This window comes from Phocoena sinus, chromosome 7, assembly GCF_008692025.1.
Source record: "Phocoena sinus isolate mPhoSin1 chromosome 7, mPhoSin1.pri, whole genome shotgun sequence".
In the NCBI taxonomy this organism is placed as follows: Eukaryota; Metazoa; Chordata; class Mammalia; order Artiodactyla; family Phocoenidae; genus Phocoena; species Phocoena sinus.
Window position 1 is genome coordinate 109,385,396 of NC_045769.1, and position 60,948 is coordinate 109,446,343.

Sequence of the window (60,948 nt, forward strand, 5' to 3'; positions counted from 1 at the left end):
GGATTTATTCAGGAATACAAGGTTGATTAAATATTAATAAATTAACTAACACACTCTATGTATAGGTTTAAGGAGAAAAATCTCTTTATTTCCACAGATGCTGAAAAGCCTTTGGCAAAAATCATTACTGATTCCTGTTAAAAACACTCAAGAAGGGCCTCCCTGGTGGCGCAGTGGTTGAGAGTCCGCCTGCCGAGGCAGGGGACGTGGGTTCGTGCCCAGGTCCGGGAGGATCCCACGTGCCGCGGAGGGGCTGGACCCGTGAGCTATGGCCGCTCAGCGCTTGCGCGTCCGGAGCCTGTGCTCCGCAACAGGAGAGGCCACAACAGTGAGAGGCCCGCGTACCGCAAAAAAATAAATAAAACAGTGGTCTTTTAAAAAAAAAAAAAAAAAAAAAAACACTCAAGAAAATAGAAATTGATGGATATTTTTTAACATGTGAATACACACATGTGCACATGTACACACACACGCACACACACACACACACACACACACACACACCTTTGTACTTAAAGCCAGCATTTCATTTAATGGGGAAATAGAACTTTCCAGTAAGATCAGGAACAAGGTAAGTTTGCCCACTGTCTCCACTACTATTCAACATTATACTAGAGGTATTAGCCAATTACACAAGAGAGTCAATTACAGGCATGAGATTTGGAAAAGAAAAGTAAAACTATCTCTATTTTGCAAATGATATTAATGTACACAGAAAACTCTAGGGAATCAATGATGAAACTAACATTTCGGGCTTCCCTGGTGGTGCAGTGGTTGAGAGTCCACCTGCCAATGCAGGGGACATGGGTTCTTGCCCCGGTCCGGAAGGATCCCACATGCCGCGGAGCGACTGGGCCCATGAGCCATGGTCGCTGGGCCTGCGCGTCCGGAGCCTGTGCTCCGCAACGGGAGGGGCCACAACAGTGAGAGGCCCGCATACCGCAAAAAAAAAACCCAAAAAAACCCCTAACATTTCAATAAAGTAGCAGGATGTAAAATTATATAGAAATCAACAGCCTTCAACTATACAAACAATGACCGGTAAGAGTCTATAATAGAGAAAATCCCATCTATGTGACAACAGAGAAGATAAATTACTTAGGAATAAATATAATAAGAAATCTAAAAACATCTACATGAGGAAAACTTTAGCAAAACAAAAGTAGCCTTGAACAAATGGAAAGACATTTCTTGTTCTTGTGTAAAATAACTCAATATTATAAAAATGTCAGGTCTCCCTAAGTTAATTTATAAATTGAATGCAATCCAATAAAAATAACAATGATTTTTTATTTACTTTTTAAAAAACTGAAGTATAGTTGACTTACAACATTGTGTTAATTTCTGCTGTACAGCAAAGTGATTCAGTTATATATATATATATATATATACATACACAGACATTCTTTTTTATATTCTTTTCCATTATGGTTTATCCCAGGACATTGAACATAGTTCCCTAAGCTATATAGTAGGACCTTTTTTTTCCATCTATCCTACATGTAATAATTTGCATCTACTAACCTCAAACTCCCAATCAATCCCTCCCCCATCCCCCTTCCCCTAGGTAACCACAAGTCTATTCTCTATGTCTGTGAGTCTGTTTCTGCTTCACAGATAGGTTCATTTGTGTCATACTTTAGATTCCACATATAAGTGATATCATATGGTATTTGTCTTTCTCTTTCTGACTTACTTCACTTAGTATGATAATCTCTAGTTGTATCCATGTTGCTGCAAATGGCATTATTTCATTCTTTTTCATGGCTGAGTAGTATTCCATTGTATACATGTACCACATCTTCTTTATCCATTCATTTGTCGATGGACATTTAGGTTGTTTCCATGTCTTGGTTAACAATAAGATTTTTTAATGGAACAAGTTGGTGCTAGATTTCATATGGAAAAATAAACATGCAATCCAAGAATAGCAAGGAAAACTCTAAAAGGAAAAGATATAAGGTGACTAGCCCTACAAGATGTCAAAACACACTATAAAACATCTATAATTAGAGCAGTGTGGTGCTAGCACTTGAACAAACAAGCCCATTATCACAGTTTGTCAAGTCTATCATAGAAAAATCAGAAATTAAGTCAAGTACATATGGAGCTTTAGTATATGATAAAGGTAGCAACTCAAATCACTAGGGCAAAAAATGGACTTTTTCATAAGTGATGCTGGAACAATTGGTTAGCCATTTGGGGAAAGGATAAGATTGAGCTATACCTCACACCATATTCAAGAATAAATTCCAAATGATCTAAAATTAAACTGAATCCATATAAGCATTAGGAGAAAACTAGGTGAATTTCTCTTTAATCTGCATATAGAGGAAGGCTTGCTAACTATGACTCAAATCGAGATTCACTAAGTGCATTAAAAGAAAAAAGATTGCTAATTTTTAAAAATATTTATTTATTTATTTGGTTGTGCTGGGTCTTAGTTGCAGCAGGCAGGCTCCTTAGTTGTGGCTTGCTGGCTCTTTAGTTGTGGTATGGGAACTCTTAGTTGTGGCATGCATATGGGATCTAGTTCCCTGACCAGGGATCGAACCTGGGCCCCCTGCATTGGGAGTGCGGAGCCTTACCCACTGCACCACCAGGGAAGTCTCCCAATAAATTTGATTAAAATAAAAAATAATGATTTTTCATGGCAAGTATCACCATAAACAAAGTCATAAGACAATCAACAGACTGGAAGAAAATATTTGCAACATACATTATAGATAAAAGACCAATATGCCAGTATATAAGTAACTTAAAAATTGAGGGGGAAAGAGGGAAAAAGCAAACATAAAAACAAGAAACCCTGGCTAAAGATAAAAGGTAATTCAAAAAATTATATGTGAAAATGAAAAATTTTCAACCTCACTCATAAGAGAAAAGCAAATTAAAACTACACAAAAATACCATTTCTCATCTATTGCATTATCAAGTTTTTAAAATGACAACCCACTCTGATGGTGAGGAAGTGGATAAACAAGCATCTCATAAATTGGTGGAGGAAATGTGAATTAGTACAACCTCTGTAAAGGGAATTTGGCAGTATCTAACAAAACTACCCATGCACTTACCTTTTGAATTAGCAATCCCATTTCTAGGAATTTACCCTGAAGATATACCAGACAATAAGAAAATACATTGCGTAATGCTTATTGTCAAAGCATTGTTTGCAGTTGCAGAATATTTTCAACAATACAAATGACACACTTTGTTTTAGTCTGCTCTGGCTACCATAACAAAATACCATAAACTGGGTGGCTTAAACAACAGAAATTTATTTCTCACAGTTCTGAAGGTTGGGAGGTCCGTGATCATGGTGCCAGCAGATTTGATGTCTAGTGAAGGTCCACTACCTGGCTTGCAGATAGCTGCCTTCTCTCTGGCTCACCTGTCTTTTCCCCTGTACAAACTCATGGAGAGAGAGCTCTTGTGTCTCTTCCTCTTCTTATAAGAGCACTAATCCCATGAAAGGGGTTCTACCCTCATCCAAATCTAATCATCTCCCAAGGCACACCCCACCAACTCTTAATACAATCATAATGGGGGTTAGGACTTCAACACAGGAATTTTGAGAGGACACAAACATTCAGTCCATAATAACAGCAGCTAAATAAACAATGGTACATTCCCACAATGGAAGTTGTTTTTTAAAAAAAAAAAGGACAGAGGATTTGGTTGATTCTTTTGTTTCTGGTTGTTTCTTTTTTATATTCCACATATGAGTGAAATAATTTGGTATTTTTCTTTCTGGTGGTGGTTACCTGAGGAGAAGGGGTGTGGGGGAAGGTGAAATGGGTAAAGGGGATCAACTGTGTGGTGACAGATGGAAACTAAATTTTTGGTGGTGAGCAGCGAAGTAGAAATATGTTGCGTACCTGAAACATAGTGTTATAAACTAATGTTACCTCAATAAAAAATAAAATTTTAAAATTTTTTTGAAAGAGGAAAATCTCTATGAATTGATATGATTTCCAGAATTTACTGTTAAGTTTAACAAAAAGTAAAGTGCAAAAAGTTATCTAGAGGGACTTCCCTGGTGGTCCAGTGGTTAAGAATCTGTCTTGCAATGCAGGGGACACCGGTTCGATCCCTGGTCAGGGAACTAAGATTCCACATGCCATGGGGCAACTAAGCCTGCACACTACAACCAGATAGCCCGCATGCTGCAACTACAGAGCCCATGCACTCTGGAGTCCACACACCACAACTACAGAGCCCACGTGCTCTGGAGCCCATGCACCACTACTACAGAGAAGCCCACGCACCACAACGAAAGATCCCGCATGCCACAACTAAGCCAATAAATAAATAAACTTTTTTTAAAAAAAGGTTATCTACAGTATACTACCTATTGTGTAAGAAAGAATAAATAAAAATAAAGAAGGAAAAAATAAGAAAATATACATGTGTCTACTCACTTGACCATAAAGAAACAGACAAGATAAGCTAAGACTGGATACCTATGGGGCATGTCAGGAAATGGATGGAAAAGACAGAGGAAATATGGGTGGGAGAAAGACACTTATCTGAATATAATTTTTGGTACAATCCAGACTTTTGGAACCATGTTAGTGTTTCACATACTCAAAAAAGGAAAATAAGTAAAATCATCAAGTAAGGGGAAAATTTAATAAAACTAAAATTTAACCCAATCCCTCCCCCCAAATGAACCAAACTGCATATCAAATGAATAACATAACCACACTGAAGGGAGATTGGGAAAAGAACCCAGGTAACATTTGAACACAGTATTAAGACTACATGTCCTCAGGCTAAAACCCCAAAACATCCCTAAACAAGCACTGAACTCTAATTAGTAGGCTTATTTTTCACAGAGGCAAAAATTAACACCTCTAAAACTACTTTATGTACATTCTAGGACTGAGTAAATAAAAAATATATTGTGTAAATGGGAGCCAGTTTTCTCACTGTCAGAGAAGGGAGTTGTAAATATGAAAGTAAGGATAAAATAAACCCTGTGCCTTGAACTGGAATTACAGCTATCAATGTGAACTCATGGGGAGATAGATGACAGATAGATTAGATAGGTAGATAGATAGATAGGAGAGAAGGGAGAGAGGGAGGAATGGAGGAAGGAAGGGAGATATTAGATGAATATTAAAATGGATATAGATGTATGAAGGTGTATATATATACTCACATAATGTTACTTCTAGCACAGATCAAGTTCTCAATAATGTCCTTTTCCAGGCTCTCAATTTCATTCTAACTGGTGTATTTTTCTGTTCCTGTGCCTACAGCACTCTTCTTATAAATTATCACATTAATATTTTTGTTTATTTTTTAATTGAAGTATATTTGATTTACAATGTTGTTAGTTTCTGGTGTACAAAGTGACTCAGTTTTATATATATATATACACACACAAACATATACGTATATATTTTTTTCAACTTCTTTTCCATTATAGGTTATTACAAGATATTGAATAATTGAATATAGTTCCCTGTGCTATACAGTAGGGAACCTTGTTGTTTATCTATTTTTCTTTTTCTTAGATTTTTTTGATGTGGACCATTTTTAAAGCCTTTATTGAATTTGTTACAATATTGCTTCTGTTTTATGTTTTGGTTTTATGGCCACGAGACATGTGGGATCTTAGCTCCCCAACCAGGGATCAAACCCACAACCCCTGCATTGGAAGGCGTAGTCTTAACCACTGGACAACCAGGGAAGTCCCTGTTTATCTATTTTATACATAGTAGTGTGTATCTTTAATTCCAAGCTCCTAATTTATTCCTCCCCCGCCTTTCCCCTTTGGTAACCATAAATTTGTTTTCAATGTCTGTGAATGTTTCTGTTTTGTAAATAAGTTCATTTTTTAAAGATCCCACATATAAGTAATGTATATATTTATCCTTCTCTTACTTACTTCACTTAGTATGATAATCCCTAGTTGCATCCATGTTGCTGCAAATGGCATTATTTCATTCCTTTTTATGGCTTTTATGGCTGATTCCCGTATTCCAGTGTGTATATATACCACATGTTCTTTATCCATTAATCTGTCGATGGACATTTAGGTTGTTTCCATGTCTTGGCTACTGTAAAGAGTGCTGCTATGAACATAGGGGTGCACGTATCTTTTCAAATTAGTTTGTTCAGGTATATGCCTAGGAGTGGAATTGCTGGGTCATATGGCAACTCTATTTTTAGTTTTTTGAGGAACCTCCATACTGTTTTCCATAGTGGCTGTATCAATCTACATTCCCACCAACAGTGTAGGAGGGTTCCCTTTTCTCCACACCCTCTCCAGCATTTATTATTTGTAGACCTTTTGATGACAGCCATTCTGAGGGGTGTATGGTGATACCTCATTGTAGTTTTGATTTGCATTTCTCTAATAATCAGCAATATCGAGCATCCTTTCATACGTTTGTTGGCAATCTGTATATCTTCTTTAGAGAAATGTCTATTTAGGTCTTCTGCCCATTTTTTGATTCGGTCTTTTTTTCCATATTGAGCTGTATGAGCTGTTTTGTGTTATGTTTTTATAGTTATTTTACAATTAGTTTGTAAACTCCCTTGAAAAACCTGGTAAAGAATTTGATTTAAAATAGACTTAATTTACAAATTAATATAGGCAGAATTGACATCTTTCAGAAGACTAACCCTAAGCATTTCTAATTTCCTATGCTATTATAAACAGTACTTTTGCTTCAATTTCCAACTGATTGTTGCTAGTTCATAAAAATGTAATTGAGTTTTATATGTTGATATATACTGCAACCACGCTAAACTCACTCATTTGTACTACAGAAAATTTTTTTGTAGATTCCATGAGATTTTTACACAGATAATCAAGTCACCTGCAAATAAAGATAGGTTTATCCCTTCCTTTCTAGCCTGTATGACTTTTTTTTTTCTTACCTTATTATACTGGCTAGTCTCCAGTACAGTGTCAAATAAAAGTAGTGAGAATGGACATACTTGCTTTGTCCCTGACCTTAGTGGGAAAGCATTGTCTTTCAACGTTAAGTATGCTGTTAACTGTAGGTTTTTTGTAGATGCCCTGTATCAGTTTGAGAAAGTTTTCATCTATTCTTGGTTTCCTGGGTTTTATCATGAAAGGAGGTTGGATTTTGTCAAATGTTTTGTTTTTATCTATTGAGATGATCAGATGGTTTTTCAACATGAGGAATGATATTGATTGATTTTCAAATGTTAAAACAACCTGCAATCTTCGGGTAAAATCCACTTAGCCATCATGTATTATTCTTATTACAGATTCGATTTGTTAAAATTTTAAGAAAATTTTACATCTATATTTATGAGGGATATTCGTCTGTAGTTTTCTTTTCCTGAACTGTCTATGTCTGCTTTCATTATCAGAGTAATGCTCTCTTCATAGAAGTATTTTTAGGGGGAAGGAATATGTACAGTTGTTCATAATATTCACTTGCTATCCTTTTAGTATCTGTAGGATTTGTAGTAATGTCATCTCTTTCATTCCCAATATTGGTATTTTGTGTCTTTTTTTTTTGATCAGTCTGGCTAAAAGTTTATCAATTGTACTTTTCAAAGAACCAGTTTTCAGTTTCTGTCGGTTTTCTATATTGTTTTGCTTCTATCCATTGACTTTCTGTTTTGATTTTTATCTCCTTTTGCTTGTTTTGTATTTTATTTGCTCTTCTTTTTGTAGTTTCTTAAATTGGAAGCTGAGGTCAATGATTTCAGATCTTCCATTTTTTTCATATTTATTTGTTATTACTTTTTTTTTTTCTTTTTTTGGCTGAATCAGGTCTTACTTGCAGCACACAGGATCTTCATTGCAGCAGGTGGCATCTTGTGTTGTGGCACCCAGGCTCTTCACTGTGGCACGTGTGCCTCTTTCTAGTTGTGGCACACAGGCTTCTCTCTAGTTGTGGCACATGGACTTCTCTCTAGTTGTGGTGTGTGGGATTTCTCACTCTAGTTGTGGCATGCAGGCTCCAGGATGCGTGGGCTCTGTAGTTGTGGTGCACGGGCTCCATAGTGTGTGGGCTCTGTAGTTTGTGGCACACCAGCTCTCTAGTTGTGTCATGTGGGCTTAGTTTCCCCATGGCATGTGGGATCTTAGTTTCCTGACCAGGGATCAAACCCATGTGCGCTACATTGGAAAGTGGACTCTGACCACCAGGGAAGTCCCAGACCTTTCTTATTTACTAATATAGTTTAATGCTATATATTTCTCTCTAAGTACCACTGCTTGCATTCCCCGAATTTGGTATGTTGGTTTTTCCTTTTTTAACATCTTTATTGGAGTATAGCTGCTTTACAGTGTTGTGTTAGTTTCTGCTGTATAACAAAGTGAATCAGCTATATGTATACATATATTCCCATATCTCCTCTCTCTTGCATCTCCCTTCCACCCTCCCCATCCCACACCTCTAGGTGGTCACAAAGCATCAAGCTGATCTCCCTGTGCTATGTAGCTGCTTCCCATTAGCTATCTATATTACATTTGGTAGAGTATACATGTCAATGACACTCCTTCACTTTGTCCCAGCTTACCCTCCCCCCCCCCCGTGTCCTCAAGTCCATTCTCTACATCTGCACTTTATTCCTGTCCTGACCCTAGGTTCATCAGAACCTTTTTATTTTTAGATTCCATATATATGTGTTAGCATATGGTGTTTGTTTTTCTCTTTCTGACTTACTTCACTCTGTATGACAGACTCTAGGTCCATCCACCTCACTACGAATAACAATTTCGTTTCTTTTTATGGCTGAGTAATATTCCATCATACATATGTGTCACATCTTCTTTATCCATTCATCTGTCGATGGACACTTAGGTTGCTTCCATGTCCTGTATATTGTAAATAGTGCTGCAACGAACACTGTGGTACATGACTCTTTTTGAATTATGGTATTCTCAGGGTATATGCCCTGTAGTGGGATTTCTGGGTCATATGGTAGCTCTATTTTTAGTTTTTTAAGGAACCTCCATACTGTTCTCCACAGTGTCTGTATCAATTTACATTCCCACCAATAGTGCAAGAGAGTTCCCTTTCTCCAAACTCTCTCCAGCATCTATTGTTTGTAGATTTTTTCATGATGGCCATTCTGACTACTGTGAGGTGATACCTCATTGTAGTTGTGATTTGCATTTCTCTAATGATTAGTGATGTTGAGCATCCTTTCATGTGTTTGTTGCCAATCTGTATATCTTCTTTGAAGAAATGTTTGTTTAGGTCTTCTGCCCATTTTTGGATTGGGTTATTGTTTTTTTTATATTGAGCTGCATAAGCTGCTTATATATTTTGGAGATTAATCCTTTGTCAGTTGCTTCATTTGAGAATATTTTCTCCCATTCTGAGGGATGTCATTTCGTCTTGTTTATGGCTTCCTTTGCTGTGCAAAATCTTTTAAGTTTCATTAGGTCCTATTTGTTTATTTTTGTTTTTATTTCCATTTCTCTAGGAGGTGGGTCAATAAGGATCTTGCTGTGATTCGTGTCACAGAGTGTTCTGCCTATGTTTTCCTATAAGAGTTTGATAGTCTCTGGGCTTACATTGAAGTCTCGAATCCATTTTGAGTTTATTTTTGTATATGGTGTTAGGAAGTGTTCTAATTTCATTCTTTTACATGTAGCTGTCCAGTTTTCCCAGCAACATTTATTGAAGAGACTGTCTTCTCTCCATTGTATACTCTTGCTGCCTTTATCAAAGATAAGGTGACCATATGTGCCTGGGTTTATCTCTGGGCTTTCTGTTCCATTTATCTATATTTCAGTTTTTGTGCCAGTACCATACTGTCTAGATTACTGTAGCTTTGTAGTCAGGGAGCCTGATTCCTCCAGCTCCGTTTTTCTTTCCAGGATTGCTTTTGCTATTCGGGGTCTTTTGTGTTTCCATACAAATTGTGCAACTTTTTCTTCTAGTTCTGTGAAAAATGGCATTGGTAGTTTGATAGGGATTGTATTGAATCTGTAGATTGCTTTGGGTAGTACAGTCATTTTCACAATGTTGATTCTTCCAATCCAAGAACATGGTATATCCCTCCATCTGTTTGTATCATCTTTAATTTCTTTCATCATTGTCTTATAGTTTTCTGAATACAGGTCTTTTGCCTCCGTAGGTAGGTTTATTCCTAGGTACTTTATTCTCTTTGTTGCAATGGTAAATGGGAGTGTTTCCTTAATTTCTCTTTCAAATTTTTCATTGTTAGTGTATAGGAATGAAAGATTTCTATGCATTAATTTTGTATCCTGCTACTTTACCAAATTCATTGATTAGCTCTAGTAGTTTTCAGGTAGCATCTTTAGGATTCTCTATGTATAGTATCATGTCATCCGCAAACAGTGACAGTTTTACTTCTTCTTTTCTGATTTGGATTCTTTTCTTTTTCTTCTCTGATGGCTGTGGCTGAAACTTCCAAAACTATGTTGAATAATAGTGGTGAGAGTGGGCAACCTTGTCTTCTTCCCTATCTTAGCGGAAACGGTTTCAGTTTTTCACCATTGAGAACGATATTGGCTGTGAGTTTGTCATATATGGCCTTTATTATGTTGAGGGAGGTTTCCTCTATGCTTACTTTCTGGAGAGTTTTTATCATAAATGGGTGTTGAATTTTGTCTATTTTTCTGCATCTATTGAGATTATCATAAAGTTTTAATCCTTCAGTTTGTTAATACAGTGTATCACACTGATTGATTTTATTGAAGAATCCTTGCATCCCTGGGATAAATCCCACTTCATCATGGTGTATGACCCTTTTAGTGTGCTGTTGGATTCTGTTTGCTAGTATTTTGTTGAGGATATTTGCATCTATGTTCACAGTTATATTGCCTTGTAGTTTTCTTTTTTTGTGACGTCTTTCTCTGGTTTTGGTATCAGGGTGATGGTAGCCTTGTCAAATAAGTCTTGGAGTGTTCCTCCCTCTGCTGTATTTTGGAAGAGTTTGAGAAGGATAGGTGTTAACTCTTCTCTAAATGTGTGATAGAATTTGCCTGTGAAGCCGTCTGGTCCTGGGCTTTTGTCTGTTGGAAGACTTTTAATCACAGTTTCAATTTCATTACTTGTGATTGGTCTGTTCATATTTTCTATTTTTTCCTGGTTCAGTCTTGGACGGTTGTGCTTTTCTAAGAATTTGTCCATTTCTTCCAGGTCGTCCATCTTACTGGCATATAGTTACTTGTTGTAGTCTCTCATGATCCTTTGTATTTCTGCAGTGTCAGTTGTTACTTCTCCTTTTTCATTTCTAACTCTGTTGATCTGAGTCTTCTCCCTTTTTTTCTTGATGAGTCTGGCTAATGGTTTATCAATTTTGTTTATCTTCTCAAAGAACCAGCTTTTAGTTTTACTGATCTTTGCTATTGTTTCCTTCATTTGTTTTTCATTTATTTCTGATCTGGTCTTTATGATTTCTTTCCTTCTGCTAACTTTGGGGGGTTTTTTTGTTCTTCTTTCTCTAATTGCTTTAGGTGTAAGGTTCGGTTGTTTATTTGAGATTTTTCTTGTTTCTTGAGGTAGGATGGTATTGATATAAACTTACCTCTTAGAAATGCTTTTGCTGCATCCCATAGGATTTTGGGTTGTCGTGTTTTCATTGGCATTTGTTTCTAGATATTTTTTGCTTTCCTCTTTGATTTCTTCAGTGATCTCTTTGTTATTTAGTAGCATATCGTTTAGTCTCCATGTGTTTGTATTTCTTACAGTTTTTTTTTTCCTGTAATTGACAACTAGTCTCATCACATTGTGGTCAGAAAAGATAACTGATACGATTTCAAGTTTCTTAAATTTACCAAGGCTTGATTTGTGACCCAAGATATGATCTACTCTGAAGAATGTTTCATGAGCACTTGAGAAGAAAGTGTATTCTGTTGTTTTTCGATTGAATGTCCTATAAATATCAATTAAGTTCGTCTTGTTTAATTGTCATTTAAAGCTTGTGTTTCCTTATTTATTTTCATTTTGGATGATCTGTCCATTGGTGAAAGTGGGGTGTTAAAGTCCCCTACTATGATTGTGTTACTATTGATTTCCCGTTTTATGGCTGTTAGCATTTGCCTTATGTATTGAGGTGCTTTATGTTGGGTGCATAAATATTTACAATTGTTATATCTTCTTCTTGCATTGATCCTTTAGTCATTATGTAGTGTCCTCCTTTGTCCCTTGTAATAGTCTTTATTTTAAAGTCTGTTTTCTGATATGAGAATTGCTACTCCAGCTTTCTTTTGATTTCCATTTGAATGGAATATCTTTTTCCATCCCCCACTTTCAATCTGTATTTGTCCCTAGGTCTGAAGTGGGTCTCTGTAGACAGCATATATATGGGTCTTGTTTTTGTATCCATTCAGCCAGTCTATGTCTTTTTGGTGGGAGCATTTAATCCATTTACATTTAAGGTAATTATTGATATGTATGTTACTATTACCTTTTTCTTAAATGTTTTGGGGTTGTTTATGTAGGTCTTTTCCTTCTATTGTGTTTCCTGCCTAGGGAAGTTCCTTTAGCATTTTTTTGGAAAGCTGGTTTGGTGGTGCTGAATTCTCTTAACTTTTCCTTGTCTGTAAAGGTTTTAATTTCTCCTTCAAATCTGAATGAGATCCTTGCTGGGTAGAGAAATCTTAGTTGTAGGTTTTTCCCTTTCATCACTTTAAATATGTCCTGCCACTCCCTTCTGGCTTGCAGAGCTTCTGCTGAAAGAACAGCTGTTAACCTTATCGGGATTCCTTTCTATGTTATTTTTTGTTTTTCCCTTGCTGCTTTTAATATTTTTTCTTTGTAGTTAATTTTTGATAGTTTGATTAATATGTGTCTTGGTATGTTTCTCCTTGGATTTATCCTGAGTGGGACTCTCTGCACTTCCTGGACTTGACTATTTCCTTCCTGTTGTTAGGGAAATTTTCACCTATCATCTCTTCAAATATTTTCTCTGTCCTTTTCTTTATCTCTTCTTCTTCTGGGACCCCTATAATTCGAATGTTGGTGCATTTAATGTTGTCCCAGAGATCTGTGAGACTGGCCTAAATTCTTTTCATTCTTTTTTCTTTCTTCTGCTCTGTGACGGTTATTCCCACTCTTTTATCTTCCAGGTCACTTCTCCATTCTCCTGCCTCAGTTATTCTAATATTGATTCCATCTAGAGAATTTTTAATTTAATTTATTTTGCTGTTCATCGTTGTTTGTTTGCTCTTTAGTTCTTCTAGGTCCTTGTTAAATGTTTTATTATTTTCTCCATTCTATTATTTCCAAGATTTTGGATCATCTTTACTATCAGTACTCTGAATTCTTTTTCAGAAGGACTGCCTATTTTCTCTTTGTTTGGTCTGGTAGGTTTTTACCTTGCTCCTTCATCTGCAGCATACTCACTTTCTTTAACTTACTGTTTTGGGGGTCTCCTTTTTGCAGGCTGCAGGTTTCTAGTTCCCATTGTTTTGGGTGTCTGCCCCCAGTTGGTGATGTTGGTTCAGTGGCTTGTGTAGGCTTCCTAGTGGAGAGGACTGGTGCCTCTGTTCTGGTGGGTGGGGCAGGATCTGGTCTTTCTGGTGGGCAGGGTCACTTCCTGTGGTGTGTTTTGGGGTGTCTGTGAACTTAGTATGATTTTAGGCAGTCTCTGCTAATGGGTGGGGTTGTGTTCCGGTCTCACTAGTTTTTTGGCATGGGGCATCCAGCACTGGAGCTTGCTGGCCATTGGGTGGAGCTGGGTCTTAGCACTGAGACAGAGATCTCTGGGAGAGCTCTCACCAATTGATATTATGTGGGGCTGGGAGGTCTCTGGTGGTCCAATGTCCTGAACTCGGCTCTCCCACCTAAGAGAGTCACGTCTGACACCAGGCGGGAACACCAAGACCCTGTCAGCCACATGGCTCAGAAGAAAAGGGAGGAAAAAAATAATAATAAATTATTAACATAAAAAAATAATTTTTTAAAAAAATTAAGAGTAACCAAACCAATAAACAAATCCACCAATGACAACAAGCGCTAAAAACTAAACTAAGGTAAACATATATATCAGAAACAAATCAGTTACAGACAGCAAACTCCAAGTCTACAGTTGCTCCTAAAGTCCACCACCCCAATTTTGGGATGATTTTTTGTCTATTCAGGTATTCCACAGATGCAGGGTACATCAAGTTGACTGTGGGGATTTAATCCGCTACTCCTGTGGCTGCATGGAGAAGTTTCCCTTTCTCTTCTTTGTTCGCACAGCTCCCGGGGTTCAGCTTTGGATTTGGACCCACCTCTGCGTGTACGTCACCCTCAGGCATCTGTTCCCACCAAGATAGAAGGGAATGGAAGCAGCGGCTGATTAGGGGGCTCTCACTCACTCAGGCTGGGGGGAGGGAGGGGTACGGTAGTCATAATTAGAAAGAGGGGCAAGCTTGCAGTGGCAGAAGCCAGCACAACAATGCAACAGTCTGAGGCGCGCCATGTGTTCTCCCGGTGAAGTTGTCCCTGGAACATGGGACCCTGGCAGTGGCGGGCTGCACAGGCTCCCATGAGGGGAGGTGTGGATGTGACCTGTGCTTGTACACAGGCTTCTTGGTGGCTGCAGCAGCAGCCTTAGCGTTTCATGCCCGTCTCTGGGGTGCAAGCCGATAGCCGTGGCTCGCGCTCATCTCTGGAGCTCATTTAGGTGGTGCTCTGAATCCCTCTCCTCGCGCACCGTGAAACGATGGTCTCTTGTCTCTTCGGCAGGTCCAGACTTTTCCCCAGACTCCCTCCCGGCTAGCTGTGCCGCACTAGCCCCTTCAGGGTGTGTTCACACAGCCAACCCGTCCTCTCCCTGGGTTCTGAACTCTGAAGCCAGAGCCTCAAGCTCCCAGCACCCACCTGCCCCAGCAGGTGAGCAGACAAGCCTCTCAGGCTGGTGAGTGCTGGTCGGCACCGTTCCTCTGTGCAGGAATCTCACCGCTTTGCCCCCTGCACCCCTATTGCTGCACTCTACTCCATGGCTCCAAAGCTTCCCCCCTCCGCCACCCACAGTCTCTGCCCGCAAAGGGGCTTCCTAGTGTGTGGAAACCTTTCCTCCTCCACAGCTCCCTCCCAGAGGTGCAGGTCCTGTCCCTATTCTTTTGTCTGTTTTTTCTTGTTTCTTTTGCCCTAGCCAGGTACGTGGGGAATTTCTTGCCTTTTAGGAAGTCTGAGGTCTTCTGCCAGCATTCGGTAGCTGTTCTGTAGGAGTTGTTCCACTTGTGGATATATTTTTGATGTACTTGTAAGGAGGAAGGTGATCTCCACGTCTTATTCCTCCTCCATCTTGAAGGTCCCCCTCCGGTATGTTGTTTTTTGTTCTGTGTTCTTTTATGTGATTGACAGGTGTAGCCACAAGAGGCGACACACAAGAGGCTCAGGAAAACAAATTTGTTATGCTCCCAGGTCCTAAAATTGGATGCACAGCATACCGTTCCATGTAGGGCCACATGGGAAAGCCTCAGAGTGGTCAGCACACAGAAAGCAGGAGCAAGGGGAAAGCCAAAGCTAGAATCTTTATTGGAGTTTCTGTGGGACAGGCAAGGCAGGGCAGAATGAACAGTTTAGAACTCTCTAGTTTGAATAATTTCAGCTGGCTCTACATTGTAAGGGTGGTCCCTAGTTGCCTGGTACCTGGCCCTGGGATGATTAAGACAGAGTATATCGCCTCCTGGGGTGTATGGGCCAGATAGAGGAGATATGGCTCTGGACTGTTTAGTCTGTAAATCAAAGACATGCTCCTGGCTGTGCCCTTTGCTGTCTCAAGAATTGGCTAGGCTCACTATTTACAATAGCCAAGACATGGAAGCAACCTAAATGTCCATCGACAGATGAATGGATAAGGAAGATGTGGTACACACACACACACACACACACACACACACACACACACACACACACAGTGGAATACTACCCAGCCACAAAAAAAGAATGAAATAATGCCATATGGATGGACCTAGAGATTATCATACTAAGTGAAGTAAGTCAGAAAGAGAAAGACAAATACCATATGACATCAGTTACATGTGGAATCTAAACTATGACACAAATGAACTTACCTATGAAACAGAAACACTCATAGACATAGAGAACAGACTTGTGGTTACCAACAGGGAAAGGGGAGGGATGGATTGGGAGTTTGGGGTTAGCAGATGCAAACTAGTATATATAGAATGGATAAACACAGGTCCTATTATATAGCACAGGGAACTATATTCAACATCCTGTAATAAACCATAATGGAAAAGAATATGGAAAAATGTATATGTAACTGAATCACTCTGTCGTATACCAGAAACTAACAGAGCATTGTAAGTTAGCTATACTTCAATTTAAAAAAAACAAAAAACAGAATATGCCAGTCTCAGCAAGGGGTATCTCTCCCCAACCAGAACAGTTTTTAAGATGTCAAAACATAATATACAGAAAATTATAAACAAAATCAATAGTTTTCAGACTTCCCTGGTGGCACAGAGGTTAAGAATCCACCTGCCAATGTAGGGGTCACGGGTTCGATCCCTGGTCCGGGAAGATCCCACATGCCGTACAGCAACTAAGCCCATGTGCCACAACTACTGAGCTTGCACTCTAAAGCCCACAAGCCACAACTATGGAGCCCGTGTGCTACAACTACTGAAGCCCGTGTGCCTAGAGCCTGTGCTCCACAAGAGAAGCCACCGCAATGAGAAGCACACACACCACAACGAAGAGTAGCCCCTGCTCACAGCAACTAGAGAAGGCCCATGTGCAGCAACGAATACCCAACAGCCAGAAATAAATAACATATATATATATATATATATATATATATATATATATATATATATATATATGTAATGTAGTTTTCATTTTCACTCAATTCAAAAACAGTAATTTCGCTTTGATTTTTTTTTAATTTAAATTTATTTGGGGGTTTCCCACAGATCTTTTACAGATTTTTAATTTACTTCCACTGTGGTCAAAGAACAGAGCTTGTGTGACTTGAATCCTTTTAAATTTATTGGGACTGGTTGTACGGCCCAGAATTGAATCTTAGTAAATGATCTGTACGAACTTGAAAGGAATGTGTATTCTGCAGTTACTGGGTGGTGTTTTATAAATGTCAGTCAGGTGAAGTTGGTTAAGAGTGTTGTTTAAGTCTTCTGTATCTTTACTGATTTTTGATCTACTTATTCTATCAATTATTGAGAAAAAGGTATTAAAATCTCTGAAATGTGAATTTTTCTATTTCTTCTTTCAGGTGTATCAGTTTTTGCTTCAAGTATTTTTAAGCTGTAATTAGGGACATAAATGTTTAGAATTATTAGCTCCTCTTTATAAAATGACCCCGGTAATATTCTTTGCTCTGAAATCCACTTGGCCCAATATTAGTATAGCTACTCCAGCTTTCGTTTGCTTCATGTTAGCATAGTATATATTGTTCCATTCTTTAAACCTATTTGCATCGTAATATTAAATCTTGTAGGCAGCATAATTTTGTTCTTCTTTAAAAAATCTGACAATTTCTGATTTTTAAATGAGCGCGTTTAGACCATTTCCTATTTATTCTCTACTTGTCCCCTCTGCTCCTTATTTCCTTCTTCCTCTTTTTCTGACTTCTTTAGAATTGAGTGTTTTTCATGACTTCATTTTATCTTCTATATTGGTTTATTAACCATAATTCTTTATGTTATTTTAGTGGTTGCTTCAGTACCACAGGCGACTTTCAAGTAATGTTATACCACTTTATGTATAACACAAGAACCTTACAACAGTACACATCAACTTCTACTCTCTAGGCTTTTGTACTATTGTTGTTATACATTTTACTTTTACATGTTATAAACTCCACAATACATTTCCTTTGTTCTTAACAGTTATCTTTAGTTTTTTATTGTGGTAAAATATACATAAACATAAAATTTACCATTTTAACCACTTTTAAGTGCACAATTTAGTGGCATTAAGTACATTCACACTGTTGTGCAACTATGACCACTATCCATCTCCAGAAGTTAGAGATCAGTTCTCCTTTAAAAAAATGTACATAGAAAACCTTTTATATTTATCAAGGTAGTTTGTAGTGGTCTTCAATCCTTTATGTAGATACAAATTTCTAACTAGCATTATATTTTCCTCAAAGGACTTCCTTTAACATGACCTTTAGTGCTGGTCTGCTAGTAATGAATTCTTTTCAGCAATCCTCTATCTGAAGAAGAATTTCACTTTTATTTTTGAAAGATCTTTTCGCTGGGTATAGAATTCTAAGTTGCTGGGTTTTTTCTTTCAATACTTAAAGATATTTCTCGATAGTTTTTTTTAAAATAAATTTATTTATTTATTTATTTGGTTGTGTTGGATCTTCATTTCTGTGCAAGCGCTTTCTCTAGTTGCGGCGAGCAGGGGCCACTCTTCATCGTGGTGCGCAGGCCTCTCACTGTCGCGGCCTCTCTTGTTGCAGACCACAGGCTCCAGACACGCAGGCTCAGTAGCTATGGCTCACGGGCCCAGTTGCTCCACGGCATGTGGGATCTTCCCAGACCAGAGCTTGAACCTGTGTCCCCTGCATTGGCAGGCAGATTCTCAATCACTGTGCCACCAGGAAAGCCCTCAATAGTCTTCTTGACTGCATAGTTTTTAATAAGAAATCTCATCAAATATTTGGGGGTTTCCAATAGATCTTTCTTTTACTGATTTTAAATCTAATTCCACTGTGGTCACAGAGCATAGTCTGCCGTCTTTATCTGTGTTTCCCTGCACAAAAAGTGTCCTCTCTGCCTCCTTTTTAAAAACAGTTCTGCCCTCATTTTTTCTCTCTCCTTTCACATTTTACTATTTAAGCAGCAAGAAGAAATCAGGTGGCTACTTGAACATTTTGCTTGCAAATCTTGCAAATCTAGACCACAAAGTTCATTGGACACATTGTTTTCCATATAACTGCAGATGACAGTGTCACTAAATTTTTGGCCACTGTGTAATAGAGATCCCCCTTCCTCCAGTTTCCAATAGCAGCTTCTTCACTTCCTTTTAAGCACTCACTGGCAGTGTTCTCAAAGTCCAGATTTCCACTAATAGTCTGTTGAAGGTAATTTAGGCATTCTCTAACATGTTCCTCAAAATCCAGCCTCTCCCCACTTCTTAGTTACAAAGCCACTGCCACATTTTTGAGTATTTGTTACAACAGCATCCCACGCTTGGTACCAAAATCTTTATTAGTTATCTATTGCTTTGTAATCATGGGCAACTGTGACCACTATCCATCTCCAGAACTTAGCAGTCAATTTTCTTTCTTAAAAAAGAGATGTAGGGGCTTCCCTGGTGGCGCAGTGGTTGAGAGTCTGCCTGCCGAGGCAGGGGACACAGGTTCGTGCCCCGGTCCGGGAAGATCCCACATGCCGCGGAGCGGCTGGGCCTGTGAGCCATGGCCGCTGAGCCTGCGTGTCTGGAGCCTGTGCTCCACAATGGGAGAGGCCACAACAGTGCGAGGCCCGTGTACCGCAAAAAAAAAAAAAAAAAAAAAAAAAGAGAAGTAATGACATTTTTTAATTTAAAATTTTTTAAAATTTAAAATTTTGTGGCTTAAAATGACATTTATTATCTCACAGTTTCTGCACATCAGGAATCCAGGACCTTAGCTGTGTCCTCTGGTTCACGTCTCTCACAGGATACAATCAAGGGGTAGGTTAGGGCTGTAGTCATCTAACCAATGTAGTCATTGGTTGTAGGCTCAACCAAGAGAGGAACAGTTTCCAAGCTCACTCCTGTGAGTATTGGCAGGATTCAGCCCACCGTGGGCCATTGGACTGAGGCTCCCTCCATTCCTTGCCATGTGGGCCTCGCCACTGGGCAGCTTACTTTGTCAGAGCAAGCAAATAAGAAATGTCACAGAGAGTATGGAAACAAGTCTTTTCATTATGAGTTGTATTTTCCTGGCTCTTTGCTTGCCTGGTAATTTTCTGATTGGATGTCAGACAGTGCAAGTTTTACCTTATTGGTTGCTAGATATTTTTGTGCTGTAATAATTAGCTTTGTCCTGGATTGTAGTAAGTTACTTGGAAATAATTGGATCCTTTTGGGTCTTGCCTTCAAACTTTTGTTAGGACTCATGCAGCATTAGTTTAGGTCTAACTTTCCACAATACTGAAGCAAAACCTTGCCGAACACTCTATCAGATGCCCTGTGAGTTGAGGATTTTCAGTCTGGCTGGTGGGAACAGGAATAGTCCAGGCCCTGGATAAGCTCCCCCTGATCCTTTCATGTGGTTCCTTCCCCAGCCTTGGGTAGCTTCTTTACATGCATGTGCAGAACAGTGCTCAGTGGAAGACTCAGGGCCCCTCAGCAAATCTCTTTGTGCAGCTCTCCTATTTGGTACTTTGTCCTATAAATTCCATCTGCTATGGGTATAAGGGCTGGTTCAGGGAAAAGGCAGCAGGAAGGGATAACAGGATAGATGGTTACCAGTGAGAGGTTCCCTCACAACTTCCCTCAAGATGTAAGCAGGCAGGGTTATTGTGTTCCTTTTAAGTCCATAAACTTTGAAAAGAGTCCAATTCAATAGTCACTGGATACCTCCTATATGCCAGATATTGGGGTACAGATAGAACTCAAACCAACAGGATACAAAAATGTAAACACCAAAAATGAAAAAAAAAAAAAAAAAAAGGACAGCATAAAGGACATAGCACAGTACAGGAAACACTTCTTTTAGGGGTAGGCGCAGGAGTTAGGTTTCCTGGAGATGATACATCTCAACTTACTTTTAGAGAATAAATAGGAATTTGTTACATGGTGTCAAATAAAAAACTAATCCCGACTTGGCAAGGAGAGACTTTATTTGAAAGGATTGCTGCAAAAAAAAGGGGAGGGAAGCTATTACAACAGAGAAAACACACTGACCATATGATCAGCAAGCATCTCAAGAGTTAAGCAAAAAAGTTTTTCTTTTATAGGGAGGAGGAAACACAGGAGGGGCTGAGGAAGTGGGATGAATGGGAGTGGCAATGGCAGATGGCAGATCAGACAGTGTTTTACCCTGAATCCCACTGGACTCAGGAGGGGCTGTAGGCTGAGCGTGGGCCAAAAGTCAGGGGCCTGCAGAAAGGAGAGAATCTTAACCAAGGTTTGGTTAACAAGCATTTTGTTCCAATTGATCAGTGGGGACAAGCGCTTCAGCTAATCATTCGAAGCAAAGAATGGGAATCTGGAAGGTCTGTGTCTGGCCTTGTCACTGGTAGACAAGGAGGGCACCCATGAGCCTTATCTCAGACATGGGGAAAGGTGGTTCTTTGCGGTAAGCTGTTTTCCGGAACACAAAAGATGGCGGGGGGTGGGGGCACAGGCGGGTGTGTGGTTCTTTGAAAGTCCCAGTTTTCCAGGATCACAGGGCTTGGGTAAAATTCAACGTTATCTGTAGACAGGTTAGAGAACAAGAAAACAGTGAGCAACAAGGAGATACACGAAGTGCTTGGCATTGCTTGAGTATCTCAAGCATGACAGGATATGAGAATCTGGAAATAATACTGGTTATAATCCAGTCTGTGACATCTGGGTGCCACCCACTGGGGTGAGGGGCCTTAGCACGGACGTGCCTGACCACAGGTCTCAGGTCCGGCTGCTGGGGGCCATTTCCAGGCTTTGCACGGACACAGTGGCTCTCCATGGGTCAGCACCAACTGCTGGGCAGACTGTGAGAGTGCGTTTGTCCCCAAAAGGTCAGCTCAGTGAAGTGCAATTCAGGGAAGGTGGCTTTTGCTCCGAAGCACTCGACAGAATGAATGTGGTCTTCTCCCCAAGTGGGCGATGACGGCTGCGATCACTGCTGCCGGGCGGCAAGGGGTGGGCAGGACTCCATGTCGAGCAGCCTTAGTTAGCACAGGCTTCCAACAGTCCCCAGGTGCGGGGCTGCCGCCTCCTAGAACGAGCCTCCTCAAAATAACACGTTCTTCTTCACGACCTATGCCTGTGCATGCCTGCCTGTCTTCTATGGACCAATCCTGCCTCGTGTGTCTTTTCCTGAACACCTTTTCTTTCATACCAGGAACAGAGAAGAAAAGCCCAGAGACATCTTTCAGAATAGACGAACCAGCCGTTAAAGATCCAAGGGTACTAAACTGCTACTAGAAGAGGAATCCAGCCTCCCAGCCACATCAACAATGTATCTGGGGGAGGTAGAAATAAGAGTTGATTCTCTCAGGGAAGATCAACCATCAGAAGCTGTGTGCACTGTGGCTCCCTACGAAGGTGATGGCCTTCGGGTGACCTAGAGGACCTACAGCCGTGGTGCCTCCCATGGAACCCACCTGAGCTGAACAGGGAGGGGCCAGGCAGCACTGCAAACTGCTCAAGCTCCTCCATCGCTCTGGACCACCGTCCCCTGTCAACACTGCGCACTAACGGGCAAGTCTTCTCGTCTCTCCGGTGCTCCCTGTGGATGGGCCCCGTCTAATTCCTCTGGGCATGCCACCAACTGGAGCCCTGATGGAGGTCTGTCATCTAGACATAGCCCATGCCTGTGACAAGGTGTAAGAACAAGGCATACGATGAAGAGTGGTTAAACATCCCAGTGCTGTTTATTCAGGAGAACATTAAGATAAATACACCTAAATATTACAAAATTTTATGTACAGGAATGACCACTCCCCAACAAGTTTAAAAAGCAGTCTGAAAAAAACAAAAAATACAGTCCCCCCCACTCCCACTTTCAAACCCTGGAATGCCCAGGAAGACAGAATCAAGCTCTTGATGCATTTTCTTCAACACAGTCAACAGATATTGAATCTGGATTGGTTTGGCCGATGCTATTGGAAAGAACGCAGATGTGGAAAGAAAATGCTATGTTTAAAATCCCTTTCCAATGCTGGCGCTAGGCACCCAAGTTTTACCTACGTGACCCTATGGGCATCATTTCCTGAAGCGCTTGAAAAGCGGGTGCACGTGCTTAGTGGAAGCCTTGCTCCGTGACGAGTGGTACTCCATGTACACTGTGTCATCGGCCCCAGACATGGAGCTCATCGTGCCAAAGCGCCGAGACACCTGCAGGGCGACCCGGCCCACCATTAGTTTACAAAGCAAAACACCCTCCTCCTATAATATTTATAATCATAATAAGATAAATTTATAAAACTTATAAAAGTTTCATAGATTTTATTATTTTTAAAATAACACTTACTGACCACTTAGTATGTCTCAGGCATTGTTCTAAGCAGCTTATACTTATTTACATGTCTTACCTCATCTAATCCTCACAACCATTATAATCCCCATCTTACAGAAGAGGAAACAGGCACAGAGAAATGAAGTATTTGTCCAAGATCACATAACTCTTAAACAGATGGGACTTGAACCCAGGCAGTCAGCTTCAGATTCCCTGTACCTAGCCATACACCACCCTGCCTCTCTTAATGACACTTTCTAAACGGAATTTTAACAGTGAGGGCAGGAGTCCCTCAAAATCTCCTGAGACCCCATCATAAGTCTTTGAATCAACTGGAAATCCTTTCTAGCCCTGGGCCTGAATCTTGGCTCTGTGTCTCACTGGGTGGCCTTGGGCAAATACTGAATGTCTGCACCTCAATGAACTCATCTGTAAAATGGGGATAACCACATCTGCTTGACATGTGTGGTATGAACAGAAATCACACAAGTCAAGGGTCTGACCCCGAGCCTGGGACACCACTCGCACCAGATTCCAAACAAGGTACACAGACAGGCACTGAAGCCATGCCTTGCACAGCCTCACCCTGGGTGACCCACTGTGAGGTGGAATTGACTAGACACCACCTTCAGACACAGAAACAGGAAGTTTCCCTGGGCTCCCGTGGAGAGTGCCCAGGAGGAGGCCCAGCCCCTAACCCCCAGGTCTGGGGACAGAAAGGTCTCAGGCTGCGGGGAGGGCAGCACCTCCCTGGTGACACTGCTCCCTTCTTCCCTTGTTCCAGCCATTGCTCACTTTCCAGCTCTAACACCAACTTAGTTTCAAAAGCTCCTGATGAAACGGTACTTCTCTCCTTGGAAGGGCCTGATAGTAAGAATTCCTCATAATGACACTTTCATTAGTTATACTGTATTATATTTGCCTGGCACATAGCAGGCATTCAAGAAGTATGTGCAGAATAACTGAAAAGTTGCGCATTTTCAGAGAACTCTAAATATTTTTCGAAGAATGTATGGAAACTACAATACGAGTTGATTCTCAGACCCATTTTACAGCCTGGAAGGCTCAGTTTCATTACTGAGGAGGAAGCCAGGGATAAGGTGACGCGCCCAAGGCCAAAAAGGCAGCCCCAGATCCATCACGCTCCTTCCAGTAGCCACCCTAGGCAGAGCCTGGGCTCCCACATCCAAATACTAACAAATACTTAGGCCAGACTGCTATGTGAACAGAGCAGGAGACCAACCACACCCGCCGTGTGCTCAGACACATAAAACAAGACAGACGCACGGCACAGTTAGCAGGGGTGTTTTCGATTCTCTTCTCTAGTCTCCAAGTTCTTAAGAAAATCACACAGGCACATACACACAAAGGACTGTGCAGGCGTATGTGTGTCTAAGATGCTGTCCTTCGGGAGAACTGACATCTGGGGCCTCACCCACTCAACTCACCTGGCTGGATTTGGAGCCAAGTTCTCCCGCCACCACCTCCTCCTCAGCATCCAGGTCAGAGGCTGCCAGGACCTTCTGTAAGAGTTGCTGTTGCTCCTCTTTTGTTGAAAATGCCAACTCCTCCTCCTCCATGTTGGCAAGCTTTGTGATCACCTGTAGCGCAGAACCCTCTTGTTTTCTCTCCCTGGACCCGCCCGCCTTCTCCTGGGCTCACCTGGTCTGGTCACTTGCCCCCTCAGGCCCAGCAGAGCAGGTGGCTAATAACGGAGAGCTCCTCTCAGGCAGTGCAGAGACCAGCCTCAGAGCCACTGTCAACAAGGAGCTTAACTAATGACTGCAAGGCAGGAGAGGTTCAGGAAATTCTAGAAAACTCTGCTCCCAACACATGGCAGCTAAATGATCACTTACAGAAGATCAACAGGAATCTTGGCAATCTTAAAACAACCATTCTGGTAGTTTTCCCACCTTGCACCAGGTAAACGAAGGACCAAAAACCGAAAGGCACAGCCGGCTGACCTTTAAAAAGGCCTTCAACCTCCAGGCTTGGCACCCAGGGCTTCCAGCAGGAGGGACACTTATAAATGATATGATATTAAGAATGGATTTATAAGATTTTTCTTCCAAAAGAGAAAGATAAAAGCATGGTGGAGATTTGGTTTTCATTTCTTTGGAGATAACTTACTACAAGGCCTACCTATCCCTGCAGAAAGCTTGGATTAATTACGTATAGCAGGGTCCCCAACCGCTGGGCTGAGGACCAGTACCGGTCCGTGGCCTGTCAGGAACCGGGCCGCACAGCAGGAGGCGAGCGGCGGGAGAGTGAGCAAAGCTTCATCTGCCGCTCCCCACGGCTCACATTACTGCCTGGACCATCCCACCCCCATCACTCGCATTACGCCCTCTCCCCACCGGTCTGTGGAAAAATTGTCTTCCATGAAACCAGTCCCTGGCACCAAAAAGGTTGGGGACTGGTGAGTCAGAAAAGGAACTTCTTTTCGTCTCTCTCTCTCTCATTCTTCTCACCATTTTAATTAAAAGAAAATTCCTAGAAGTATCTGGCTGTACCCTTCAGGTGGCCACAGATCTGGAGTACAGATACAGGACACTTCTGCCCTGGCCTGATCACCAGGGTCCCGATTCTGGGAACCCTAACCTGGCTGCTCTCAGCAGGCAGCCCTGGAGGTGAGGAAGGCAAAGGCAGCTCCAACCTACACAGACAACCATGTGCTCAGGTACCATGTTGTCAAGCTCACCCATCAAAGAACCCAGAGCACTTCCTGATTCGCTGCTTCTCTTACCCTTACGACTCTCCTGGGAATCAGGAGGTATGGATGCTATTATCAGCTCGAACGTTACACAGAGGGATAAAAAGGTCGAAATGAAAATCCTTTGGAAAACTGTCCCAAGTGTCCTGAACTAGAGTTCAGCATGAGAAGTCTGAAAAGTGTCACTGCCTCTGACTAAAAGGGGAGGGATCAGACAACCCTGTCCTCTTTTCTAAGGCTAATAAAGGGAACTCTATTAGTTCCCTAATTAGTTCTGCCCTAAACCAATTTGAAAAAGATACAATCTGAAGTATCTGAAAAGGCAGCCTACAGTCTTTCACAAACAAGAACCTGGGAACTTATATGTTCTAAGATATCCTTTTAATCCCTTGCTTCCAGCACCCTCCACCCACTACCACAAGTAAAAACCCTTTGGGACACTAAATCCTAACAAAAACTTAGTATTTGTGTCAATAGGAAAGAAAGCAAATGCCTTAGCCAATGAAAGTTCGCCAAAGCTTTAGAATTTCCCAAACTATTAAAATACCAGATTTAGAGTACATGGATGGCTCTGATGTCTGTGAGGCCCACTGAGGCCCAGGCTTACCAGATGACTAAGGGCAGACTCTCCCAGCTACCTGGAGGGGGCACCCCCTGAGAAAGTAACCCCGAGGGGCTTAGACTAACACAGTGATAGCCACAGTTCCTTCATCTCGAGTCCTACTAGGCGAGCACATTTTCCCACCAACATCTAATGTTTTCTCTTCAAGACAACTGTAAAAAGTTAACAAGCTGAGACTCCACAGGCCTCTTACTTCAGAGGCCCCATTCTTTGACCATTCACTGTGAGAAGTTGGAAACAGGAGGGATCCTGCACAATATTTTTCCTTCAAAGCTCCCCACAATTCATGCAAGGACAAAGGTACCCTCATGTCCCCCAATGTCCTGTGCCTGCCTGAAATCTGTCCCATGGTCATGCTGACAGCGGCCCCCCACTTCTCATGGAGGGCTGGGTACAAAAAAGCCTCGGTCCTACTCCAACCAGAGACCAAATGCTTACATACCTTAAAGCTATAACCTTGATCTACCAAGAACCTCTGTCGCTTGGTTGAGTAAGCCATTTCCTGTGTGTCCTGGGACACCAGCGAGTAGAAGAAGGCATTGTACTCCTCTGCAACCATCCCTGGAGGAGGGCACATAAAAGGACAATATTAGCTATTAGAACGGCAGGAACTAAGGGTCCAGTGTTCCAAAGCAAGTACTGCAGTGGGAGAGCTCTGCAGTCAGAGGGGCCATTGCCCTGATTCTGCACGAGGACTTCATCAAAATTAAAAACTTTTGTGCTTCAAAGGACACCATCAAGGAAGTGAAAAGACAACCCACAGAATTGGGGAAAACATTTACAAAGCATATCTGATAAGAGATTTGAATCTAGGGAATACAAAAAACTATTATAACTCAACAATGAAAAGACAAATAAACCAATTATAAAAAGGACAAAGGATCTGAACAGACAGTTCCCCAAAGAAGATATAAAAAGAAGATTCACGTGTCAATGAGCACATGAAAAAAGCCAATATCATTAGTCATCAGGGAAATGCAAGTCAAAACCGTGACAAAATACTACCTGGCACACACTAGGATGACTAGAATAAAAAAAGATGATTACAGTTGTTGTCAAGGATGTGGAGAAACTGAAATGCTCATACACTGTTGGTGAGAATGGAAAATGGTACAATCACTTTGGAAACAGTCTGGCAGTTTATTAAAACGTTAAACATAAACTTATTACATGACCCAAACATTATTCTAAGAGCCAGAAAGTGGAAACAATCCAAATGTCCATAAATGAATTTTAAAAAGTGGTATGCCCAGGGACTTCCCTGGTGGAGCAGTGGTTAAGAATCCGCCTGCCAATGCAGGGGTCACAGGTTCGAGCCCTGGTCCAGGAAGATCCCACATGCCGTGGAGCAACTAAGCCCGTGCACCACAACTACTGAGCCTGCACTCTAGAGCCCGAGAGCCACAACTACTGAAGCCCACACGCCCTAGAGACCGTGCTCCACAACAACAGAAACTACCACAATGAGAAGCCCGTGCACCGCAATGAAGAGTAGCCCCTGCTCGACGCAACTAGAGAAAGCCTACATGCAGCAACAAAGACCCAACGCAGCCAAAATATAAATAAAATTTAAAAAATAATAATCAAAAAAAGTGGTATGTCTATACAGTGGACTATTATTCAGCAATAAAAAAGAATGAAGTACTAATACATGCTACAATATGGATAACCCTTTTGAAAACATTATGCTAAAACTACTTTAATAAAAAGGGTTGAGAGAGAAAACCCAGTAACAGAATTATCATTAGTAACTAGGACAGAAAATACTGTAGCCTATAAAATCTGATCCTGCAGGAAAATCTGAATATTTTTGCTTCACAGTTCAAATGTCAGTAAGTTAAGTATCTGTGTACTGCCTCTGAATTCAACTGTTTCCTTGTCTTACAAGAGTTCAGAGATGCAAAGAAAAGGGCTAAGTATATTATATCAAATATTTTCCTTTTTCTCCCTTTGTTTTATTGAGATAAAATTGACATATAGTGCTATATAAGTTTAAGGTACACAGCATAATGATTTGACTTACATATATTGTGAAATGATTACCTCGGTGAGTTTAGTTCACATCCATCATTGTAGTTTTGATTTGCATTTCCCTAATAATTAGTGAAGTTTAGCACCTTTTCATGTACCTGTTGGCTATTTGTAAATCTTCTTTGGAAAAAATGTCTATTCAGGTCTTTTGTCCAGTTTTTGATTGGATTATTTGGTTTTTTTGCTATTGAGTTGTGTAAGGTCTTCATTTATTTTGGCTATTAACCCCTTATCAGATATACGATTTGCAAATATTTTCTCCCATTCCATACATTGCCTTTTCATTTTGTCGACCATTCCTTTTGCTGCGAAGAAGCTTTTTAGTTTGATGTAGTCCACTTATTTTTTATTTTGTTGCTTAAGCTTTAGGTGTAATATCCAAAAAAAACACTGCCAAGACCCATGTCAAGGAGCATTTTTCCTTTGTTTTCCTTTAGAAGTTGTATGGTTTCCAGCCTTACATTTAAGTCTTTAATCCATTTTGAGTCAATTTTTGCTAGTGGTGTAAGACAGGGGTAATTTCATCCTTTCACATGCGGATATCCAATTTTCCCAGCACCGTTTATTAAAGAGACTATCTTTTCTCCACTGGGTATTCTTGGTTCTCTTGTCAAATATTAGTTGACCATATATGCATGGGTTTAATTTCTGGGCTCTGGATTGTGTTCCACTGATCTATAAGTCTTTTTTTTTTTTTTTTTTTTTTTTTGCGGTACGCGGGCCTCTCACTGCCGTGGCCTCTCCCGTTGCGGAGCACAGGCTCCGGACGCGCAGGCTCAGCGGCCATGGCTCACGGGCCCAGCCGCTCCGCGGCATGTGGGATCTTCCCAGACCGGGGCACGAACCCGCATCCCCTGCATCGGCAGGTGGACTCTCAACCACTGTGCCACCAGGGGAGCCCTATAAGTCTGTTTTTGTGCCAGTAACATATTCTTTTGATGACCACAGCTTTATTATATAACTTAAAAACAGAAGTGCGATGCCTCCTGCTTTGTTCTTCTTTCTCAGAACTTGCTTTGGCTATTTGGGGTCTTTTGTGGTTCCACAAAAATTTTAGGATTGTTATTTTTACTTCTGTTTAAAATGCCACTGGAGTCTTGATAGGGATTGCATTGAATCTACAGATGGCTTTGGGTAGTATAGATATTTTAACAATTTTAATTCTTCCACTCCATAAACAAAGGATACTTTCCATTTATCTTCTTACATTTCTCTCATCAATGTCTTATAGTTTTCGGTGTAGAGCTCTTTCACCTCCTTGGTTAAATTTATTCCTAAATATTTTATTGTGGGTTTTTTTTGTTGTTGTTTGTTTTTTGGCTGCGTGGCATGTGGGACCTTAGTTCCCCGACCAGGGATTGAACCCGTGCCCCCTGCAGCTCGGAGTCCTAACCACTAGACTGCCAGGGAAGTCCCCAATATTTTATTGTTTTGGATGCTATTGTAAATGGAATCATTTTATTTCTTTTTTAGATAATTTGTCATTAGTGTATAGAAACACTACTGATTTTTGTAAAGTTTGAATCCTGAAACTTTACCAAATTCATTGAATAGATCTAACAGTTTTTTGGTAAAGTCTTCTGGATTTTCTATGCATGAAATCATGTCACCTGCAAATAGAGAAAATTTTACTTCTTCTTTTCCAATTCTGATGCTTTCTATATCTTTTTCTTACCTAAATTGCTTTGGTTAGGACTTCCAGTACAATGTTGAATAGGACTGGTGAGACTGGGCACCCTTGTCTTGTTCCTGATCTTAGAGGAAAAGCTTTCAAATCTTTCACTATTAAGTATGAGGTTAGCTGTGGGCTTGTCATATACGGCCTTTATTATGTTGAGGTACTTTCCTCCTATACCTAATTTGTTAAGAGTTTTTATCATGAACAGATGTTGAATTTTGTCAAATGCTTTTTCTGCATCCATTGAAATGATCATATGATCTTGTCTTTAATTCTATTAATGTGATATATCACATTTATTGATTTGCATATGGTGAACCTCCTTTGCATCCCAGGTATAAATCCCACTTGATCATGGTGAATGATCCTTCTAATATGATGCTGAATTTGGTTTGCTAGTATTTTATTGAGGATTTTTACAACTGTATTCATTGGATATTGGCCTGTCATTTTCTTTTCTGTAGTAAACTTTTCTGGCTTTGGTATCAGGGTAATACTGGCCTTGTAAAATGAGTCAAACAGTATTTAAAAAACAAAATTCCAATCAAATTCAAAGGGATTTTCAAATTAGCTTTGTGTGTGATGAGTAAGGAATAAGTAATGAAACACTTTCATATATGCTAGTCAGATTTATCCAGCAGTCTATTATATTCTGTTATGTACTCTTATTCCTCATTATTAACAGTCCTGCAAGGTAAGGATTGTCACTCCAACTTTGGATGAGAAACCAAAGCTCAGAGGGTCAAATTACTTGCCCAAGGTCACACAGTTGGTCTGGTGCCCAAGTCCATGTTTGCTATTTCCACTAACTTGCCCTGTCTCCATTTCAAGCACAATCAATTAGCTGTTTCCTAAACATACTCAAACGCAGTACAATTACAACACCTGCCCACTAATCCTGTCATTTTCAAACATCCTAGCAGTCCAAGTTCTTCCTAAGATTAGTGAATTCCTTGAGGACAGGGCCTGTGTCCTTGTTTTAGGACCTGCCTGGTCTGCTAAGAGGATGCCATCTCTTAGCAGAAACGTCAATCTCTACTCTGCCCATGATTGGGTTCTGGGCTCCTTTACTGCAGTTAACAAGCAGAGGAAGCAGGACTCTTGCTTCTTCATTCACTGAGCTTGTGATGTCCCTGCTGTAAACTGCCACTCAAGGGACCACTCTTCACAGGTTATGAGCAAGGTATCCACCTTGTGGCTGCCCAAGCTGCTCCTACCAAGCCCTCCCCTTACTCTTAACTCAAGGTTCAGGGGACAGCTGCCAGCTGCTACACTTGCACTGGTGGTCTATGCTCTGCTTTCTGCCTTCTACATCTACACCATCACACACTCTGAATTCAACTGTCTCCTTGTATTACCTGGCTCCTCTATCTACCAACACAAACACTCAGCTCAGACTGTGACCTCCAGACAGCTGCCATGGAAAACGTCCACATGCTCAACCCCAGCACATGAGAAATAACAATGGCCAAGGAGACCTTGGTCCTTGCTTTGGGACCCCCGTCCATCCCCTTCAGGGTCTACCTAGCCCAGGAGCACAGGCTCACCCTCACAGACACCTGACGGAAGTGGTTTGAAAAGACAGACCGCCTGGAGCAGAAGGTACCTTTTTTTGCTCGGAGCACTCGCCCCAGCCTCTGGGCCTCCTGCCGCCGGGAGCCACCATGAGATGAGATCTGAATGAGAACATTTGCTTCTGGCAGATCAAACGATGTGTCACCCACCTATAGAAATGAACCAGCTATGAGTCTGGGAAGTTTTTTTTTTTTTTTTTGCGGTACATGGGCCTCTCACTGTTGTGGCCTCTCCCGTTGCAGAGCACAGGCTCTGGACGCGCAGGCTCAAGCGGCCATGGCTCACGGGCCCAGCCACTCCGCAGCAAATGGGATCTTCTCAGACCGGGACACGAACCCGCGTCCCCTGTATCGTCAGGCAGACTCTCAACCACTGCGCCACCAGGGAAGCCCTGGGAAGTGATATGAGTCAAAAAGGGAAAAAAAAGTCAACTGGCCTCAAATTTAAATAAGCTCTGTTGGTAATTCAGAAAAACAATCACTATCCTCTTCAATCTGTACCGGGGTCCTTCAGATGCACGCAGGGCTCTAAGGACCTAGCATGTTCTCCTAAGAGCTGTCCTATGGAAGCTGTCGAGACCTGACTCCTAACCATCTGTCTCAGCAACAGTCCTGGTGTGGCTGCTAGGGACCCAGAGACAAGAGGGCCCTATCAACAGACTCTCTGTGAGTGATTCTTCTTATTTTTTGCTACAGAAATGGGTCTGCACAAAACCATCCACAATTTTAACTGGAGGCTATTGAGGCCAACAGCAAAGGTCGGACACATGACCTGGGAGGGGCCACTGCCTGCAGTGGGCTGGATTCTGACTCTGGGTAGCTGCCTTAGCTTGGGGAGGGGGGTGGGGAGGGGATCCAACCATCAAAGTTCCCAGACACAGAAATAAAAGCTTGACCCATCCATGATCACTTTATAGGTAAATCTCGTTTCTTTTGGGCTTTGGGTCTGTTCTAACCTGAATGACTATTCTAAACTGTTGGGCCACCACTTCTAACTGCAAATTAAAACCATCACCAAGCTGGGCCTACATGATTCTGCATTGTGTTTATATTCACCACCCACCCCCAAGGCATACCAGGAGCCAGGACAAAAGCTGCCCACAACCCACAGGAATCTCCAATGCCACAAAGAGAACCTTATGCAAATGCCAACCTTTGCCATAGTAGGTAATGAACTTTTCCCCCTTGTATAAAGAAAATACAACTCAAAATTCCTGTATCCCAAAAAGAGGTGGGAAAAACTTAAGCAAAAGGACTTGCTAGATTATATACTCCTTGAGTTAGGAATATAGATTATGTACATTAAAACCGTACATCTGCTTCTTCCACTACCTGACAGGCAACGTTCCTCTGCCCCCAGACACTGAACACGTGGGAATGAAAACTGACATGTGACGTTCCTTCAACAAATACCAATTCACTGCCCAGAAATCATCCAGTGTCCCCCAGGCCCGGGGGCTGCTGCATGCCACACTGACCTTGGATATGAAGATGGTGTTGATTTTGGGGTTATGCTTGAAATTCTGGAGAATCTGCATCCTTTCTCCCTGGGATGTAGGACCATAGATATAGGGTCTAGAGAAGAACAAAGCTGTGTTAGGAAGACTACAGAATCACTCCTCAATTATCCTGAAAGCATGTCAGAGGGAAAGGGAGATCTTGCAAGGTTTCTCTCTTCCAGGAAGCCCTCTGTCATGCAAAAACATCAGGAAGAGAGGCACAAAAGTGAGAGCCTACAGACCCTCCCCACCGCCTTTCCAAACCACACACACCGCACCCTTTCCACTCTGAGCCAAGATGCAGATCACTACTCTCTTCAAGATTCCCTCCTTTACCTTTTTGTTTTTGGCCTGTGCTCCTTCCTGCCTCAGTTATCTCTCACGCTAAGCTTAGTGTCTACACAAGGAGAATCCCCTAGATTTCACGAAGCTCAATGGGAGCAGCAAAGAAAACATTGCTATTTGCAAACAAAAGTTTGGAAGGAACTGTTTCCTAATCATAACAAGCATTCTCCAAGAAAGGAGAAAAGAGCCCCTTCCAGACTTTTCCCCATGGACCCTCTATAACACTAAGCTCAAACATTTCTCTTGAGTTTCCAGCTCTGTGCCAAAGGGTACAACCCTGTCTGAGAACCTCAATGGCACCTGGCAAAGCCATTCCTCTGCTTTTCTTGTAATGATGTGGTTTTGTAGTTTCTGAAGGGTCAGCAATAACAGTGATGGTGACGATGACAACGACAAGGACGATGAGGACAGCTAGCAGGCATACAAGGCCCACCCACACCAAACATGCAGCTGGGTTCTACCCTGGGAAAAAAACATCCGTGCCTGTCGATATTTCTCGAAACTGTGAAAGGTAGGTTTCACGTTCCCAATTTACACACGAGGAACTGAGGGTCAGGAGCCTAAGGAGGCTGACCCAAGTGGCTGTTCCACCACTGAGGCCACGAGCTCTCCCCGGGCAGTGCCCATGGAAGGCTCAGGAAGCACGACTTCTGATACTCCACACGTGCTTCCCAACACTGTGCTACAAACTGGGTACAGGTGTACCCGAGAGAGCAGCCCCCTTGCCGGTGGGGAAGCTGCGCAGGGCCTGGGACAGCTGGATGCTTCCCTAACCACGGCAAGCCTGGCCTGTGAGAGTGTTCGGGGCACCACGCAAATCTTCTAATTTCCTGTATGTGTCATGCTGTGAAAAAGGTCGGGAAACTGCACTCTTCAGAACAGCCTGTCTCTTGATACCCAGGATTTCAGGTGGTTCTTTTTCTCCTCGCTTTTTCATCAGGAAAAACAACTCAAATAGTGGTGAGCCCTAAGTTTCTGAAGGTTCTCTCATATAGGAAATGAAACAGAAGGGTAACCATCCTTCGGAAAGAGGACCTAACATTTGTTGAACACCTACCAGATGCAGGAATCCTCTGAGGTAGGTGATGGTAACTCCATGTGACAGTGGAACAAAAGGAGGTTCAGAGAGGTCAAGAACTTTTCCTAGGTCACACAGCTAATAAGAGGAGGAGCTGGGAATCAAATCCAGTGTGTCTGACTCCAAAGTTCATGTTCTACCCACTACCTCACACTATCAAACAACCCAAAGAGTCTCTCCTGCAAAGTACTTTAGTGACACCTATTTCTTTCTCAGTAAGGTCGAAACAAACCAGAAACTCAGAGACTCCCTGCCATACACCAGTCCCAAGTTACAGAATGGAGCATAGCTCAGGATCCAAAGGACCATTGTATAGCAAGAAAATGAGACAGACAACAACACTTCATACACTTAAAGGCCAGAAATACCAAATAAAAGGAAAAAAGAATAAGTAAAAGTTGTAATTACGATTCTAGTACCCATGAGAGAGCCACAACCTGCTGCCCTTCACCATGCCAGATTGGTTCAGATTTGACAGTGCCAGGCAAATGAATGTCCCCCTTGAGGGAGGCTCCAGGAAGAGTCAGGATGGAGTACTGGAATGGGGGTGGGGATAGGAGGGAGGATGGCTCTTAAATCAGACACAGTAAATATATGCACTGTCTTGATGCCCCTCTCAAATAGACGCTAATGTGACAGTAGTAAAGGATTAAAAAAACACAAACCCGCAAGGGCAAAGAGAACAGAAGTAATAGCAGAATAATGGAAGCAGAGCTGTGGAAACTGAAAAGCAGATGGATACAGGCATGGAAACTAAAGTAGTAGACCAGAGAAAGCAGAAGCCCAAGCCAGCAGGAGGGAAAAACCAATACAAAACAAGACAATTTTCTACACAGAACACAGAAGGGTTCAGGATCTAATCACCAGTTGCCTCGGAAGGTGGGTGGTAGGGTAGGATTGCAGATAGAAGGATCGACAGAGTACATGCATAAGGAAAAGTGTCAGACCCCAACTCTGACAGCCAGGCATGCGTCCTCCCACCTGGCAGAGAACTGGAAGTTTACTTTCTAGATTCTGAACAGGAAGGTCTACACTTAGGGACCTCAGGCAGAGCTGAGGGCAAAGCAAGATTGAAAGTGAAAAACGACGGGGATTCCCTTTTCCCTCCCCCACCACAGGCTGGTATCTAGGAGACCAGAAGATTCTTCTCTGGAGAAACTTTCCAGCACAAGAGAAAAGACCCAGAGATACTGGAATCTGGCAATCTCTTGACAAACTAGCCAGGTCCCTGCATGATCATGCTGTGGAGAGGGCCATAGGTCGGCAAACCCACTAAGCTACACACAAAGGCCGATCCGCTTTTTAGCGACTGACCGTTAACTAAGAAACTAGAGCCAAAGACTACCAAAAATCAGAAGAAGGTCTCTAAAGATAGAGCTGAAACAATCAAAACACCTGAAGAAAAGAGAGACAGTGTAGGCAATAGAAGAAAGCTTCAAAAGCTTTAACAGCCTCAGATAAGACACTGTACTTAAAAAACAAAACAGCTGGCGATATAGAACTCTTGGAAATTAACAAAAGCTTCAATAGGGTTGGAAGAAAAAGGGATAAAAAAAATGAGAGAAATTGGGAGTTCACTGGAAGTCCAGTGGTTGGGACTGGGCACTTTCACTGCCATGGCCCGGGTTCAATCCCAATCGCACAAGCCGTGCAGCACAGCCAAAGAAAAGAAGAAGAAAAAAGAAAAGAAAATTGGAGAAGCTGTCCAGAAGATCTAACATCTGACCAGCAGGAATTCAAAAAAGAGAGAAAAGAAAAAACGGAGAAGATGAGTAACAAAGAAAAAACAGAAAGAAATTTTGGATTTGAAGGCCACGAATTTCCAGACTGAGAGGGTCTACTGAGTGTCCATCACAATGAAAGAAAAAAAGATCACACTAGTCATATTGTTTTGAAATTTCCAAAAATGAAAAAACAGATTCTAAATTCCTGAGAGATGGAACACAGGACCACCAGAACAGATCATCAGACTTGTAAGCAGCTGCATTGGAAGCCCCAAGAAAAGGACCCTGCCTTTTGACATGCTGAGGCTCAGCCAAACTACTGATCAAGTGTGAGACTGGATAATGACATCTCCAAGCGAATTCTTAAAAACTTTTCCTCTACGTACCTTCTCTCAGAAATCTACTAAACGATACACTCCATCAAAACGAGTGACCAAGAAAGAGGACACTTGAGATTCGGCAACAGGGGCTCCAACACAGGGAAGAGGCACAAGGAACTCACAGGATCATGTCAGAGGGACAGTTAGGCAGCATCTCTAATCCTAGAGAGCAAGCAGACCAATGCAGAGTGGGAGGATAAAGCGCTGGTTGAGGCTGGTGGAGGATGAAGAACTGGAAGGGATCCACCAGGGAAAGAAAGTGAAAAGAAATCGAGAGATTACCTGATGGATCTGACCCTTTTGAGAAGGAGTTTATGATGCATGAAGAGTCTGAAAAGGACTAATTAGTAATTATATAGAAAACCAAGCGAAAGTAATAACAAGGCAATTATTAACTTCAGGAAAAACAAATGTTAACACAAAGGAAAATGTAAGCATGGTACACTATCTGCCTTGGCTTGAACAATACTTACACAGCCAAAATAATGTAACATTGAACACTAACGTAACCCCAAATACACTGGGAGGATGGAGTGGGGGAAGGAGATGGAGTAGCATATGTAAGAGAGCTAAATCCACAACTCCCATGGTAGGAAATTAGTAAGCAATTTCTACAATTAATAATCAAGAAATTACTATATAAATTATTACTTAGAAATATGAAGGTAAATAAAGAAGAGAGTTGAAAGTGGCTATCTTTGGGGAAGAGAAATTGTGAGTAGGAAGACAGGTGCAAGGAACTGCTGGTTTTTGTAAGTCTGTTACTTTGATAAAAAGTAAAATCTGGGCTTCCCTAGTGGCGCAGGGGTTGAGAGTCTGCCTGCCGATGCAGGGGACACGGGTTCGTGCCCCGGTCCGGGAAGATCCCACATGCCGCAGAGCAGCTGGGCTGGTGAGCCATGGCCGCTGAGCTTGCGCGTCCGGAGCCTGTGCTCCGCAACGGGAGAGACCACAACAGTGAGAGGCCCGCGTACCACATAAAAAAAAAAAAAAAAAAATGTAAAACCTTTCCTACATTAAAAAAAGGTATGGACCAAAACCTTCAAGAGCGGCGGAGGAGTAGGACATGGAGATCACCTTCCTCCCTACAGATACATGAGAAATACATCTACATGTGGAACAACTCCTACAGAACACCTACTGAACACTGGCAGAAGACCTCAGACTTCCCCAAAGGCAAGAAACTCCTCATGTACCTGGGTAGGGCAAAAGAAAAAAGAAAAAAGAGACAAAAGGATAAGGACAGGACCTGCACCAGTGGGAGCGAGCTGTGAAGGAGGAAAAATTTCCACTCACTAGGAAGCCCCTTCAATGATGGAGACGGGGGTGGGCGGGGTGGAAGTTTCGGAGCCACAGAGGAGAGCGTAGCAACAGGGGTGCAGAGGCCAAAGCAGAGATTCCCACACAGAGGATCAGTGCCGACCAGCACTCACCAGCCTGAGAGGCTTGTCTGCTCACCCGCTGGGGCAGGCGGGGCTGGGAGCTGAGGCTCGGGCTTCAGAAGTCAGACCCCAGGGAGAGGACTGGGGTTGGCTGCGTGAACACAGCCTGAAGGGGGTTAGTGCACCACAGCTAGCCGGAAGGGAGTCCAGGAAAAATTCTGGAACTGCCTAAGAAGCAAGAGATCACTGTCTCGGGGTGCACAAGGAGAGGGGATTCAGAGAACCGCCTAAACAAGCTCCAGAGATGGGTGTGAGCCGCAGCTATCAGCGTGGACACCAGAGATGGGCATGAAACGCTAAGGCTGCTGCAGCCACCAAGAAGTCTGTGTGCAAGCACAGGTCACTGTCCACACCTCCCCTCCCAGGAGCCTGTACAGCCCACCACTGCCAGGTTCCCAGGGAGAACGCATGGCATGCCTCAGGCTGGTGCAACGTCATGTGAGCCTCTGCCACCGCAGGCTCGCCCCACATCCGTACCCCTCCCTCCCCCCGGCCTGAGTGAGCCAGAGACTCCTAATCAGCTGCTCCTTTAACCCCGTCCTGTCTGAGCGAAGAACAGACGCCCTCAGTCGACCTACATGCAGAGGCGGGGCCAAATCGAAAGCTGAACCCCGGGACCTGTGCCAACAAAGAAGAGAAAGGGAAATCTCTCCCAGCAGCCTCAGATTAAATCTCCACAATCAACTCGATGTACCCTGCATCTCCGGAGTACCTGAATAGACAACGAATCATCCCAAAATTGAGGCAGTGGACTTTGTGTGATTTTCTGTATAGCTTTGCTTTTACCACATTTCCTGGGGCTCTGTCATTTTTTTTTTTAATAGTTTTTAGCATTTGTAACCATTGGTGGATTTGTTGTTTGGTTTGGTTGCTCTCTTCTTTCTTTCTTCCTTTTTTATTACTTTTTAACTCTTTTTTATTTTTAACAATATTTTTTATTTTTTAATAACTTCCTTTTCTTTTTTGCTTTCTTTCTTTTTTACTCCCTTTCCTTAAGAGCTGTGTGGCTGACAGGGTGTTGGAGCTCGGCCAGGTATCAGGCCTGTGCCTCTGAGACGGGAGAGCCAAGTTCAGGACATTGGACCACCAGAAACCTCCCGACTCCACATAATATCAAACAGCGAAAGCTCTACCAGAGATCTCCATCTCAACACTAAGACCCAGCTCCACTAAACAACCAGCAAGCTACAGCGCTGGACACCCTATGCCAAACAACTAGCAAGACAGGAACACAACCCCACCCATTAGCAGAGAGGCTGCCTAAAATCATAAGGCCACAGACACCCCAAAACATACCACCAGACGCAATCCTGCCCACCAGAAATACGAGATCCAGCCTCATCCACCAGAACACAGGCAACAGTCCCCTCCACCAGGAAGCGTACACAACCCACGGAATCTACGTTAGCCACTGGGGGCAGACACCAAAAGCAACAAGAACTACAAACCTGCAGCCTTTGAAAAGGAGACCCCAAACACAGTAAGGCAAGCAAAATGAGAAGACAAAGAAACAAACAGCAGATGAAGGAGCAAGGTAAAAAACCCACCAGACCAAACAAATAAAGAGGAAATAGGCAGTCTACTTGAAAAAGAATTCAGAGTAATGATAGTAAAGATGATCCAAAATCTTGGAAATAGAATGGAGAAAATACAAGAAACGTTTAAGGACTCAGAAGAACTAAAGAGCAAACAAACAATGATGAAAAACACAATAAATGAAATTAAAAACTCTCTAGAAGGAATCAATAGCAGAATAACTGAGGCAGAAGAACGGAGAAGTGACCTGGAAGATAAAATAGTGGAAATAACTACCACAGAGGAGAATAAAGAATGGAAAGAAATGCGGACAGTCTCAGAGACCTCTGGGACAACATTACACGCACCAACATTCAAATTATAGGGCGTCCCAGAAGAGGAAGACAAAAAGAAAGGGACTGAGAAAATATCTGAAGAGATTATAGTTGAAAACTTCCCTAATATGGGAAAGCAAACAGTCATTCAAGTCCAGGAAGCACAGAGAGTCCCATAAAGGATAAATCCAAGGAGAAATATGCCAAGACACATATTAATCAAACTACCAAAATAGAAAGAAAAAATATTCAAAGCAGTAAGGGAAAAACAAAAAATAACATACAAGGGAATCCCCATAAGGTTAACAGCTGATATTTCAGCAGAAACGCTGCAATCCAGAAGGGAGTGGCAGGACATACGTAAAGTGATGAAAGGGAAAAGCCTACAACCAAGAATACTCTACACAGCAAGGATCTCGTGCAGATTTGATGGAGAAATTAAAAACTTTACAGACAAGCAAAAGCTAAAAGAATTCAGCACCACCAAACCAGCTTTACAACAAATGCTAAAGGAACGTCGCTAGGCAGGAAACACAAGAGAAGGAATAGACCCACTATAACAAACCCAAAACAATTAAGAAAATGGTAATAGGAACATACATATCAATAAATGTAAATGGATTAAATGCTCCCACCAAAAGACACAGACTGGCTGAATGGATACAAAAACAAGATCCATATATGCTGTCTACAAGAGACCCACTTCAGACCAAGGGACACATACAGACTGAAAGTGAGGGGATGGAAAAAGATATTCCCTGCAAATGGAAATCAAAAGAAAGCTGGAATAGCAATTCTCATATCAGACAAAATAGACTTTAAAATAAAGACTATTACAAGAGACAAAGAAGGACACTACATAATGATCAAGGGATCGATCCAAGAAGAAGATATAACAATTGTAAGTATTTATGCACCCAACATAGGAGCACCTCAATACATAAGGCAAATACTAACAGGGGAAACTGTCAGTAACACATTCATACTAGGGGACTTTAACACCCCACTTTCACCAATGGACAGATCATCCAAAATGAAAATAAATAAGGAAACACAAGCTTTAAATGATACATTAAACAAGATGGACTTAATTGATATTTATAGGACATTCCACCCAAAAACAACAGAATACGCATTTTTCTCAAGTGCTCATGGAACATTCTCCAGGATAGATCATATCTTGGGTCAAAAATCAAGCCTTGGTAAATTTAAGAAAATTGAAATTGTATCAAGTATCTTTTCTGACCACAACGCTATGAGACTAGATATCAATTACAGGAAAAGATCTGAAAAAATACAAACACATGGAGGCTAAACAATACATTACTTAATAACAAAGTGATCACTGAAGAAATCAAAGAGGAAATCAGAAAGCACCTACAAACAAATGACAATGGAGCCACGACGACCCAAAACGAATGGGATGCAGCAAAAGCAGTTCTAAGAGGGAAGTTTATAGCAATACAATCCTACTTTAAGAAACAGGAAACATCTCTAAAAACCAACCTAACCTTGCAGCTAAAGCAATTAGAGAAAGAAGAACAATAAAACCCCAAAGTTAGCAGAAGGAAAAAAAAATCATAAAGATCAGACCATAAATAAATGAAAAAGAAATGAAGGAAACAATAGCAAAGATCAAAAAACTAAAAGCTGGTTCTTCGAGAAGATAAACAAAATTGATAAACCATTAGCCAGACTCATCAAGAAAAAAAGGGAGAAGACTCAAATCAATAGACTTAGAAATGAAAAAGGAGAAGTAACAACTGACACTGCAGAAATACAAACGATCATGAGAGATTACTATAAGCAACTCTATGCCAATAAATTGGACAACGTGGAAGAAATGGACAAATTCTTAGAAATGCACAATCTGCCAAGACTGAATCAGGAAGAAACAGAAAATATGAACAGATGAATCACAAGTACTGAAATTGAAACTGTGATTAAAAATCTTCCAACATACAAAAGCCCAGGACCAAATGGCTTCACAGGCAAATTCTATCAAACATTTAGAGAAGAGCTAACACCTATCCTTCTCAAACTCTACCAAAATATAGCAGAGGGAGGAACACTCCCAAATTCATTCTACAGGGCCACCATCACCCTGATACCAAAACCAGACAAAGATGCCACAAAGAAAGAAAACTACAGGCCAATATCACTGATGAACATACATGCAAAAATCCTCAACAAAATACTAGCAAACAGAATCCAACAACACACTAAAAGGATCATACACCATGATCAAGTAGGGTTTATCCCAGGAATGCAAGGATTCTTCAATATCTGCAAATCAATCAACGTGATACACCATATCAACAAACTGAAGGATAAAAACCATTTGATTATCTCAATAGATGCAGAAAAAAATTCTGACAAAATTCAACACCCATTTATGATAAAAACCCTCCAGAAAGCAGGCATATAGGGAACTTACCTCAACATAATAAAGGCCATATATGACAAACCCACAGCCAACATCATTCTCAATGGTGAAAAACTGAAACCATTTCCTCTAAGATCAGGAGGAAGACAAGGTTGTCCACTCTCACCTCTATTATTCAACATGATTCTGGAAGTTTTAGCCACAGAAGTCAGAAAAGAAAAAGAAATAAAAGGAACCCAAGGCGGAAAAGAAGAAGTAAAGCTGTCAGGGCTTCCCTGGTGGCGCAGGGGTTGAGAGTCTGCCTGCCGATGCAGGAGACACGGGTTCGTGCCCCGGTCAAGGAGGATCCCACATGCCGCGGAGCGGCTGGGTCCATGAGCCATGGCCGCTGAGCCTGCACGTCCGGAGCCTGTGCTCCGCGACAGGAGAGGCCGTGACAGTGAGAGGCCCGCATACCGCAGAAAAAAAAAAAGCTGTCACTGTTTGCAGATGACATGATAGTATACATAGAGAATCCTAAAGATGCTACCAGGAAGCTACTAGAGCTAATCAGTGAATTTGGTAAAGTAGCAGGGTACAAAATTAATGCACAGAAATCTCTAGCATTCATATACACTAATGATGAAAAATCTGTAAGAGAAATTAAGGAAACACTCCCATTTACCACGGCAACAAAAAGAATAAAATACCTAGGAATAAACCTACCTAAGGAGACAAAAGACTTGTATGCAGAAAACTATAAGACACTGATGAAAGAAATTAAAGATGATACAAACAGACAGAGAGATATACCATGTTCTTGGTTTGGAGGAATCAACATTGTGATAATGACTATACTACCCAATACAATGCTTATCAAACTACCAATGGCATTTTTTACAGAACTAGAACAAAAAATTGCACAATTTGTATGGAAACACAAAAGACCCCAAATAGCCAAAGCAATCTTGAGAAAGAAAAACAGACCTGGAGGAATAAGACTCCCTCACTTCAGACTATACTACAAAGCTACAGTAATCAAGGCAGTATGGTACTGGCACAAAAACAGAAATTTAGATCAATGGAACAGGACAGAAAGCCCAGAGATAAACCCAGGCACATATGGTCACCTTACCTTTGATAAAGAAGGCAAGAATATATAATGGAGAAAGTACAATCTCTTCAATAAGTGGTGCTGGGAAAACTGGAAAGCTACATGTAAAAGAATGAAATTAGAACACTCCTTAACACCATATACAAAAATAAATTCACATCTAGGATTAAAGACCTAAATGTAAGGCTAGACACTATAAAACTCTTAGAGGAAAACATAGGCAGAACACTCTATGACCTAAATCACAACAAGATCCTTTTTGACCCAACTCCTAGAGAAATGGAAATAAAAACAAAAATAAACAAATGGGACCCAATGAAACTTAAAGCTTTTGCACAGCAAAGGAAAATATAAACAAGACGAAAAGACAACCCTCAGAATGGGAGAAAATATTTGCAAATGAAGCAACTGACAAAGGATTAAGCTCCAAAATTTACAAGCAGCTCATACAGCTCAATATCAGAAAATCAAACAACCCAATCCAAAAATGGGCAGAAGACCTAAACAGACATTTCTCCAAAGAAGATATACAGATTGCCAACAAACACATGAAAGGATGCTCAACATCACTAATCATTAGAGAAATGCAAATCAAAAGTACAATGAGGTATCATCTCACACCAGTCAGAATGGCCATCATCAAAAACTCTACAAACAATAAATGCTGGAGAGGGTGTGGAGAAAAGGGAACCCTCTTGCACTATTGATGGGAATGTAAATTGATACAGCCACTATGGAGAACATTATGGAGGTTCCTTAAAAAACTAAAAATAGAACTACCATACCACCCAGCAATCCCACTACTGGGCATATACCCTAAGAAAAACATAAGTCAAAAAGAGTCACGCACCACGATGTTCATTGCAGCTCTACTTACAATAGCCAGGACATGGAAGCAACCTAAGTGTCCATCGACAGATGAATGGATAAAGAAGATGTGGCACATATATACAATGGAATATTACTCAGCCATAAAAAGAAACGAAATTGAGTTATTTGTAGTGAGGTGGATGGACCTAGAATCTGTCATACAGAGTGAAGTAAGTCAGAAAGAGAAAAACAAATACCATATGCTAACACATATATATGTTATCTAAAAAAAATGGTTCTGAACAACCTAGGGGGAGGACAGGAATAAAGACGCAGAAATAGAGAATGGATTGAGGACACGAAGAGGGGAAGGGTAAGCTGGGACGAAGTGAGAGCTTGTCATGGACATATGTACACTACCAAATGTAAAATAGATAGCTAGTGGGAAGCAGCAGCATAGCACAGGGAGATCAGCTCAGTGCTTTGTGACCACCTAGAAGGGTGGGATAGGGAGGGTGGGAGGGAGACACAAGAGGGAGGGGATATGGGGATATATGTATATGTATATCTGATTCACTTTTTTATACAGCAGAAACTAACACACCATTGTAAAGCAATTATACTCCAATAAAAATGCTTAAAAAAAAGGTATGATTTTAGAAATTTCAGCAATTTAATCCTTCTATGTCTCAGTTTTCTCATCTGTAAAATGAGAATAGTACAATGACCTCATGTGGTGATTAAATCACAGTTTGTGAAGAGAAACTGTTCTGTACCCACCCTTCCCTCTGCATCCCTACCCATCACATAACGAATGAAGGCTTATCTTCTCAGGGGACCTTGCCTTCTGCTCCACTCACAGCACCTGAAGCCCTGCATCACTGTGCACAGAAGCACAGGCCTCTTCCTCCTATCTTGGCAGGAAATTTTCAACAGCCAGGTTTTAAACACAATATCTGGGTGGGGCTGTAGGCTAAGGAGGACCCTGGTCGGTGTTTCCTAAGAAGTTCTTTCTAGATGCTGGGCCAAACCTTGCCTTCCTGGCCCCTGACCAAATACAATGTGATCTCATCTCTGGCCAGAGCACCCATTGAACCTGAAACTGCAGATGCCAAGCCGTGCCCACCTTTGGAGACCAGCTCCACATCATCACAACTCTAGCCCCCGCTCCCTCAGCTCAGAGTGACCAGGCCCCCACTCCCACGCACTCTAACCAATGACTCTGACCACCTGCCCTTTTGTCTCACCTGGTCCCTGGGACCACAGAACTAGACCTTTAGATACTAAGAAGTTCCTGAGATCTTCGAGAAGAAAACAGGCACTTTCTATACTGTCACATGGGGAAGTTGAACTGGCTTTGGAGGCTACTCTAACTTTCCAATTCTTACTTGTTCAGTCGAATGGCATATTCCTTCAGAGCAAACACGTTGTCAGCAAAAACAATAATCTTGTCATTCCTCCTTTCATGAAACTTGATCAGAAACTGGCAAGCTCTGAATTTGTTGGGGTTCATGGTGTACAGCAAGATTCGTTTCTTGGTTTTGATTGCCACATACTCCCGGTAAAACTCAGGAGACATCGGGCACCAAACCTGTGATACAATAAGAATCAGGGGTCAGTATGCAAGTTTAAGCATCATACAACCGGGAACTTCAGCAAATTAGCTTTAAAACAAATCAAGACACAACCAATGGTATGTGAATTATATCTCAATAATATTGTAAACACACACACACACACACACACACACACACACACACACACACACACCACAAAACAAAACCTAATACCCAGTGTTGAACCAGGATACTCTCACATGTTAATAACAGAGATTTTAAAAGGCATCAAAATCCAGGGAATTATTCTCACACCAGCTCCAAGTGAAGAAAATCAGATTCCCAGCCAGTGGTGTAAACAATCCCTCCCGTTTAGATCACACCTCCACACACAGCACTGCTACAGAGAACTGCACACACACTTGCCAGCTCTGCCTGTTGGGTTAGCCTAGCAATGACATCCCAGGAGTAATGAACACACCAGCACCCAGATCTTGGCTTTTAAATTACATTCTCTGCTAAAAGGGCTCCATGGTGAAATGGCTAATTCCAGGGCCAGGACAGGGAAAGTACCAGATGAGCCGGAAATATCTTACTGTGCCAGAAAGCAAGGAAGTGCTCAAAGTCTGATGGGAACATGTCAAATGGTCATAGAAACTAGCTTGAATGTAGTCCCACTGGTCACATCTGAGACAATTTGAGCATCTAAATAAGAATGACAGTAACATTCCTGAGGGCCTCCTCTCTGCTAAGCCCTGTGCTTGGCTGTTGACAAACTAAAGGAAGCTCGGGCAAGTACACTGAAGTGCCATGACTAAAGGTCTCAAGGCTGTGTACAGACCCTCCAGGAGCTTTGCACTGGAACAAGCCATAGCCTACACTGGCAGACTGAGGTTTTGGTTGCGACCAGCGCCACTTCTGTGTGATTGCCACAGACCACTTCTTCATGCTGCCACCACTGCAGAATTAGCTGACACGGTTATGTGTCAAACTCTGTGCTGAGCTCAAATCTAAGTTTTGCTGTCGTTACCTTTTCTGATTCTCTCTGGGACATATCCTATTATGACCCCTTTAGAATTTCTAGTTCTTCATAACCAAAGCAATTCTTTTTTCACAGTAAAATCTTTAAAATCATGCATTTCCCAGAATATGAAACACAAGTGGCCAATGAACGTACGAAAAGATACTCAACGTCATCAGTAAACAGGGAAACACAAGTTAAGACCATAAAAAGATACCATTTCACACTTAATCAGGTCTGTAAAAATTAAAAGAAGACATTTCCATATTAGGTGCTGGAGATGTGGAGCTAGCTCACTCACCCTGGACGAGAGTGTTAACTGGTGCAACCACTTTGGGAAACAGAGTTTTCCACATGACTAGTGAAGTGAGCATCCGGAAAGCCCTTGACCCAGGCAATGCTACTTCTAGGTGCACCTGCCACAGCAGTGGCCTTCAAACTTGGACCAGTTTATGTCATAAACTAAACACTCCCACACACAAACAGTCTTAGGAAACAATATATACCTTTAATACATATTATGCATTCTGGTAGATTCTACTCTATCCTGATCATGACGCACCGAAGTGATGTCACCATCTACTACGTGGTCACAGTCCACAGTGTGAACACTGCTTTAGGAAACGTCTGACACAGGAAACAGGTACAAAAAATACATGCAGCAATACTGTCATAACAACAAAAAAACAGCTCCAAATTCAGAGACAGTGTCCGCCTAGGGTTGGGACTAGAAGCAGGGCCTTGCTAATGGGCACAAGGGAACTTTTGGGGATGGGGGAGATGCTCTGAAACTGGATTGGGGGCGTAGCTGCACAACTCTTTACATTTACTAAAACCACAGAAGTTATACATCACACTATTTTCTAACAACAGATGAATGTTATGGAACATAAACTAGACCTCGACAAGGCTGTGAAAAAAAACAACTTAGCAACCCAAACATCTGTCGACGTTAGAAACGATTTTATTTTTACTTCTGTGTAATATTCCATTAGCTATCAAATTGTGGTATATTTGTCCAATGGAATACTACAGAAGAATTAAAACTAATAAACTACAGCTACATGTATCATTAAAAAAATAATGCATTATGCAAAGAAAAAAATACTAAGCAAAAGACAGAAGTCATACAAGAACACATATAACCTGATTCTATTTGCATATACATAAAGATTTTTTAAAAGGCAAAGCTAAACAATGAATGTTTTGGGAATTATACATAGGAAGTAAAATAATAAAGAAAAGCAAGATGACAAACCTAAGCTCCAAGACAGCGGTTACCCTGGCAGGGGGAGGGGAGATGCAACTAGAGAGGAACAGGCGCCTCAAAAGTTCTGACAATGCTGTGTAAGGTGGGTGCTGATTACGAAGATGTAACCAAAGGGTAAGGAAGCTTCTCGACAGAGCAAGTCCACCTGCACAGCTTCCTCACACTCACCTTCACCCGAAAGGCCCATGTCTGCCCTCTGAGGACACAGCCCACCCTACTCTAGCCACTGAGTGACAGTCATTTTAAGGTGCCAGAAAGGATTTCTGTTGCTGTTCCTTCTGAGAAGACTTACCTTTCTTTGAACATGTATTTTAAACACATACCTGTGCAGGTATTCATCACAGAATATAGGGAAAATGGGTTCTTAGAAATAAAATAATCAAGGTCACATGTGCCTTCTGGGGGCATCAAAACCAACAGGCTTTGGTACTGGGGGTGGCCTGTGGGTTTGCCCACGCAGGACCAGCAAGAATCCCTCCGGGTGAGGGTGGGCAGGAGTACCCTGAGGTGCTCATTCCCAAAGAGGACGAAACGCCAAGCCAGCCTGGATCAGCCTCCTGACCTGACCACTTCCTGTGTGCCCGTGGACAAGTGATTCTGCTTCACACATCTGTGAAATCGCGGCAGACTGCCCACCCCACGGGGGGCTGAGGGTACTGCACGAGGCAGCAGCACTTTTGCTCAGGTCCTGACCTGTGTACCTGCCCACGAGGAATCGACCTGATCCATTTCCCTCCCCCAGGGACCGTGCCAGGAAGGGGACAGCTACCTCAGCGCACTGGACTTTGGCGATGTAGCCGTTGTTCTGCAGCTCCATCCAGTTGGCTTCATAGAGCTTGGGCCCAATCAGAAAATTTAAGTCGACAATTTTGTCATCTTCCCGGACGAGTGTTGCGGTCAAGCCCAGTTTGCAGTGGGCCTGCACAATGGTGAGCACCCGTCGGAACATCTTGGCTGGGGAAACAATCGGCGCATTCACGCTGTCACTTTTTTAAACGCTCAAAGTACCAAAGACAGCCTCGACCTAATACTGGCCCGGGACACTGTACGGCTGACCCCCGGGCTTCTGGATCACAGGAACCTGGCTCTAGACAAGAATGATTAGGTGCGAATGCTTAATCTCCACTTTTAGACCTGTCCAAAAGAAGGGTGAAAAGGAGAACAAGAGAGGGAGATGACCTGGAGGAAGCCCTAAGCTAGGGAGCCCCAGCACTCCCCTCACAACAGCTCGGCTATCAAGAGCACAAACGGCAATCTGAAACATGACCTACACTTAAAATGCCACTGAGCTCTGAATCATGCAAGGAATTGGTTCACCCTGAGGCCTGTACCTCAGTTACCGGGAAGACGGTGGGGTATCTGGAGGACCAGAAGAATGAAAGGAGCTCCGCTTCCCACCACCCTCCCAGAAACCAGGAAGAAACAAGGGAGAGATGAAACCCCAGGCACCTCTCCCACCTTAGGAAACATCCCTCTATACACTCTTCCAATTACATTCACTCTTGTCAACCAGCAACGTCCTTTGCCTTCCTTTCGCTTGAATGTTATCATTCTTTCTGAGGTATCAAATTAAATTAAATAAACACTAAAAGGGTACAAGATATTCATTTTTAAAAACTCAATTTATAGGTTTCCACAGGCTCACCTTTTAAAAACTCTTAACACTATGAAGAAAGGTAAAAATGTTGAAGTCATGCTTACTTATATCCAATTAAAGGCAAGGTTAGTGACACTTCAGAAATAGACCTGGGAATTCCCTGGCTGTCCAGTGGTAAGGACTCCATGCCTTCACGGCCAGGGGCCGGGGTTCAATCCCTGGTCGGGGAACTGAGATCCACAAGCCACCGTGGCACGGCCGGATTAAAAAAAAAAAAAGAAATAGACCTAACAATCCGAGGGAAAGAAGGGCAGACGTCACCAAAATACAAACCAAAAACATAAGAACAGTAAAATAACAAAGGGCTGTCTAACCCCAGTAAGTGCCCAGGTCTCACGGTTTCACACACTGAAGCCTAACACAGCTTGCACACATCCCTGGAAAACAAACAAACAAAAAACCAGGGTCAGGCTTATGTCCAAGGGCTGTGCTGGCTCCAAAAAAAGGGCAGCCAAGGACCCCAGACCAGGTTCCCCACGTCAGAAGGACATGGCAGCCAAGGCAGTGGAAACCCCAAGCTACTGTGGGCTCCAGGGAGGCAGCATTGGGGCGGCCCGGGGACTGCATCAACCCGAGGGGAGCACAACGCGGGGACCCTGCCTGGACACTCTGCAGCCAGAAACAAGCCTTCCCCGAGGCATCGGCCCTGCAAACGAGTCACGTCCCACTGCTACGTTCTCTCACAGCCGTAACAGCTGTCACGGGGGAAGAACTCACATACAACGATGTGCATGGCTCCATGAATTTTTACACAGGTACATACCTGTGGAACCACCCAGATGATGGGAGTGTTCTCAGCGCCCAGAAGTCTCGCCTCTGACCCCTCTGGTCAACACCAGCACTCTCCCTCAAGGGAACCCCGATCCAACTTTAGTCATCAGAGAGGAGGTCTGCCTCCGGTCTGAAGTTCATGTAAATGGAATCACAGTACGCACTTTGCATGTGCGGCTTGTTTCACCAGACATTATGTCGCGGTTGTCATTTGACATTTATTTGTGTGATTCTCTGACTGTCTCTCCCACTTTGTCTCCGGTGCCAAGCAGAGTGCCTGGTACTTCATGGGTTCTCAATAAATACTTGTTAAAATAATAAAAGTGGCACAGTGCCTTGCATGCAGGAAACACCTAATATATGCAAGTACTGTAATAAGAATTTCTTATTAATATAATGACTTAATAGGCCTCCTTTTGGAAGATCTATAAAAGAACACAACAATCTTTATCTTCTGGGATAAATCTCAAAGATTTACCATTCTACCTAGTCCAAGTGGTAAATGTTTATGGCAGAATCTTACTCTGATTTGCTAGAATTCCCTATTTAACATCTGCTCTCTGGCCCAGTGAGCATGGCCATAGGGCTTACAAGGCCTGAACGCAAAATCCTTTAGAGCAGTTTGGTTTCACTCTTCTACCTAAACAGAGGCAAACTGCTCCAATGAACCAGAGGAGAGACAGACACACTTAGTGAACTGTGTGGGGTACACCTCTATATCCTCATCACCAGATAACCAATCCCAAGCCTGGCTGCCACCCTCTAAGACCTGGGGCCCAAGTTAAAGAGGAACACCAACGTATGCTAAATATATCCTCCGGCAGAAGGCCTCAAACATCCCCACGCTTCAAACACAGCCTTCAACTAAACTGCTATAAAGCAATTCCAAAGTCGTTTATAAAAAATGTTTCTCTAGATCACCAATTCCCAATCCAGTCAGACCCAATACCAACCCTCTCCTTAAAGGTTTTTTCTTTCTCTTGGTTTAGTTTTTAAATATCACACAGTAAACTGCACTTCTTCTGAGGGTGGGTGGGTGAGAGTGGTTCTACACACGTTCACACGTGTGCAGACTCACGTAGCCACCACCATCATACTCGGGAGACGAACCAATCCATGACCCCAAAAGCTGCCTCGTGCTCTCCCTGTCCAGTCATACCCTCCCCGCCCCACCCCGGCACCCACCCATCTGTTCTCCGTCACTACAGTTTTGTCTTTTCAAGAATGTCCTACCAAAGGCATCACACACTCTGTAACCTCTTGGGACTGGCTGATTTCACTCAGCACGAAGCCTCTGAGACTCCTTTCCACGGAGCGTCCCAGCGGTTGAGGGGCCAGCTTGTCCATCCAGCCACTCACTGACAGTCATTTCCGTTGTTTTCTAGGTTTCGGAGATTACGACCAGAGCTGCTTCTATAAACATTCATGCACAGGTCTTTGTGTGAACCTAAGTTTTCATTTCTCTAGAATAGATGCCCAGAGTGGGACTGCTGGGTCTATATGGTAATTTTCTAATAAACTGCCAAACCTCCCCAGAGTGACTGTACATTTTGCACTTCCTCTGGCCACGTATGACAGTTCCAGCTGATCTGCACTCTTGTCAGTACTTGGTACTGTCAATATTTTTTATTTTAGCCACTCTAACAGGTCTGTAGTGGCATCTCATCGTGGCTTTAACCTGCATTTCCCTGGGGACTAATGCTGCAGAACATCTTTCAAGTGCTTACTGGCGTCTGTATAGTCTCTTGAGTGAAAATCTGTTCGTGTCTTTTGCCCGTTCTCTAACATTTCTGCCTTTGCCTGACTGTAACAGCAATCAAATTAACATGTCTACGGCCTAACTCCTGATCTTCTCTCTCCAAACCTGCACCTTCTAGAGTCTTCCCCATCCCAACACCCACTCCACCCTTCTGACGGCTCAGGCCAAAAGCTGACAGTCATCCTTGATTCCTCTTTCTTTCAGAACCACATCTAACCAGCCCACTTAACCTTCACAACATAACCAGAATCAGTTTACCTTTATTCTTACTGGTCCAAGCCTCATGTTGGGATTCCACCAACTAACCTACCTAGCTGCTCTCCACCCTTGCTTCCTGCAGTCTCTTCTCAGCACAGCAGCCAGGGTGATATTTTTATAACTTTAAGTCAGATAATGTCACCCCCAGCTCAAATCCCTCAAATGGCTTCTCACCCAGAGTGCAAGCCAAAGACCTCCTTCAGGTCCTACAGGATTGGCTCCAAAGCCTCTCCGACCTCAGCCTTGACCGCTCTCCTCCACGTTCCCCTCCAGCTGCAGGGCTACAGTATTGTCAGGCCATGCAAGTACTACTTCCCCACTTCAGGACTGCTTCCTTCTACCCGAGAGACCCCTCTCATCCCTACCTGGCTTGCTGTGAACATCTCTCGGTGTTTTCAGACATCCAGAGGTGTTGGAGGAGCCCTCATTACACAGAAAAAAACAGATAGAGAGGCCATTTTGACAATGTTTTGAATACTCTATGTGAAAACGCCTCTGATTTCATTTACTTCAGAGTAATCTCTAATTTACACTTCGTAATTGATCAGGGCTACCCATTAACTTGTTTTATCAAGAAAGGTTTGCCTGGGTTTCCCTGGTGGCGCAGTGGTTGAGAATCTGCCTGCTAATGCAGGGGACACGGGTTCGAGTCCTGGTCTGGGAGGATCCCACATGCCGCGGAGCAACAAGGCCCGTGAGCCACAACTACTGAGCCTGCGCGTCTGGAGCCTGTGCTCCGCAACAAGAGAGGGCGTGATAGTGAGAGGCCCACGCACCGCGATGAAGAGTGGCCCCCGCTTGCCACAACTAGAGAAGCCCTCGCACAGAAACGAAGACCCAACACAGCAAAAATATTAATTAATTAATAAACTCCTACCCCCAACATCTTCTTCTAAAAAAAGAAAGGTTTGCCTGGAATGCTATTCAGTGATGAAAGGAACACAGCATTGGTACGTATTACAACGTGGGTAAACCACTGTGTGAAGTGAAAGAAGTCAGATAAAAGAAAATACATATTATGTGATTCTGTGAATATATTTCCAGAAAAGGCATGTCTCTAGAAACAGAAAGCAATTCAGTGACTGCCTGCGGCTAAGGATGAAAACACCGATGGTAAGTGAGTATGAGGACGATGTTCTAAAACTGGGTCATGGTGATGGTCGCACCAACTCCATTTTACTAAAAATCCTGAATCGTATACTTATGATGGGTAGATTTTACGGTTTATAAATTATGTCAACATGGCTGTTTAAAAGGACTGCCGGCAATACTTGGACTTCTGTAACATGTTAAGGAACAATACGTTAGTCCTCAAATAAAACAAATATTGCAAGGACTTTTTTGTGCTCCCAGTCTAGTTTTTGCATGACCGAAAAGAGAAAAAATGGGTTAAGGGTAAGCTGAGGTGCAACAGTTGAGAGGGAGGATGGAAGAAAATAGCACTTTCTAGATGACTACTCTGGGCCAGTGATTAAGGAAGCTGCCAGTGTGTACACCCACCCACCACTAAGCCCCACCCCACCCCACCCACCCATGCTCATGGAAATCAATCTGTCTCTACGATGAGTAGGCATCCCAGCTCTCAGCCTGCTTACCTGGTATGGTGTGTACTTCGTCCAGGATCATGAGGCCCCACTCCTGAGTTTTGAGCCACTCCATCACCCGCTCGGCCTCCCAGGACCTTTTGGTGGTGTGGCCCAGCATGGAGTAGGTGCTGATGGCAATGGAGCAGCCTATGGGCTTGTCCTTGGCGTCGGAGGTAAAGCGGCAGATCTGGCTGTCGTCGATGGTGGACCACATCTTAAACTGGGCTTTCCACTGCTCCACAGACACAGCTGAGTTGCCCAGCACCAGGCAGCGTTTTCTGACTGTGCACGCAGCTGTCACGCCAACCAAGGACTTCCCAGCACCTACGAGAAATCAACGGGCAATCCTACCCAAGGCCGGGTTGAAATGAGGGACAGGGACAGACAGAAAGACTTGTCGGCCCACCAATCTGGCCAAAATTATTTGTAATAATCCTCACAGCTGACACTGTTGAGGTGCTTACTGCTCCAAACCTGTTTCCTTCTTTAGAAAAAGGAGGCACACACACTTCACACACAAACGTGAGAATTAAAAGACACAAGCACCAGGCCCTATTAAAGCACTGTACAGGCATCTCATTTAAATGTTGAAAAACAACATTTGTCAAAATAAACCATAGGTGAGAGACACTCCTATTATTGCCATTTTAAACATGGGAAAACTAAAGCTGAGGGGTAAGTCACCCGAGGCCCTGGGACAGCAGTGCTGCTGGGGTACAGTGTGCCCAACACCCAGACTACCTCCGGAGGGACTCAGTAAAAGACGGCTACTATGATGACACAAAAAACTGGGCTGAGCACTTGGGAATGCGGTACGTACGCTGCTACTGGCAAAGACAGAGGAAGGTGAAACTCCAGGGGCTTCTGAGTTTACTACCACCTACTGTATGAAGATCAAGATTAAAAATCAAGCTATTCCTTGAAACAGCAATTCTTCCTCTACCAGGGGTGTGCAGCAAAATAACCCATGAGGCTTTAAAAAAAAAACAAAAGCTGAAGGTGCCTGCCCCTCCCCTAGAGAGTCTGCCTTCTTGCGTATGGGGTAGGCCACCAGCTGAGCCTACTGTGACCTCTGGCCAAGAACCTAGGCCAGACCTGACACGACTTAGGACAAATGATGTTGGATGGGCGCCAAGGGGGCTGCCACAGCCCCTTCTTGGATGTGCACACTGTAATAAGCAGTCTCTGTGCTAGGGAGCCTCCAAACACATACAACTTCCAAGACTGAGTGTGAGGAGCTCTAAGCCCAGGATGTAAACTCGCCCTTCCCACAGCACCGCCCTTCCTCACTGCCCAAGACTGCATACACTGCTGAGCTGATTGGCTCACTGCCTGAGCTGCCCCACCACAATGAGCTCCATGAGGTCAGGAGAGCTGTTCTGTCCACCACCACACGCCCAGCGTGGAGGCCAGGGCCCTGCACAGAGCAGGCACGCAAGTATTCGTCAAGTCACGAATCAGGGAGCCATGTGACACTGGCTGTTCCCTGACCAGGTGGCATTTAGAGGAAGGCCCTCAGCGAGAGCGTAAGGCAGATCCGGACACAGCAGCCTAGCCATCTTCTTCACTCAGGCATCACTCACCGCAAGGAAGGACGATGACCCCGGAACGTGCGCGCCCATTCCCGAACATCTTCCGCAAGCTCTTCTCCTGATAAGGTCTAAGGACAGCTGTGGGTTTCAGGTCAATGTTGATGTCAGGGTTGACAGAATCATTCCGGAAGTCGTATTCTGCTAACAGAGGGTACTCCAGGTGGATGCAACGTTTCTGGAGTTCCTCAATCATTTCCTGCAAAGTGAGCATGAAGGTTTTATAATCCTGTTAACTCCAAAGTGTGCTCACAAACAGCACACATTCTAAGGAGCCTAATGATTTAAAGAAAAAAAAAAAAAAGGTCAGCTAGACTTTCAAATTTCAGATCTTGCTTGATGAGAGCCAGCTTAAAGCACAGACTAAGGGCCCCAAACTAAGGACATGGACAAAATTAAATCCAATCAGCCACCAAAAATGCCCCCCAGGCACTGCTTCTCACATCTCCCCAGGAACTTGTGAACACTGACCCCCCCCAGCCTGAAGAACAGGACACTCAGATCTAACTCCATCAGGAAGAATGGTGCTGTAGTGCACAGACACCAAAATTTGGGGACAGATGGGGATTCCTTCCTCTCACACAGGCTACAAACAGTCCATGAAGGGCTGAACCAGCTTCTGACACAGGCTTAGAGAAGCAACCAGGAGGGGTACGTTCACTAACCTGCTTGACTTCAAAAGATACTGTCTGTGTCTCTTCTTCTTCCTCCTCGTCCTTGTCCATTTGCTCATAAAAGTCAAAGAGGTCCGTGGGGATGTCAGATTTACCCTGTGGATCTGTCACCCGGGAAGTGGATGGCCCACCGCTGCCTTCAGCACTCTTAGCGATCTGAAAGAGAAAGGCAGGATCTGGACTTGCACAAAACATTTAACCCTACTGTTACCGAGCAACAAAGCTGCAAGAAAACAAGGACTACTAGACTGCAAATGCTGGCCTAAAAGCACCTGAGAGAATTAAAATCCTAAATGCGTCCACCCCCAAGGGTGACCCAGGAGGCCACATACAGCAGATTTGCTTGTGAAAGTCTCTGTGATGAGCTCGGTTGCCTCCCCCTCAGAGTTCCTCAGGCGGCATTCCCGGATCATGGGATCCTGGAGAAGATGCTGGATGACATCAGGGTGAGAACTTTCAACGAAGTACCTGTAAGAAGGGAGGAAGGAGGTGCATACTGACCAGTACACCATTTTCAGAAGGTTCCACTGCTCACTCATAAGATGATCTGGAGATAGCGGCCTAAGGCCTCTCTCCACGCTCACCCTCCCCCAACCCTTTGCCAAATCTGAGATATGAGCTACTTGCCATGACATAGCACACGAGGGTTGCAGGCAAAGCCCCACTGTGAAGACAAACTAGCAGGGATCTGAACCCCAGCTCCACTGTTCAGGGGAATACAGTGATCAGTGAATGAATTTCCGGTTTTGGCCACATCACTTCACTTTTTCCTTTTAGCCCCTTACTCGGGGGAGTAGGTGTTAGTGCAGAGCAGACAGTCCACAAGTGTTAGCTCCTTGCCACCTGACATGCAGAGGGTGAACGTGCCTTGGATGGGCCTGTCACAGAACCCCTTACCTGTTGTGCTTCAGGACCAGCTTGACTTTCCCATAGCTGACAGTACATAACTGCAACAAGTGACAACACCATACAGGCAAAATTAGCAATATGCACCTCACTGAGAACTCGTTCATTACTGGGCACATCGTACTACCTATCAAACCAGTGAAGAGTTCATTTTACTTTAGGAAAATCCAACGTGCAACCCGAAAGGGGGCAGATCTGCCTAAATTGAGCTTTTCTATTAGCTCCTACTTTTTGAGGGCAAAACCTTCCTCTTGCCTGGCTAATTCTGATGCACATCCCTTAATCTAAAAAATGCTGCTTAGAATCTTTCTTTTATTTTCTCTTTCCCTTTCTTCTCCATTCCCAGAGCCCCATCCTAATCCAGGAGTTCATCTCATTGTACCAGTACTACCACAGATCCCAGCACAAAGCTGGTAGTTATGTGTGCACTAATTGTGAGCTGCGTAAATTAACTGTGAAGCCTCTGGCCTCCTCACCAATGTTCCTATCTCCCCAACTAGATGTACGCCTCTTGATGGCAGAAAATCCTTCCAGGTTCCCAAAAATCTTTAGGATGGAATGCAGCAGAGATTATACAGTAGCCACGAAAATTCACAATCCAGATCTCAGGCTGCTGCCGCCTCCACTGCTGCCCTTCTGCATCCACCACTGCCAACTAACTAACACCCACATTCCCACAGGCAGCTCCCAACCAAGACTGAGAACAGCCAGGGTACTGAAATAGGCTCATTCTACAAGGTGCAAGCCCTTTTCCCAGGGCACCCTTTCACATCAGAAGAAAGGAGAACTCTCTCCAGGGCCCCTGCCAGCTTCTCTGAGATTGGCTTCATTACTGTACTGGATGCCTGTGGCACTCATCTTCTGCCACTTCAGATCTGGGGGTCTGAATCTAATTCCCTGTAGATCAGCCGAGGACAACGAAAGCCACTGCCCAGCTCTTTTTAATGGTATTCACTCTCTCTCAGAACAAACCCAAGCAGGTTCAAGTGCTCGTCACATAGAACCCTATCCACTTCAAACTTTGAAGTCCTTTTTGACTTTTCCTCACGGAAGTTGTTGACTAGCGGTCTCGTGCAGGTATGCAAACTTAGATGGAGTTTATCATCTGTACTAACTTGCTCAGGTTACCATATAGAACACCACAGACTGAGCTGTTTAACAACAGAAACTTATTTCTAGAAGTCCAGGATCATGATGCCAGCCATTTCGTTTCCAGTGAATGTTCTCTTCCTGGCTTCTAGGGGGCTACCTTCTTGCTCTATGCTCACATTACGTCTTCCTTGTACAAATGAAGAGAGAAAGGGAGCACACACGCCTTCTGGTGTCTTTTCTTATAAGGACCCCACTCTTATAACCACGTTTAACTCTAATTATATCCTTACCCCAAATACAGTCACATTACGGGTTAGGTCCTCAACACACGAATTCTGGAGGGGGCACAATTCAGTCCGTAACACCATTCACTTCGGGCTATACTCCCAAATAACCCAGGCCAGAATGGGCCTGAATTAGTAACCCTGCTGTGTTAGCACCCACTGGCTAAGAGCAGCTCATGGGAAGTCTGCCCTCAGCAAAACACAATGCTGGATCCAGAGGAGTAGCAGCTGGGGTAATCGGTTACTATGCTCCCCGCACTGGACCTGAATGGCATTTTCATGACTGCTACAAGTTAACAATGTACAGCACCTGTCCCCACTATCACTACGTTACGAAGGAGGGCAAAAGAGCCAGCCTTAGCCCCCACTTGCCTTAATAAACTGAATAATTCCATCAGGGACTCCCGTCTTGCTGAGCTTCCTGAGGTACTCAGTGATGTCACTAGTTTGCAGCCCAACGCTGACAGCCGCGTACAGGGAGTAGGCAGTTAGTCTGTACTCATGCATGTGGGTCGGTCGGCACACCGGCTCTGCAATAGCCACCAGGAAGTCTTGGGCATATTTGTAAACTGGAGAGAAGGCTTCTAAGAAGATGTGGCCATCAGGAGCCTGAGAAACACCAAATGGACACAGCAGACAAGGAAACTAATGAGTTGCAGAGACGATTAGACTCCTTCCCACATCACGATCTAGAAAGGATAAGCTGCCCAGAAAGTGATCTAAAGCTAGCCAACACCAGGAATATTTTTGTAAGCACATCTTCAGCCAACTGTGGGTCCTGCTACTTTAATCGGATACAAGGAGTAGAGAGAATAGAAGAAAAGGTTTCCAAAGTCAGTAGCTGCCTCTCACGATTCTTCACAGGAAAAGCCCACCTTCCTGGCTATCCTTCTGGCTAGATTTCAAATGAATGGAGAACATTAATTACTTCAAGTTGAGCAAAAAAGCTGCCTAGCAAATATATGTCTCATTAGGTTTTTTTTTAACGGGGAATTAAAATGTTACATAATAAATGCCATTTATTCTTTAGATAAAAGTTGTTTCCAAACATGTGGCAGAACTGGAGAGGGAAAGGGGAGCAAAAGGAGGGGTTAGAGAGGAAGGAAGCCCAAGTCTAGCCAGCACATGTGTGCGAGCATATGCTCATTGCTATCTCGGCTGTTTCAAACTGTCTATGAAAATGAAAGCTCGCTGCCAGTGGGCTCTGAAGCAAAGCTCACGATCCCGCGTTCCGATTTGGGCCGCACCCACTCTTGGGCCCGGCCCCGGCTGAGGCGTGCTTACCACCCAGAGGGGCCTGGAGGTGTGGTCGTCCTTCAGCGGCATCTGCAGCCTGTAGTCCTTGGCTCCATACTCATCCACTTTGGTGCTGGACTCATCCACCTGCTTCCCGGCCGCCGAGGGAACCGCTTCCTGAGAGTCGTTCCCAGGGGCGTCGTCTTCATCGTCTTCCTCATCCTCGTAGTGCCGCCTCTTGGACTTCTTCTTCTCTGCAGATACGAACACGGACACAGAAGTGAGCCCCGCAGGAGCCTTGCGTTCCCCCAGCACCGACTAGCCGCAGGTCGGAGGAACCTGGCTGCAGCCGCACTTCCCCAGCGCCAAGCACCCCTAGCCCAGAGCCACTGCGCGCCTGCAGGCGTCCTCTCCCTCAAACGCTGCCCACCCAGCCCAGGGGGCAGGGCTGCCCGGAGGTCAGGGGTCACACCCCCTCCCAGCGGCCTGTCGGGACAGTATGTGACGACGGCGAGCGACTCTGGGGTCGACCGCCGCCGAGAAACCCTGAGCAGCTACCACACAGGATGATAGGGACGGCAGGTGCAGGCAGCCCCGAAACGCGCCTACGCCACGTCTCACCGCGGTCCGCCCGGTCCCTTTTGCCCATGTCGGCGTCCGCAGCAAACAACCCGTACCGCCGAGGAACCCCGGAGACGACTCTCTGTGGAACTTCCGGTTCACACCGGAAGTTCTTCAGGCCACCGCACAGGAAGTCCCGCCTCTGGGCGCTCGGGTGAGGCGTTGGTGGTTGAACCCGCAGCTGAGCGGTCCGCTGACTGTACCCGGTTGCAGGCCCTTTCTCCCCATTTTTTCTCCTAGTCAGTGAAGTATTTTTTCAGTACCTGTTAACGATCGTTCAGGCACTGTTCACTATCCTGCCCCTGGGGCAGGATAGTGAACAGAGCGAAGGCGTTGGCCTCTTGGAACAGAGAGACGTGGGTCGTAAACAAATGTGTTAAGCGCT

The 60,948-nt window shown here is 43.3% G+C and overlaps 1 protein-coding gene across 6 annotated transcripts; it reads right to left on the reverse strand.

Annotated features, from left to right (window-relative positions):
• Nucleotides 1-20,726: 20,726 nt before the first annotated feature.
• On the reverse strand, nt 20,727-60,661 carry ERCC3 (ERCC excision repair 3, TFIIH core complex helicase subunit). 6 transcript variants are annotated; one of them, XR_004350773.1, is made up of 17 exons: nt 60,564-60,644; nt 59,991-60,196; nt 59,079-59,315; nt 57,322-57,371; nt 56,757-56,892; nt 56,416-56,580; nt 55,745-55,949; nt 54,171-54,485; nt 48,900-49,084; nt 45,672-45,874; nt 33,155-33,251; nt 31,709-31,826; nt 26,836-26,954; nt 24,507-24,659; nt 22,791-22,937; nt 22,205-22,414; nt 20,727-21,312 (listed from the first exon to the last, which is right to left on the reverse strand). XR_004350773.1 is itself a non-coding variant. In XM_032637927.1 (16 exons), the coding sequence occupies exons 1-15, from the start codon at nt 60,589-60,591 to the stop codon at nt 22,806-22,808; spliced, it is 2,349 nt and encodes a 782-aa protein (XP_032493818.1). In that variant the 5' UTR covers nt 60,592-60,644; the 3' UTR covers nt 20,727-22,414; nt 22,791-22,805. The 6 variants fall into 6 exon arrangements, 3 of the variants coding, with proteins under 3 accessions (XP_032493818.1, XP_032493817.1, XP_032493819.1); XM_032637927.1 differs by having other exon boundaries at nt 20,727-22,414; XM_032637926.1 differs by lacking the exons at nt 20,727-21,312; nt 22,205-22,414 and having other exon boundaries at nt 22,451-22,937.
• Nucleotides 60,662-60,948: the final 287 nt, after the last annotated feature.

Excerpts from the sequence above, each read along its gene's own strand:
- ERCC3 (XM_032637927.1), bottom strand. The coding sequence starts at position 60,591 with ATGGGCAAAAGGGACCGGGCGGACCGCG. Across the intron at positions 56,581-56,756 it reads CTTTCACAAGCAAATCTGCT|ATCGCTAAGAGTGCTGAAGG; the intron begins GTATGTGGCCTC and ends TTTCTCTTTCAG. Across the intron at positions 33,252-45,671 it reads TATGCCATTCGACTGAACAA|ACCCTATATCTATGGTCCTA; the intron begins GTAAGAATTGGA and ends GTTCTTCTCTAG.